General features: G+C 36.4%; 4 long non-coding RNA genes across 4 annotated transcripts; all 4 read right to left on the bottom strand.

Moving 5' to 3' along the window:
• Positions 1-30,713: 30,713 nt before the first annotated feature.
• On the bottom strand, positions 30,714-32,804 carry LOC131620286 (uncharacterized). Its single transcript, XR_009289049.1, has 2 exons — positions 32,345-32,804; positions 30,714-32,251 (listed from the first exon to the last, which is right to left on the bottom strand). It is a non-coding gene; the product is annotated as an uncharacterized LOC131620286 (long non-coding RNA).
• A 10,722-nt stretch (positions 32,805-43,526) lies between these two features.
• LOC131616925 (uncharacterized) lies at positions 43,527-46,688 on the bottom strand. Its single transcript, XR_009288329.1, has 3 exons — positions 46,193-46,688; positions 44,674-44,762; positions 43,527-43,893 (listed from the first exon to the last, which is right to left on the bottom strand). It is a non-coding gene; the product is annotated as an uncharacterized LOC131616925 (long non-coding RNA).
• A 3,894-nt stretch (positions 46,689-50,582) lies between these two features.
• LOC131616924 (uncharacterized) lies at positions 50,583-53,267 on the bottom strand. Its single transcript, XR_009288328.1, has 3 exons — positions 52,750-53,267; positions 51,669-51,757; positions 50,583-50,888 (listed from the first exon to the last, which is right to left on the bottom strand). It is a non-coding gene; the product is annotated as an uncharacterized LOC131616924 (long non-coding RNA).
• Positions 53,268-64,695: 11,428 nt separating this feature from the next.
• LOC131616923 (uncharacterized) lies at positions 64,696-67,434 on the bottom strand. The gene is made up of 3 exons (XR_009288327.1): positions 66,934-67,434; positions 65,905-65,993; positions 64,696-65,126 (listed from the first exon to the last, which is right to left on the bottom strand). It is a non-coding gene; the product is annotated as an uncharacterized LOC131616923 (long non-coding RNA).
• Between the last annotated feature and the right edge of the window lie 4,655 nt (positions 67,435-72,089).

The raw sequence follows: 72,089 nt of genomic DNA, 5'->3' as shown, positions 1-72,089 counted from the left end.
TCTTCAGAAGTTCCTTCACATACTTGGTCTGGTGAACATACGTTCCTTCTGATGTTTGATTTATTTGTATTCCAAGGAAATACTTGAGTTCTCCCATCATGCTCATTTCAAACTCAGCCTGCATAGACTTAGCAAACTCCTTTCCAAGTGTAGCATTAGATGTTCCAAAAATAATATCATCTACATATATTTGACAAATTAAAATATCCTTTTCAAAGGTTTTACAAAAGAGAGTAATGTCCACTTTTCCTCTAGTGAAACCATTATCCAGAAGGAAAGAACTTAAGCGTTCGTACCAAGCTCTGGGAGCCTGTTTCAATCCATACAATGATTTCTTAAGTTTAAAAACATGATTAGGAGACATAGAGTCTTCAAAACCAGGAGGTTGATGGACATAAACTTCTTCATCTATATAACCATTTAAGAAGGCACTCTTAACATCCATCTGATAGAGAGTGATGTTATGTTGAGTGGCAAAAGAAATTAATAGACGAATAGATTCTAACCTGGCCACTGGTGCAAAGGTTTCTGTGTAGTCAATCCCTTCTTGCTGACTATAACCCTGAGCCACCAGTCTGGCTTTGTTCCTTACCACTTCGCCTTTCTCACTGAGCTTATTTCTGAAGACCCATTTTGTACCGATTATATTGAATCCATCTGGTCTAGGAACAAGATCCCAAACATCATTCCTTGTAAACTGATTTAGTTCTTCTTGCATAGCAATTATCCAGTCTGGATCTTCTAGAGCATGATCAACAGAAGTTGGCTCGATCAAAGATACAAGACCTAATTGACAGTCTGCATTGTTTCTAAGGAATGCTCTTGTTCTGATTGGATCATCCTTCTTTCCAAGAATGACATCTTCTGAATGACCAGAGATGAGTCTGGATGATCTTCTGACAGATGGTTCTTCAGAAATACTTAGATCCTCCAGAGAAGCTGATACTTGATCTTCAGATTCTTTGCTTCTGAGAAGCTCTGCTTCTGATGCGTTGCTTCTTGGCTCAACAACTTCTGATATGTCAATATCACAACCTGCAAAATTATCAACTTGCTTTGGTTTTTCAGAACCAAGCTTATCATCAAACCTGATATTGATTGATTCTTCTACAACCAATGTTTCAGTATTGTATACTCTGTAGCCTTTTGAGCGTTCAGAATATCCAAGAAGGAAACACTTTTGAGCTTTGGAATCAAACTTACCAAGATGATCTTTAGTGTTCAGAATAAAGCACACACATCCAAAAGGATGGAAATATGAAATGTTGGGCTTTTTATTCTTCCACAATTCATAGGGAGTCTTATTAAGAATAGGTCTGATAGAGATTCTATTCTGAATATAACATGCAGTGTTTATTGCTTCTGCCCAGAAATGCTTAGCCATATTGGTTTCATTGATCATGGTTCTGGCCATTTCTTGAAGAGTCCTATTCTTTCGTTCTACAACCCCATTTTGCTGTGGAGTTCTAGGACAAGAGAAATCATGGGCAATACCATTTTCTTTGAAGAATTCTTCAAAGGGTCTGTTCTCAAATTCACCACCATGATCACTTCTGACCTTTATGATTTTACACTCTTTTTCAGATTGAATCTGAATGCAGAAATCAAAGAACACTGAATGAGTCTCATCCTTGTGTTTCAAGAATTTTACCCATGTCCAGCGGCTATAATCATCTACGATGACTAATCCATATTTCTTTCCTCTGACAGATGCTGTTTTGACTGGGCCAAACAGATCAATGTGCAAGAGTTCTAATGGCCTTGAGGTAGAAACAACATTCTTAGACTTGAATGCAGGTTTGGAGAACTTGCCCTTCTGACATGCTTCACAAGGAGCATCTGATTGGAATTTCAAATTAGGGAGTCCTCTGACAAGATTCAGTTTGTTAATCTGAGAGATCTTTCTCAAACTAGCATGACCTAATCTTCTGTGCCAGACCCACTGCTCTTCAGAAACAGACATAAGACAAGTCACCTTCTGACTCATAAGATCTTGCAGATCTGTCTTATAAATGTTGTTCTTCCTCTTGCCTGTAAATAGGATTGAGCCATCCTTCTGATTTACAGCCTTGCAAGACTTTTGATTGAAGATTATATCATAACCATTGTCACTTAATTGACTGATAGATAAGAGGTTATGAGTTAATCCTTCTACAAGAAGTACATTAGAAATGGAAGGAGAGTTACCAGACTTTATAGTTCCAGAGCCAATTATCTTGCCCTTCTGATCTCCTCCGAACTTGACTTCTCCTCCAGACTTAAGCACCAGGTCTTGGAACATAGACCTTCTTCCTGTCATGTGTCGCGAGCATCCAGAGTCCAGGTACCATGACATGTTGTGCTTTGTCCTTCTTGCAGCCAAGGATATCTGCAATAGGAATAATCTTATCCTTAGGTACCCACATCTTTTTGGGTCCTTTCTTGTTAGATTTTCTCAAGTTCTGATTGAACTTGGGTTTAACATTGTAAGCAATAGGAGGAACAGCATGATAATTCCTAATGTGAGTTTCATGATATTTCCTAGGTTGTGTCACATGCTTCTTAGTGTGTGTTATGTGAAAACTTTGTGCATGTGAGGTGTGCCTAATATCATGAGAGTGGCCATACTTGAACTGATCATACAATGGCTTGTATGTAATTTTCATTTCATCAACAGGTTCAAGTTTGTATGGGGTTTCACCCTCATAACCAATGCCAACTCTTTTGTTTCCAGACACAGCATATATCATAGAAGCTAGCTGACTTCTGCCAATACTTCTAGATAAGAACTTTCTGAAACTTAAATCATATTCTTTCAGAATATGGTTCAGACTAGGAGTGGATTTTTCTGAATCAGAAGGAGATCCAACATTATTGGATAATTTTAAAAGTTTTTCTTTTAATTCAGAATTCTCCAACTCAAGCTTCTTTGTTTCAAATTCAAATTGCTTTTTCAGCTTTTTGTATTTGAGACTAATCTGAGACTTGAGTTCCAGAAGTTCAGTTAGACCGGAAACTAACTCATCTCTAGTAAGTTCAGAAAATACCTCTTCAGAATCTGATTCTGATGTAGATTCTGATCCGTCATCTTCTGTCGCCATCAGCGCACAGTTGGCCTGCTCATCTTCTGAATCTTCTTCTGACTCATCCCAGGTTGCCATAAGACCTTTCTTCTTATGAAACTTTTTCTTGGGACTTTCCTTTTGAAGATTTGGACATTCATTCTTGTAGTGTCCAGGCTCATTGCATTCATAGCACATGACCTTCTTCTTGTCAAATCTTCTTTCATCAGAAGATTCTCCACGTTCAAATTTCCTTGAACTTCTGAAGCCTCTGAACTTCCTTTGCTTGGTCTTCCAGAGTTGATTTAGCCTTCTGGAAATCATGGACAGTTCATCTTCTTCTTCAGATTCTGATTCTTCAGGATCTTCTTCTCTGGCCTGAAAAGCGTTAGTGCATTTCTTGATATTTGATTTTAATGCAATAGACTTACCTTTCTTTTGAGGCTCATTTGCGTCCAGCTCTATTTCATGACTTCTCAAGGCGCTGATAAGCTCTTCCAGAGAAACTTCATTCAGATTCTTTGCAATCTTGAATGCAGTCACCATAGGACCCCATCTTCTGGGTAAGCTTCTGATGATCTTCTTCACATGATCAGCCTTGGTGTATCCTTTGTCAAGAACTCTCAATCCAGCAGTCAGAGTTTGAAATCTCGAAAACATCTTTTCAATGTCTTCATCATCCTCCATCTTGAAGGCTTCATACTTCTGGATTAAGGCAAGGGCTTTTGTCTCCTTGACTTGAGCATTTCCTTCATGAGTCATTTTCAAGGACTCATATATGTCATAGGCCGTTTCCCTGTTAGATATCTTCTCATACTCAGCATGAGAGATAGCATTCAGCAAAACAGTTCTACATTTATGATGATTCCTGAAAAGCTTCTTTTGATCATCATTCATTTCTTGCCTTGACAGCTTCACGCCTCTGGCATTTACTGGATGTTTGTAACCATCCATCAGAAGATCCCATAGATCACCATCTAGACCCAGAAAGTAACTTTCCAGTTTATCTTTCAAGTATTCAAAGTTTTCACCATCAAATACCGGCGGTCTAGTATAACCATTGTTACCGTTGTATTGCTCAGCAGAGCCAGATGTAGATGCAGGTGTAGGTATAGTCCTTTCACTTTCATCAACCATCTTTTAAATGAAGCGTTTTTCTCTTCCTGAATCTTTTCTAAACACGGTTAAGTGCTTGCACCTTAGAACCGGCGCTCTGATGCCAATTGAAGGATAGAAAAACACTTAGAAAGGGGGGATTGAATAAGTGTGACTTTAAATCTTGGACAATAAAAATAAAATGCACAATTATTTTTATCCTGGTTCGCTGTTAACGAAGCTACTCCAGTCCACCCCCGCAGAGATGATTTACCTCAACTGAGGATTTAATCCACTAATCGCACGGATTACAATGGTTTTCCACTTAGCCGCAACTAAGTCTTCCAGAGTCTTCTGATCACAACCTGATCACTCCAGGAACAACTGCTTAGTTCACTCCTAAGACTTTTCTAGAGTCTACTGATCAACACGATCACTCTAGGCTTAGTTCACTCCTAAGACTTTTCTGCTCAGCCAACTGCCAAGACTTCCTGCTCAGCCAACTGCCAAGACTTCCTGCTCAGCCAACTGTTAAGACTTCCTAGAGTATACTGATCAACTGATCACTCTAGTTCCTTACAACTTAATGTAATCTATTCAAGAGTTTACAAATGCTTCTTAAAAGCGATAATCACAACTGTGATATTTCTCTTACAATTTAAGCTTAATCTCACTAAGATATTACAACAGCAATGTAGTGAGCTTTGATGAAGATGAAGATTCTGAGTTTTGATTTGAACAGCGTTTCAGCAAGTTTGATATACGTTGATTTTGTGCAGAATCGTTAACCTTGCTTCTCATCAGAACTTCATATTTATAGGCGTTGAGAAGATGACCGTTGAATGCATTTAATGCTTTGCGTGTTCCGTACAGCTTTGCATTTAATGTTATACGCTTTTGTCAACTACCTCGAGCCTTGTTCACGCTGTGTCTACTGACGTAGCCTTTAGTAGCTTTAACGTTCCTTTTGTCAGTCAGCGTAGTCTGCCACGTGTACTTCCTTCTGATCTGATGTTTGTGAATACGACGTTTGAATATCATCAGAGTCAAACAGCTTGGTGCACAGCATCTTCTGATCTTCTGACCTTGAAGTGCTTCTGAGCGTGATACCATCTTCTGATCTTCAGTGCTTCTGATCTCATGTTCTTCTGATGCTTCCATAGACCCATGTTCTGATTCTGCTTCGACCATCTTCTGATGTCTTGCCAGACCATGTTCTGATGTTGCATGCTGAACCATTTGAGACACATCTTCTGAGCGCTGAATTATGCGTACTCTTTATATATATTTCCTGAAAGGGAAATTGCATTGGATTAGAGTACCATATCATCTTAAGCAAAATTCATATTATTGTTATCATCAAAACTAAGATAATTGATAAGAACAAATCTTGTTCTAACAATTTGCATCCAGCTCAATCTCATGGCTTCTCAAGGCACTGATCAGCTCTTCCAGAGAAACTTCATTCAGATTCTTTGCAATCTTGAATGCAGTCACCATAGGACCCCATCTTCTGGGTAAGCTTCTGATGATCTTCTTTACATGATCAGCCTTGGTGTATCCTTTGTCAAGAACTCTCAATCCAGCAGTCAGAGTTTGAAATCTCGAAAACATCTTTTCAATGTCTTCATCATCCTCCATCTTGAAGGCTTCATACTTCTGGATTAAGGCAAGAGCTTTTGTCTCCTTGACTTGAGCATTTCCTTCATGAGTCATTTTCAAGGACTCATATATATCATAGGCTGTTTCCCTGTTTGATATTTTCTCATACTCAACATGAGAAATAGCATTCAGCAAAACAGTTCTGCATTTATGATGATTCCTGAAATGCTTCTTTTGATCATCATTCATTTCTTGCCTTGTCAGCTTTACGCCACTGGCATTTACTGGATGTTTGTAACCATCCATCAGAAGATCCCATAGATCACCATCTAGACCAAGAAAGTAACTTTCCAGTTTATCTTTCCAGTATTCAAAGTTTTCACCCTCAAATACCGGCGGTCTTGTATAACCATTGTTACCGTTGTATTGCTCAGCAGAGCCAGATGTAGATGCAGGTGGATTTGTCGGAGTTTCACCAGCCATCTTTTAAATGAAGCGTTTTTCTCTTCCTGAATCTTTTCTAAACACGGTTAAGTGCTTGCACCTTAGAACCGGCGCTCTGATGCCAATTGAAGGATAGAAAAACACTTAGAAAAGGGGGGGGATTGAATAAGTGTGACTTTAAATCTTGGACGATAAAAATAAAATGCACAATTATTTTTATCCTGGTTCGCTGTTAACGAAGCTACTCCAGTCCACCCCCGCAGAGATGATTTACCTCAACCTGAGGATTTAATCCACTAATCGCATGGATTACAATGGTTTTCCACTTAGTCCACGACTAAGTCTTCCAGAGTCTACAGATCACAACTTGATCACTCCAGGAACACTGCTTAGATACCCTCTAAGACTTTTCTAGAGTCTACTGATCAACACGATCACTCTAGTTACAAACTGCTCAGCCAACTGCTAAGACTTCCTAGAGTATACTGATCACACGATCACTCTAGTTCCTTACAACTTAATGTAATCAATTCTAAGAGTTTACAAATGCTTCTTAAAAGCGATAATCACAACTGTGATATTTCTCTTACAGTTTAAGCTTAATCTCACTAAAATATTACAACAGCAATGTAGTGAGCTTTGATGAAGATTCTGAGCTTTGATTGAATAGCGTTTCAGCAAGTTTATTTTCGTTCAGAGTTGTTAAGAATTGGTAACCTTGCTTCTCATCAGAACTTCATATTTATAGGCGTTGAGAAGATGACCGTTGAGTGCATTTAATGCTTTGCGTGTTCCGTACAGCATTGCATTTAATGTTATACGCTTTTGTCAACTACCTCGAGCCTTGTTCACGCTGTGTCTACTGACGTTGCCTTTAGTAGCTTTAACGTTCCTTTTGTCAGTCAGCGTAGTCTGCCACGTGTACTTTCTTCTGATCTGATGTTTGTGAATATAACGTTTGAATATCATCAGAGTCAAACAGCTTGGTGCATAGCATCTTCTGATCTTCTGATCTTGAAGTGCTTCTGTTGCGTGATACCATCTTCTGATCTTCAGTGCTTCTGATCTCATGTTCTTCTGATGCTTCCATAGACCCATGTTCTGATTCTGCTTCGACCATCTTCTGATGTCTTGCCAGACCATGTTCTGATGTTGCATGCTGAACCATTTGAGACACAACTTCTGAGCGCTGAATTATGCGTACTCTTTATATATATTTCCTGAAAGGGAAATTGCATTGGATTAGAGTACCATATTATCTTAAGCAAAATTCATATTATTGTTATCATCAAAACTAAGATAATTGATAAGAACAAATCTTGTTCTAACATTCCTGTATTTCCTTACCAAAGGCTCTCTAGAGCTTTCCAGCAGCTACATGATCCAGCTTGGAGTCATGAGCAACCTTTAGAGCATCGAACCTTGTCCGTTCCTTATACTTTAATAATTCAAAACGAATATCAACAGAGGGTTTAGGAGGGTTGATTCTGAGACAGGTGATAGGAGAGTTTGGGTTAAGAATAAAATAAGATTTAGGATCTCTAGAGAACAAAGTAGAGGTGGTTGAAGAGGATAGAGAGGATGATGAATCTATTGTGGAGGTAGATGAAGGGTCATTTATTTGTGAGATTGTTGTAGGAATGGAGATGGTTGAATGAGGTTGATTAGTGGAAAAGATATTTTCAGATGAAATAGTTGGAAAGATGACATTTAAAGGTTGGGGGTTCAGGATTGGTTCAGAATGAAGAGGATGGTTTCTTTTAGAGTTGGTGGAAGAAGATGGAATTTCAGAAGAAGATGGTCTTTTATGAGGTGGGAGGTCAGAGGTAGAATGTATACTGGAGGTGTCTACATTATCAATATCTTCTATGAGCTTCTGAAGCTGTTCAGAAGTTCTAGGTATTTTGAGGGACTCTGTTGATACGTATTCAGAACTATTAACAGGTACAGAATCAAAGATTACAATACCTGAAGAATTCTTCTGTAACGCCCGTAAATGTGTTTTTCTGATTAATTGTGATGTTTGCTACATTTCCCTAATTTTACCGTTTTTGAGTCGAGTCAGTCGGTAAATATTAATTATGTTAATATTTTACTTATTACTTTCCATGTGTGTAATTATTATGTTTTGGGTGTTAATTGGTTAGAGTTAATGTTTAGTAACATTTGGGCCAAAATTAGAATTTATGAGAGTTGAGTGGGTGAAAATGAGAAGTAGAGAAATAGAAAGAGATATAGAGAGAAAAAGAGATATTTTGAGATATTTTGGAAAGAAAGAAAGAAAACTTGTGAAGAGAAGAGAAAGAAGAGAAAAACAAAGAGAAGAAGAGAATTGTAGAAATCCAAACCAAGCTAGAGCCAAGAATCTAACCAAGGTAAGGGGTGAATCTAGTTTATCTTGATTGTATGATTCTTATAGTTTTGTGTGTTTTGTTCTTGTTCTTGCTCTTTTCTAAGCTTGACCAACAATGGTGGATTGGGTATTTTGTGAGTTTTGAAGTTATAAACTTGATTTTGTGGTGTGTATGTGTAGTATGATGATAGATATCCCCATTGATCATGTTTGTTTTTCATTTCTCCATGTTTTCTTGCTCATGAAGGAATTATTAGGTTATTGACATTTAGTGAGTGAGCCATGGATCATTGATTGTTAGAGTGAATATATGGCATGTATGGGTTGTGTAGGATGTGTAGGGAAGCTTATTTGAGGTTTTGAGATGATTGGGTGGGGTTTTGCAGGTCTGTTGCAGAACTGATTTTTCTAGGTTTACGCAGGTCCGCTGAGCGGAGGGGGTCCGCTGAGCGGAGGTCCTTTTGCAGAAAAATCTCTGTGAAGGTCCGCTGAGCGGAGTTTCTGCATTTTTGTCTGATAATTTTCTGTCTGGGTCCGCTGAGCGGAGCTCAAGCGGACTGTGCGAAATATAGTTTTTTCAAACTTCGTTTTGTCGTATCTTTTGACACGTAGGTCGTTTCTACGCGCCGTTTGAAGTATTATGGAAACCCTTGAGTATGCTTTATGATAAAGAGGAGTGTATTGGTGGTTGAATGAATTATTCATAAATGTATTTTGTGAAATGATATTTGCTAATCAAGTATGTTTTGATGGTATATGTGTGCTGTGTGACTATGAACGCCTGAGTGGCAATTTTGGTGATGTATCCGTGTGGATTAATATAGTCGGTGTGATGTGGATATGTGACCGAGTTATATTATAGTTGTTGTTGTTATGTAATCGAGTTGTTTGTATGCACAGCATAACATTTCAATACGTTAATGGCGGAATGCTGTTAACAGATGGCCTGCGGGCATTGGTTACCAGTAGGAGCTTAATGCTCGGTAACGGTATATTAGCCTGAGTGGCAAGAGGTCATCAGTGGGAGCTAAATGCTCGATGACGACAGCCTGCGGGCTTCCTGAGTGGAATAAAGTCCCAGCATAATGCTCGGCAGGTGTATTTGTCATAATGACAAGGAGGAGTTTTACTCCGGATTTGGTACCACATGCATATGCATAGTCGAGTCTCATTCATCATCGTCAGTCTTTATAATTTATGTTACCATTCATGTGTCGCATTACTTATATATTGATTGTGGTTGACTTAGTGGATTATCTTGTTATATGATTCTTGATGATACTTGTGGGCATTACTATATTTATCATGCTTTCATTATGAATTATATTCTCACCCTTCTGCCTTAATGTTACCTACTCGTGGGTAATGTGCAGGTGATCCGCAAGTGTAGGTGCTCTCTTTGTAGTCGTCCGTTTTGGTGTCGTCCGCTCGTGATACGTAACACCTAGGGGGGGATCGAACACTTATTTTGTAGATAATGCTTATAGGATCCGTTTGATGTATATTTGATCCTTTAGATGCATTCGTATTATGTATTTTGGATACCTTCTCATACGGTGTATTTTGGAGGAATGTTGTGGATATTTTGTTTACCGATGCATATATATAAGTATGAATACACTCAGGTGTTTATGAGTATCTTTCCTCTTTGATTATTTGTGTTACGCATCTTTTACGAGTATGTTATGTTTGGTTACATGGTTACTTAAGTGTAACGCCCTAATTGTTTTTATGAATTTAATTTTTATACTCTGATATTTGTACCTATATGCCTGGGTAGAATTGGGGTGTTACATCTTCTGCTTCTTAGCTTTCTTTGGAGCAGCACCTTCTTCAGTTACCTTTCTCTTTAGCTTCTTCTCTTTCTTCTTCTTATCCTTTTTCTTTAACTCATCCAAGGATGGAAGAGTTCTTCCACGAATCCATGCAGGGTCAAATTCTGACTAGTCTCTTACACAAGATTCCAGAAAGAGTTGAACAAATTATGACAGTTCTTCCTTGAACATCTGAGGGAATTCAGCAACTGGAATTCTTTTTGTCAGAATATTAGGAACTGCCTTTGGAATGGAGATCACCTTCTTAATCAACTGCATTCTTCTCAGAGACTGGGCAGTTAGAGTACTCCCATGAATAATGGTTAGATCTTGAGCAGAGCCAGCTGCTCTCAAAGTATTAATCAGACTACTCTCAGTCAGAATGTTTGATACCAATCTTCCCATAGGAATGGTATTCTACTTAATTTTGGGATACTTCAGACATTCTGCCTCCCTTGATTCTGTCACATGAGTACACAGATGATTGAACAGAACTTAAGGCAAGTTTATTCTGATACCCTTTCCAATGCAGTACAGATGGAACTGCTGATCTTGACTGATGTAGGTTGCAGAATTTGTAGCTTTTCTGTGATTGAAAGATCCCAGAATGATCTTCGCCCAAACTCTATACGAAGGCTTCAGATCTGTAGAGTGAGGTGAGCCTTTTCCATAAGTAAACAACTCTGGGTGAACTTTGTCCCAATCGGTTCTTCTAGGGAGAGAACCAGTAATTCCACCCAAACCTTGGAGGTTATATAACTTCCTTATTAGAATCTCAGAGATTACAACTTCTTGACCTAGCACGAAGGAGATGATAGTAGTTGGAGTAATAGTGGCATGAGTCCAAAATTCCTTAACCAAAAGAGGATAAACCGGTCCAATTAGACGTTCAAAATAGTTTGTCCATCCTTGAACCAACATATCTATTTTGATGTTGAAATCGTGTGCTTCCAGATTTTCAAAATCAACCATAGATTCACAAAGAACTTCAATATCATCATATGGAATCAAACAAGTCTTCCATGGAGTAAAGACAGATTTCTGTTGTTGTACTTGTTCTTAATGTTTTGAGGACGAAGCCTTGCGTTGAACATTTGATGAAGAAGCCATTGAAGAACACTTGAGATTATTGGGTTTCACTTTAAAGTTTTGAAAAGAGAGCAGGAGAGGCAAAAAATGCATAAAACGGTGAACAGAGAAGATGAGTGGAAATAGATGAAATGAATGTGAGATGTGTTTATATAGGCACAAATTTGAAATAAAATGCAATGAAATTCTGAAAGAGAGAGATTACAGAATTTGAATCAATCACAGTTAATGTTGAATGACGTTAGGAGAGATAACGTGAAATTTGAAAAGATTTGCATAGTTACCTAGGGCGGCATCTCATCAATTTGCACGCATGCTTGTCCCTTCAGAATGAACACGTGGTCATCATTTGGAATAGCTGGTGACAGCTGTTTTGCTTTAACAGAAGTTTTGTATCATTCTTAGATATATGAAATGTTAGCAATAACAGAATCAAATTATTTAAATGATCAAGCATAACCAGAACATCTGATAAGAAATAAATAAACATTTCAAATCTAATCCATATATCAGATCTTCTCAACACCTTCATTCTGGGTATAAATCCATACTGATATTTTTCTGAATGAACTTAAACCTATCTTCAGCAAGGGGTTTTGTAAAGATATCAGCCCACTGATGTTCTGTATCCATAAAGTTTAAAGAAAGAACACCCTTCTGAACATAGTCCCTAATGAAGTGATGTTTAATCTCAATATGCTTAGCTTTAGAATGTAAAATAGGATTCTTAGATAAACAAATAGCAGAAGTATTATCACAAAATATAGGAATGTTACTCTCATATATCTGATAGTCTTCTAGCTGACTTTTCATCCAGAGCATCTGTGTACTACATCCAGCAGCAGCAACATATTTTGCTTCTGTAGTTGAGAGTGCAATGGTAGCTTGCTTCTTGCTGTACCAGAAGATCAGGTGACTACCCAGAAACTGACAGCTTCCAGAAGTACTTTTCCTTTCAACTCTATCTCCAACGTAATCAGCATCACAATATCCTACTAAGTTATATTCTTCATATCTTCTGTAGACTAAACCAACATTAGTAGTATGTTTCAGATACCTAAGAATTCTCTTAACAGCTATTAAGTGGGATTCTCTAGGATCTGATTGGAATCTAGCACACAAGCATACACTGAATAAAATATCAGGCCTAGAAGCAATAAGATATAGAAGAGATCCTATCATACCTTTGTAGATCTTCTGATCTACCTTCTTGCTTGCCTCATCCTTACCTAATACACACGTTTGATGCATTGTAGTCTTTGCTTCTTTGCTTTCAGACAGATTGAACTTCTTCAGAAGCTCTTTCACATAGTTAGTCTGATGAACATAAGTTCCTTCAAAAGTTTGATTGATCTGAATGCCTAGGAAGTACTTTAGTTCTCCCATCATGCTCATCTCAAATTCTGCCTGCATAGACTTAGCAAACTCCTTTCCAAGTGTAGCATTAGATGTTCCAAATATAATATCATCAGCATAAATTTGGCAAATTAAAATATCCTTTTTAAAGGTTTTACAGAAAAGAGTTGTGTCTACTTTTCCTCTTGTGAAACCATTATCCAGAAGGAAAGAACTTAATCTTTCATACCAAGCTTTGGGAGCTTGCTTCAATCCATATAATGATTTCTTTAATTTAAAAACATGCTCTGGAGACTTAGAGTCTTCAAAACCAGGAGGTTGGTGGACATAAACTTCTTCATCTATATAACCATTTAAGAAGGCACTCTTAACATCCATCTGATACAAAGTGATGTATTCTAAGTGGCAAATGAAATTAATAAACGAATAGATTCTAACCTGGCCACTGGTGCAAAGGTTTCTGTATAGTCAATACCTTCTTGCTGACTATAGCCCTGAGCAACCAGTCTGGCTTTGTTTCTGATAACTTTACCTTTCTCACTCAGCTTGTTTCTGAAGACCCACTTTGTTCCAATTATATTAAATCCTTTTGGTCTTGGAACCAGATCCCAAACATCATTCCTTGTAAATTAATTTAACTCTTCTTACATGGCAATTATCCAGTCAGCATCTTCCAGAGCTTGATCAACAGAAGTTGGCTCAATCAAAGACATTAGACCAAATTGACATTCTGCATTGTTCTTTAGGAATGCTCTAGTTCTGATGGGATCATCTTTCTTTCCAATGATAACATCTTCTGGATGAGCATATTTGAGTCTAGAAGATCTTCTGAGTGTTGGCTCTTCAGATATTCGGATATTCTCTAAAGAAGCTGCAACTTGATCTTCTGATACTTCTTTACTCTTGGGTTCTTCATGATCTGAGTTAGATATATCTATATCTGCAAAATTCTCAAACTGCTTTGGCTTTTCAATCATCAAATCTGATATTGATTGATTCTTCAACTACCAGAGTTTCAGTATTGTATACTCTGTAGCCTTTTGAGTGTTCAGAATATCCAAGTAGAAAACACTTTTGAGCTTTAGAATCAAACTTATGCAGATGATCTTTAGTATTCAGAATATAGCATACACATCCAAATGGATGGAAATAAGAAATGTTGGGCTTTCTATTCTTCCACAATTCATAAGGAGTCTTATTTGGAATAGGTCTTATAGAGATTCTATTATGAATATAACATGTTGTGTTAATTGCTTCTGCCCAAAAATGCTTAGCCATATTAGTCTCATTGATCATGGTTCTGGCCATTTCTTGTAGAGTCCTATTCTTTTGTTCTACAACTCCATTTTGCTGTGGAGTTCTAGGACAAGAGAAATCATGGGCAATACCATTTTCTTTGAAATAAATTTCAAAGAATCTGTTCTCAAATTCACCACCATGATCACTTCTGACTTTTATGATTTTGCATTCCTTTTCAGATTGGATCTGAGTACAGAAGTCAAAGAACACAGAATGTGACCCATCCTTGTGTTTTAAGAACTTTACCCACGTCCATCTGCTATAGTCGTCTATGATGACTAATCCATATTTCTTCCCTCTGATTGATGTTGTTTTGACTGGGCCAAAAAGATCAATGTGCAGAAGTTCTAGCGGCCTAGAGGAAGAGACAACATTTTTAGACTTGAATGCAGGTTTTGAAAACTTCCCTTTCTGACATGCTTCACAAAGATCATCTGAGTTATATTTCAGATTGGGGAGTCCTCTGACCAGATTGAGTTTGTTAATCTGAGAGATCTTTCTCAAACTAGCATGGCCCAATCTTCTGTGCCAGACCCACTACTCTTCACTAACAGACATAAGGCAAGTAACCTTTTGATTCTTAAGATCTGAAAGATCAATCTTATAAATGTTGTTCTTTCTCTTGCCTGTAAATAGGATTGAGCCATCCTTCTGACTAATAGCTTTACAAGACTTTTGATTAAAGATTATGTCATAACCATTGTCACTTAATTGACTTATGGACAATAAGTTATGAGCTAATCCATCTACTAAAAGAACATTAGTTATAGAGGGAGAGTTACCAATGTATATGGTTCCAGAGCCAAAGATTTTTCCCTTATGGTTTCCTCCAATCTTTACTTCTCCAGCAGATTTAAGTTCTAGGCTTTGGAACATAGACCTTCTTCCCGTCATGTGTCGTGAGCACCCAGAGTCCAGGTACCATGACATGTTTGCCTTTGTCTTTTGAGCTTTGAAGGAGATCTGCAAGTCCAGAGTCCAAGTACCATAACATAGACCTTTTGGGTTAGTCCTTCTCAAGTCCTGATTGAACTGAGATTTAGCATGAGGTTTAACATAAGATTTTCTATAGTGTGCAACAGCATTTTTCTTAGTGTGTGTTATGTGGAAACTCTGAGAGTGTGATGTATGCTTGATATCATGAGAATGGCCATACTTGAAATGTTCATACAAAGGTTTGTATGTGATAATCATCTCATCAACAGGTTCAAGTTTATATGGGGTTTCACTCTCAAAGCCTATGCCTATTCTCTTGTTTCCACTTACACCATATATCATAGAGGCTAGCTGACTTCTGCCTATACCTCTAGATAGAAACTTTCTGAAGCTCAAATCATATTCTTTCAGAATATTGTTAGTGCTTGGAATATACTTTTCTGAACTTGAACATGATTCAACATCTTTTGTTAATTTTAAAACTTTTTCTTTCGATTTCAAGTCTCATAGTTTCAAATTCAAAAAGCTTTTTCAGCTTTTTGTATTTGATACTAAGATGACTCTTGACTTCCAGAAGTTCAGGTAAGCTAGAAACTAAATCATCTCTAGTGAGTTCAGAAAATACCTCATCAGAGTCTGGATCAGAGGTAGACTCTTCACCAGCTTCAACTGTTGCCATAAGTGTTATGTTGGCCTGCTCATCTTCAGAGTCTGACTCTTGATCAGAAGAATCTGAGTCATCCGATGTAGCCATTAAGCCTTTCTTCTTTTCAAATCTTTTCTTGGACTTTTCCCTCTAAAGCTTTGGACATTCAATCTTGTAGTGTCCGGGCTCTTTACATTCATAGCATGCCACCTTCTTTTTGCTAGATCTTCTGTGTTCAGAAGATTCTCCCTTTTCAGGTCTTTTGAAGTTCTTGAACTTTCTCTGCTTGCTTTTCCAGAGTTGATTTACTTTTCTGGATAAGAGAGATAGTTCATCTTCTTCTTCTTCTAACTCTAACTCGTCAGAATCTTCTTCTTCTGACTCTGACTCGTCAGAATTTTCTTCTTCAGCCTGAAAAGCGGTAGTGTATTTTTTTATTGTTAGATTCTAATGCAATAGACTTACCTTTCTTTTGAGGCTTATTTGCATCCAGCTCAATTTCATGACTTCTCAAGGCACTGATCAGCTCCTCAAGAGACACTTCATTCAGATTCTTGGCAATCTTGAAGGCAGTCACCATGGGTCCCCATCTTCTGGGTAAGCTTCTGATGATCTTCTTTACATGATCGGCTTTGGTGTAGGCTTTATCAAGTACTTTCAATCCATCAGTCAGAGTCTGGAACCTTGAAAACATTGTTTCAATGTTCTCATCTTCCTCCATCTTGAATGCTTCATATTTCTGTATTAGAGCTAGAGCCTTTGTCTCCTTTACTTGAGCCTTTCCCTCATGAGTCATCTTTAGAGATTCAAAGATATCATGAGTTGTTTCTCTGTTTGTTATCTTCTCATACTCGGCATGAGAGATAGCATTTAACAATATGGTCCTTGACTTGTGATGATTCTTGAATTCTTTCTTTTGGTCATTACTCATAGCTTGTATTGTAATTTTGACTCCACGAGTGTTTACAGGATGTGTGTAACCATCCAACACTAAGTCCCATAAGTCACCATCTTGACAAAGAAAGTAACTTTCAAGTCTATCCTTCAAATACTCAAAAATTTCACCATCAAAGAGAGGTGGTCTATTTAGAAGAAAAGAAGGAAAAGCTGTTTTTCAATCACAACTAATGGAGTTTTTATAAACTAACCTTGTACATCTGTTAGCTGGAGATTTCGGCTGGAGAATATGCTTTTCTAAGAATTAGGGTTTGAAGAAAAAATGGCTTTTAATGGCCATTTTCGAGAATGTTATTTACGGTGAAGAAGCCTGAAATCGAAGCTGAATCGAAATAGGTTGTCTTCAAGACTTAAGGATTTTCTGAAATACGAGAGTATTGAAACTTGAAGTATTTCGTTGCATTCTCACTAAAGAACACGTTGCCACGTATCGAAAGAGGATTCAGGCGGAAGGATTTGAATTTCGAAATATTCTGTGTAACCCAACGAGGACAGATGGCGCCCCAGGGATTTGAAACACATGCATGTAGGAAACGTGACATTTCGTTAGCGTAGGACCGTTAGGAACGAATTAGTATAAATAAGGGTCTTAGTATCAGGATCCAGGGTGTTCATTTTGTACAAATCACTCACAAATCACTCAAGTATCAAGTGTTAAGAGAAAGAGTTCGCTGAGAAATGTACGTATGACACCACGCTTTAAATATGTTTGTATTTCTATTTACAGAATCGAAATGTCCTTAAATTTCCTTTACTTTTTCGCCTAGTCTTTCCTTTGATTCAAGTGTCTTTATTTCTTCCGACAAGTTGTTACATTCTTGAACTTTACATTTCTGAAATTTACATTTCTTTTATATCTTCGTCAAAGTTCTATTTACGTTTATAACCAGTTTATTTTCAGTTGTGTTAGTTTATTTCGCAAGTTATTTATATGTTCAAACCATAACCAAGTTTTTGAAGCAAAACAAAAGACCAATGAACATGAACCAAATTATCTCGAAAGACAACTCTTTGACTATGTCCTAGGATCAATCTAGTCGATCCTGCGAGTAACCAAAGTATATTTATAGTTTGGAGGACTAGCAGTTGTTTATCGGAAATCACCGTAAACAAATTGGCACGCCCAGTGGGACAGTGTCAAAAAGTTTGTCATTAATTTGTTGTTTGTTTTTGTTTAGAATATATCAAGACCTTGTATGAACCTTAGGAGCGGTAAATTAACCAACAGCGTGCAACCGATTCCTAAACAAAGGTACAACAAGAAAATGGTTAATTCGACCAGTGGAAGGGGAATGCGGCCATAAGTAGTTCCCAGGCCATGCCCGAAAATACATTGGTGCCAACAGGGACAATGTCAGTCTCTTGTTCGACTATCGTGCCTCCCTTTACAGGCACAACAGAAATACCACATTTTTCGACAAATTCTGCAAGTCAATTACATACCCCAAGGCCATCATCATTCGAGAGTTGGAGACCTTGGTTCCCTTATGGAATGCCACCATCATATATGGTGGCATTACAAGGGGAAAGACCTACTAACACTCAACTTGGTACGGTGACATTTTCGCCTAACGCCGGTCCAGTAGGTCGAAGTGTACAAAATCCAGGCCCATCAGGACAAATGCCTATCTTAACTACAAATAATCAAGCAACATTTAGGCACGAGATGGATGCTAGCAATCACGATATGGTGGGTGTCCTGGCTCGAGAAATGGGTTCAATTTTTTCTCCCTTAATAACAAACATTTCCAGGACTAATCAGGATAATATAGAAACATACCAAAAGATATCTTCACAAATAGGTCGTATGGCAGATTTCTTTGGAGCCCCTCAAACATCTACTAGACAAAGGAATAACCAAGCTACCGTTCGAGAAGACGAACCAATCTTGACACCCGTTCAAGATTTAGTTCAGCCACCTAGGCAAAGACCTGGTGAAAGAAATCAAGTGATAGATTTAGAAAATCAGAACCGAAGGACCAATACTAGTCAACAAGAAGTTCTCGAAGAGCAACCTGGGCTAGGCGTAGTTAATCGGGACCAACATCCAGATGAAGTGTTACACAGGGTTAGGAGAGACAATATGGCGACAAAAAATAACCTAACCAGCCTGATAGAAATAATTATGGCCAATAATGGCCTTAATACTGGACTTCGACGTCCAAATTACACTTCCTCTATAGTGGAGTATATTCTGCAAACTGAACTACCAAGGGGTACCAAAGTACCCAAATTTACAAAATTTTCAGGGGATACTAGTGAATCGACTGTGGAACACATAACCCGATATTTGACAGAGGGTGGTGATTTAGAGGGCAACGAAAATTTGAGAATTAAATATTCCCTAGTTTGCTAACGAAAAATGCTTTCACATGGTTCACCACCTTACCTCCAAATTCCATAGACGCTTGGACACATTTGGAGAGGATGTTCCATGAACAATTCTACATGGGACAAACCAAGATTAGTCTGAAAGAGTTGGCTAGCATTAAGAGGAAATTCACAGAGCCTATAAATGACTACTTGAATAGGTTCCGTTTATTGAAATCAAGATGCTTCACAGTTGTTCCGGAACATGAATTGGTCGAAATGGCTGCAGGCGGTTTGGACTATTCAATTAGAAAGAAATTGGATACTCAATATTTGAGAGATATAGCCCAGTTGGCAGATAGAGTTCGACAAGTTGAACGATTGAAAGCTGAGAAGGCCAGAGAGAATAAGAATTATAAGAAGGAGAGAGTAGCATATATTGAGGCTGAAGATGCTGAAGGTGAAACCTTCAAAGATTCATCCAGTTTCGAAGAAGTCGAAATAGACTTAGATAAATTAAAAGAAGCACCTCCATACTCTTGTAAACTACTCACCCCCTCTAATGGGAAAAATGAAGTCGAAAATGACAATAATGATAAATTCCCAAAGAAAACATACACTTTTGATGTCACTAAATGTGACGAAATCTTTGATTTATTAGTAAAAGATGGCCAGATGATAGTGCCTCCCAATTCCAAAGTTCCTCTGTTGGAACAACGGAAGAAACGAGGTTGTTGTAAATATCATGGATTTTTAGGCCATAAAACCTCAAAATTCTTTCTTTTCAGGGATCTAATTCAAAATGCTATCAAGGATGGTCGTTTGAAGTTCACTGACAAAGGAAAGAACAACATGAAGGTCGATATTGATCCCCTCAATGTCGCTGACACCAACTATGCTGAACCAGTCGACGTCAATATGGTGGATGTGTCTGAATCTGACATTGCAGAATGGGAGGTGATTTCGACAGGAAAGCAGGCTACTAAGAGCCTAAGCAACAATGTAATCTTCAATACTGATGTTGAAGAGTCACTTGAGTCAAAGACCACTGAAGGTATTAAGGAGAAAACTAGTGAGGCCACTAAAGACCTCAGGGTGAAGCTCCAACAGATAAGAATTTTTGAAGTTCCCCCAGCAGGAGTCAATATGGTGAACATTGGGCAACCTTTATCTGAAATCGAGGAACTAGAGAAGTGTCTGGTGAAAGAAAGAGAAAGCGGAAACTATGGAAATCCACGGGCAAATGAAAGCTTGAAAGATTATCTTTGGAGGTGTCACGAGAAAAATGCTGGACGGATTCTAATGTGTCCAAGGTGCTCGATTATGCTGAATCGAAGGGTCCAAGATAACTACGAAAGGGCCCAACGAAACAAGGTGCAGGGGCACTGGAGGCAAGGAAACCAGTTGCTGAAGGTTTACCCAAGGCCTGGAGAAAGTGTTGTAAGCTTCCTGGTTCGATGTCATAAGGCAAAGACAGAAATCATTATGTGTCCCAGGTGTGGGGCAGTATATGATAATCTGATTGCGGTATCATTCGAAAGGATATCATTCTCTACAGGTTGGGATGTTCAAGGGTCAATCCCAACATGTACGTGTTCGACAATCGAACACCATCAAGAAGGCCTGATAACCCTCATCCCAAGGCTCGCAGAATGACATTCAGACTCCCCGCAGAAGTACCGATGGATAGATGGACACAAGCTGGCGCAGGGAATAACAAATGGCGAAGCTGGGACCAAGGTGGACGAACTGCAATGGCTTATAGAAAGCAGTTCCAGAAGTCAAATCGAGAGATGTACAAGCTTGAGAATTACAAAGGTAGGAACCCAATGTCCAGATCTCAATGGAGGAGACACCAGAGAATGAAGAAAGCCCATAAGGAATCCAAGGCAAAGGATGTTGGAGAATCTAGCAACACCAAAGTCCCAATGCAGGGGGAAAAGTCAAGCAAACCTCCGGTAGAACGCAAATTGTTTAGTTCTGAAAATGAAAAAGAAGAAGAAAAGATGTAGTCTAGTCCTTGGAAAGAAGACGACAGGATGACTAATGATTTCGACTCAGACGGAGTGTCATCTATAAACTTTAACTGCAATGTGGTTTCAGTTCTTCCTCACGAATTTTACCAAGAGACGGAAGTCGAAGATTGTGAGCAAGCTGCCGAAGAAGAAATGGTGAAGCATAGACTAGTGTGTTACGATGTGCTGAATAATGGGGCCGTCGAAGAGCAGAATGCATTCTTCGAAAGACCTGACCAAGGTATGAGGAATCATCTGAAACCCCTTTACATAAGAGCCAAAATTGAAAATATGGGCATTAACAAGGTCCTAGGTGATGGCGGGGCAGAAGTAAATCTAATGCCCCAATATATGTTGAAAAGGATTGGTATGTTCGACACTGACATAAGGCCACATAATATGGTCTTGTCCAACTATGAAGGAAAAGTAGGATATACCTTAGGAGTTATCCAAGTGAACCTAACTGTGGGTTCAGTCACAAGGCCAACTATGTTCATGGTTATACCAACAAAGGTGAATTATAACCTTTTGTTGGAAAGAGAATGGATTCATGGGGTTGCTTCCGTACCTTCGACTATGCATCAAAGGTTAACTATTTGGAGAGAAGATGGAATAGTTGAAAACATAGAAGGAGATCAAAGTTACTATATGGATGAAGTGAATCAAGTCAACAAAACCAGTTTCGACAGAAATTTAGCCAACATAGGGCCATGCCATGCAGCAGAAGACATATACTCTCCAAATAAAAATGATATGTATTATTTATCCTTACACCCCAATGGATTCTAGTGGAACAGAGAAATAATGGACGGTCTAGAAGAGACAGAACCTGTCGAAGGATTACCAGGAATACGGCCAACTGGCTGGGACGAAGACGTTGATTATGTCTGAGTCATCTTTCTTCGAAAAGATTTCGGCTTACATAGCCGAAAATAAAAGGAAAGCGGCTCTTGAAGCCGAACTATCAAACATGATTGTCGAAGCTATACAAAAAGAATCAGAAGTACCAGGCCCTAGGATACACTTTATTCCACAACCACCTGACGATACAATCCATGACGAACAGGTTCAAAGCAAAGAAGCAGGCCAAAGATTAGATGCAATCTATGATGAGGAACCTTTGGGGTTTGAAAAGGATCCAATGGAACCAAATATAAAGATGTTAGCTCAAGACCCACTCGAAGAAGTAAATCTTGGAGACGAGAGTCGAAAACGAGTGACATATATCAATGCAGAATTGGACCCAGCCCTAAAGTCAAAATTCATTGTGCTACTGAAAGAAAATAAAGATTGTTTCGCTTGGGACTATGATGAGATGCCTGGTCTAGGGAGAGACTTGGTCGAATTGAGGTTGTCCATAAAATAAGGGAAGAAGCCCATCAAGCAAACTCCTAGAAGATTCGCACCAGAAATCCTCTCGAAGATTAAAGCGGAGGTCGAAAGACTTCTTCATTGCAAATTCATTAGGACTACGAGGTATGTCGAATGGATTGCTAATATTGTACCTGTTATTAAAAAATGTGGTTCTTTAAGGGTATGTATAGATTTTCGTGATCTAAATGCAGCGACCCCTAAAGATGAATATCCTATGCCCGTGGCAGAGATGTTAGTAGACTCAGCCGCAGGCTTCGAATATCTAAGTATGCTAGATGGATATTCAGGATATAATCAAATTTTCATTGCAGAAGAAGATGTGCCCAAAACAGCTTTTCGTTGCCCTGGGGCAATAGGTACCTACGAATGAGTTGTTATGCCTTTTGGTTTGAAAAATGCTGGGGCAACTTATCAGAGAGCAATGGATTCTATATTTCACGATTTTATAGAAACATTCATGTAGGTGTACATAGATGATATTGTTATAAAATTTGTTTCATATGATAGTCATCTTGATCATCTTAGCCAATCATTCGAAAGAATGAGAAAACACGGCTTGAAGATGAATCCCCTTAAGTGTGCTTTCTTTGTGCAGGCTGGAGATTTCCTAGGCTTCGTTGTCCACAAGAAGGGAATAGAAATTAATCAGAATAAAACGAAGGCTATTATGGAAACAAAGCCTCCATCCACGAAGAAAGAGTTGCAGTCACTATTGGGAAAGATAAACTTCTTAAGATGATTTATCTCTAATTTGAGTGGGCGTACGCAAGCTTTCTATTAGAAAAACTCTGCCTTTGTTTATATTTCTCTTGTATAAAACTCAAGTATTATATAAAGCCAGTTGATGTTTACGTTTCATCTCATTTTGATGTTATTAAACACATGCTATCCAAACCAATATTGCATAGTCGAATTGGCAAATGGGCTTTGGCCCTTACTGAGTATTCTTTAATCTTTCAACCTCTTAAGGCAATGAAGGGACAAGTTGTATCATATTTCATTGTAGATAATGCAGTGGTTGAGAACCCTCAGCAATATGTTGATTTGAAACCTTGGAAGTTGTATTTCGATGGTTCAACACACAAAGAGGGGAGTGGAGTTGGTATACTGATAATTTCTCCTGAAGAAATTCCAACAAAGCTCAAGTATAAAATCGAAGGCCCTCTATGCTCCAACAATGAAGCTGAGTACGAAGCATTACTTGTCGGACTTGAAGCCTTGTTGGAATTGGGGGCAACCATAGTCGAAATTAAAGGAGATTCAGAATTAGTAATAAAGCAATTGACAAAAGAGTATAAATGTATCAAAGAGAATTTGATCATGTATTTTGTCATGACAAATAGGTTGCTCAAAAAATTTGAATACGTGGATTTGAAACACGTCTCAAGAGTAAACAATCAAGAAGCAAATGATTTGGCACAGTTAGCCTCAGGATACAAAGTATCAAAGGAAAAATTAGAAGATTTGATTGAGGTAAGAGGAAAGGCAATGGCCACAAAATTGTCTCCAAGCGACCTAGAGAATTCACAATTAGGCTTCACAAATGAAGAGGAATTTGAAGGATTAAATATAGATTCTTTAGCAGATACAGATTTGAGGAGTCCAATTGTAAACTATTTGAGAGATCCTTCGACAGATACGAACAGAAAAGTAAAATATAGAGCCTTATCATATTTCTTGATGGGAAATGAATTGTTCAAGAAAACCCCTGAGGGGGTCCTATTAAAATGTCTTGGCGAAGCAGAGGCTTACTTGGCACTCTCGAACGTACACAGTGTGGCATGTGGTGCTCATCAAGCGGGACACAAATTTATTTTTGTTGTTTCGTTATTAAATGTATTGGCCCACAATGTTAAAAGATTGCATAGAGTTTGCCAAAGGTTGTCAAGAATGTCAGGAACACGCAAATATTCAACATGCACCTACAAACGAATTGAGTTCAATCATTAAACCATGGCCTTTCAAAGGTTGGGCACTAGACTTAATTGGAGAAATTCGTCCCACATCATCCAAGGGCCAGATATATATTAGTAGGAATAGACTACTTCACAAAGTGGGTCGAAGCAATACCACTAGCCAATGTAGACCAATAGGCTTTGATTGAGTTTATTCAAAAACATATATTGTATAGATTTGGAATCCCAGAAAGCATAACCACAGACCAGGGATCAGTGTTTACTGGTCGAAAGATGCAAGATTTTGCGAAAGAGATGGGATTCAAGTTATTCACTTCCATACCTTATTATGCTCAAGCAAACGGATAAGTCGAAGCAGCTAATAAAGTAATAATTGGGCTGATAAAGAAAAAAGTAGGAAAAAAACCTAAGAATTGGCACAAGACTTTGGACCAGGCACTTTGGGCTTGTCGAACATCACCCAAAAAAGCTACCAATACTACACCATTCCAACTGACGTTTGGACATGATGCAGTACTTCCAGTCGAAATATACTTGCAATCAGTCAGGATTCAGAGACAAGAGGAAATTCCCCCAAATATATATTGGGAAATGGGGATGAACGAACTAATTGATTTGGACGAAGAAAGGCTTCGAGCATTGGAGATGATAAAAAAGCAAAAAGAAAGGGTATCAAGAGCATATAACAAAAAGGTGAAAGGTAAAGTATTCGTTAATAATGATTTAGTTTGGAAAGTTATTTTGCCTATAGATAGAAAGAACCAAGCTTTAGGCAAATGGTCTCCGCACTGGGAAGGCCCTTTTCGAATTTTAAAGGTATTCTCAAATAATTCCTATGAGATAGAAGAACTGGCAGAAGATCGTAGGATCTTAAGAGTAAACAGAAAGTATCTGAAAAGATACAAGCCAGTCATGCATGAAGTAAAGATTGCAAAAATGTAGATATTAAAATATATATCGTGGGCTAAAATGGCAAACGTTCGCCAAAATGGCCTTACCCTTGGACAAGGTGTGTAATGTAAAATAAGAAGAGAATAGAGGTCGAAATATATTTCATTACTGCAAAGAACCGGGGATACATGTTGTCGCCCTCGGTTTTTTACCATACCTCTCGTGGAGAGATACGCGAACTGACTCTTCTCTTTCTGCTTTTGTGTTTTTGAAAATCAGAGAGTCGCCACCGACTTTTATTTTATCCAATTAAGGAAAGGTTTATAAAAGAAACAGAAAAAATACCTTTAAGAAATTCTGGGTAAGGGGGTAGGTTATACAAAGGGAAGGTGTTAGCACCCTTTGTATCCATGGTTATCCATGGGCTCTTAGATTGCTTAGCTCACTTATTTTGAATCATTTTTTTTCTCTTGCCTTGAAATGCTTGTATGTGGTTTCAAATACTTTTGTAAATTGACTTTGTAATGATCCTTGTGCGGATGTATACAAAGTGTTTTATCTTTCAAAAGATGTTTTGAAAAAAGAACGTTAACTTCGTAATGATCCTTGTTTGGATATATACCAAGTATTGTCTTTTTGAAAGTTTTATTTTGAAAAAACAACGATATATGAGACATTTGTTTGTTTTGATTTGAGCAAGCAATTTAGGAGGTCTACCCTAAGTTATAAGGTCTTTTCCTATTTCCTTTAAAAAATTCTCCTTTCACCGGATATAAACGAAAGCTCGATTTTGCATTTGAAACAGTAGAATTTGATTTTTGATTTTTTTGAAAAGAGTAAGAGAGGGATTACCCTAAGAGGTGCAAGTGTGATTGTGTTTTGATTCAGATATTTTATATTTGAAGTTAGTGACCTAACGTTTCAATTTTTATCTTTGACATACACGCAATTTTATATGTACTGGAATTTAAAATGCGGAAATGTAAAATGCGGAAAGTAAATCTACGCTATTACATCGATTGTGCGGGAAATGTAAACTACGCTATTTACATGAATTTGACAACCTATACACTTGATCTAGGAATTTAAATTGCAAGAAAATAAATGAAATATTTTTGGATTTTTGGATGATTGATTTTAATTAGAATTAATGCATGATTAATTTAATTAAAATGAGAAAAAGATGGAAATAAAATTTAAACCTAAAAATTAAGTTTAAAATATGTTCAAAATGCTTGTTAATTAATTTTAAAACAAAACTAATTTTTTTGGAATTTTTGAAATTGATTTTGAAATTATTAAGTTAAATAATCGTATAATTATACAAATAATTAAAACTTAAAGAGAAAATTATCCTAAATATGTACAAAATTAGCCTATAATATATAAACTATATTTAATATAAATAACAATTTTTTTTATGATTTTTTGATTGGTTGAAATAATTAAAAAGCAAATATATAAATATATACTAATTAATTATACAAAATATTTTAATATTTAATAAAAAATAAAATATTTTATGTCAAAAAATAATAGATTATTTTAGAAACCTAAGAATATTTTTGTTATATTTTTTGGATTTTTCAAACTATTTTTAATTAATTATTGAAAGAAAATAAAATAAAAATAGAAAATAGAAAATAAATAATCATGTGTGATATGCTAAAGAGTCCATGGTATTGACTGCTAATCTGGTGCGTTGGATGCATTTTTAGTGGAGATCTATGGCCCAGATTGGAGAGAACATGGTGCACTTGTATTGACCAGTCACGTGGGATCATAAAGACTTTTAATACGTCAGGTTGGTCCCACTATGCATGCGTGGACGAATAGAAACGAGGGAGAGAGCGCTGAAGGTTGACGAGCCAATCAGGGACGCACGCGTGGAGGTCACCAAGTCTCAGTCACTGTTCATCATCTTCTATACAGCTATGGCAACGGTTTTTTCAAGGGTTTTGGCAACGGTTTTGGTCTCCGATTTTCTCCTTCTTTAAACCTGCAAAAAACAAGAAAATAAATGGTTGCAAACAACCCAGATAGCCTAATTAAGACCCCCTGAGTTCATTAGTGGCATTAGATTTTGCTAAAAGTGCCTGGAAGATGCAACTCGAAGCTTCTCAAGTTTGGACAACCAACAATGGTGGAAGGTGTTAGAGGAGTGAAACCTTGCATGAGCTACATTGGATCTACTCTAAATGATGTCAGGAACTTAAATCAAAGATTAGATCAAGTTATTTCACGTGAAAATTTGGAAAACAAAAGCTATGAAGTTATGAACATGAAGATGATGATACACGTATTTAAAGCATTATGGGACTTGTTTAGTGCATCAATCTTACTCTATGTGACCCCAAAGGATGATTTGAATGATTATTTTTTATTGAAGTAAGCTAGAAATTGCAAAACGAAAATTACAAAGTGTTTGATATTTTGTGAGAATTTTGTAGTTTCTTTGCTATGCCTTTGCTATCTTTTCGTGTGTGTTACATTGATGAAGCATACCACTTAATTTATAAGCTAAGATGTGCTTAAAATCTAAGCCAAGAAGCATTGATTGCTTTTGTTGAATTCTTGATTTTTAAATATTAAAAATCTTTGAAATTTTGACCAAAGCTTGCTCTTCTTTACTTCTCTTGCTCCAAGCCAACTTTGTACTTCCCTTTGTTGCAGAAAATAAGCTATCTTGATGACTCATGCAAGGGACAAAGCTTTGGATAAGAATCTTGCATTATTTCTTTTTCACTTTAACTTTAAATGTGATAAAATTAAATCAAAAAAGAAACAAAAATGCTATGGGCCTTGGCTTGGTCGTGAGAGGCCCTTAACATTATGGGGAACATGTTTGGATCATGAAAACTTGGCCCCTTTTGGAAAAAAAACATTTTTGATCAATGTTGATTTCATGCATTTTCCCAAAAAATGGCCAACTTCAACAAGGCATAAATCCCTCAATTTTTATCATATGAAGGAGTTCTTGTACTTTTTGGAAACCTCAAGATGTCCTATAACCAATGTCTTTGGTCTCATATCAAAATGATTTTCCATGCTCCTTGTGTGTCCTTTTGAAAAAAGTGACTTTTTTGTTGACTTTGAAAATGACCTGTAATGTCTTGGTTCATATTTTTCAAATGGTGAATCTAATAACCATGGTACCAATTGAATTTGAAATATAATTGAATTTCCTTCAAAATGAGCTTTGGTTTGAATTTTTTGGATGAAGGATGAGAGAGTTATGACCAGTCAAAGTTCAGTTGACTTTTTAGGAGAAAACCTTAATTTTGAAACTTAGGGTTTTGTTGATTTTTGATCTTTCCTTGATGAATTATGATCAACCAATGATCAAATGATGAATCTTTTGACAAAATATGGATGTTGACAAAAAATTTCATTTTTGATTGTCTGTTAACTTTTTGGTCAAACGGGTCGTCTGTTGACTATTTGAGCTGCTGACTGTGCGTCTGAGCGAATTGAAGTTTGAAAATTTGTATGGTGGTACTTTAAGATATATGGAGGTCCATGAAATCCATTTGAGGTCTCAAAAAACTTGTTCTCCTGAAAAAAACAAAAAACCCTAGTTAGGGACTGTTCGTGTAGGAGACAGTTAAGCGTACCTGATTTTTGTGCAGTGCTGAGTCTCTGCTAATCATGTGATTTTCAGAAGACTTCTAGAACAAAAATCTTGGAATTTTTAAATGCAAAAGATTGATTTGATTGATGGTACAAAACACGGAGAATTGCACTGTCAGCGGTTTTGACTGTCAACTGACTGTTTAGGCATGTAGCAGTTAGAGTGAAAATTCAACAGTCAAAGTTAATATTTTTGTTGTTTTTGATTATGTTAATGGTGAAAATTTATTTACATGACTTGTTAGAAAAACACAGACGTAATAAATAAATAATATGTACTGTATGCGAGCAAAATTACCGATAATAACCCTGAAAATCATTTAATGTACAGAAAAATAAATATTTAACTGGCAGAAAACACACAAAATATTATCTGGATATTTAAACAACAGTACGACATTTAATACTGACAGTACAAATATTACATACTATAATGAACAGTACGACGAGTGAACGGTACATTAGGAAATAAGAGATACGACAAACTTTAAGAATGACGATTAATAACCCATGCTACAAACAATAACATGTAGATGATTGGGAGTGTCAACATCCCAGGTCCACATTTTTCAGGATTATGCAGACAGAAGAAGGACATGATTACCACCACGACGGTGATGACCATAAGAAAACACGTTTCCATTCGCTTCGCCATTTTTGTCGGGGAAGAAGAGAGAATGAATATGAAGTGGAAAATTGAGAGATGAGTTAGAATTTGATGTGAGATTTTATGGAAAAAATGAGAGGTATTTATAGAATGAAAAGAAGGATAGAGACGTTGGGGAATGAAGTGATTCCGTACAAAAGGAAAATTTGAGTGGAAGTAGGATTTGAAAGAAAGTGTATGATAGTGTTGGAAAAAAGAGAGATGTATAGAATAAAGTTAGGATTTGATTTTTGAAAGAAAGAGATTTGAAAAGAGATTTTGAGAATAATGGAATATAGTACAAAAATTAGTGGGAAACAAAAAATTAATAATAATTTACTTGTTACCAGTACAGTCTGAATCCCCGGACTCTGCGCCTGCAAAAGATTTATCTCTGTACCAATTGTGTCAGTACTACTTATCTGTAAATAAATTTCAAATAAAAAGCGTGTGTGAAGTAATAAACAGTAATTGGCGTTTGCGTAAGAATAAACTCAACAGCGAGCCAAAATACCGTATAAGAAAAATTCTAAAAGCCAAGTATCCATAAATCAGGATATAAAAATCCAAGATTATATGAAACTCTTAATTTTTAGATTGAAGTTTTCTTGAAAAAAAGATGCGGGCAAATTTTGGGGTATAACAGTTGTTGCACCCCTAAATTTGCCCATCTAATTATTCTTAATTGGCTTACATATCTCATTCATTTACATCTTAGGTCATCTAACACATCATGCATTCATTCATTAAGAATAATATTGGTTCACTAAATCAGGGGTAATAGGTTGAAGGCATCAATTTGATCAGGGTTTGTTTCCATATTCGTTTAACCAAGAAAATTTTCTTATGGGGTTTGGATACAATTATGTGGTGCATCGCTTGAATTATGGTGCAATACTTGATGAATTCATTTGGTTATTGGCGCGTATTAGTGAGAGAAAGCCTCGAGAAACAAGTCACTTGGAACTAGAGGAAAGTGGCATGTACAAGGATATTTAAACATCATGGAGAGCATGTTCATTCATCAAGAATAAACTCTAGCTTGCTAGAAACAAAAAAAAAAGATTCATATGTTTTTCTTGGAATATCCGATAAGCTTTCAACATAGTTCAAGTTTGCGGTTCTATTTTGGTATCATTGGTCTTATGCATACGCACTGCGTAATCATGTAAGAGTGCTTCAATTCTGAATTCAATGACGTCAATTCAAGTTCTTTCAAAGTCTATGTGGATCCATTCCGTTTTGGAAGGCAAGGCATTAAAAGGAAAAATTGAGACAATCATCTTGAATCCAAGTCCATTCAACATCCAATACATTACATGTTCATTATTCTTGTTCAAAGGCTATTACAACGTGAAGTGAAAAAGAAAATCCTTTACAAAATATACTCATCCAAGAGTCCAAATGTCATGTTGTCACATTACAAACAGAAATCTAAACATGAGAGATATTATATTGTTGAACTTCATATCACGGTCTAGATACAAGTCGCCTCAAGTTTTCGCCTACGCTCTTGCAAGTCCTTCATGTCCAAATAGTCACCATATAGCCCTCCATTCATCTACAACACCTTGCTACTGTCAAATCCAGACCTGCAGCTAAACACCAAGTTCATACAAAAAAATAAATAGCACCAAGGCAACCTCATATCATTTCCAATAACTTGTATCAAGATAGAGAATCCTTCACCATACATTAAGTCAAGCTTAACTTATTCAAACATATTCAGCTCTGTGTTAACAAGAACAGAACCAGCCCCTGCCTATCACAAAAAATACCTCATGACATCAATAATCATTCAAAATCAGCCCCCTGCCTTCAAATATAAACTAGTCCAAAAACATACATTCAGTCACCACATTTCATGTTCATACAAATCCAGTTCATAATAGAATCATGCAAAATTCAGAACCACACACATAGCAATGCAACAAGAGAAAACCAATTTCAGTTATATAGCCCTTAACAATCCCAAAATAATCCTAAACAGTCCCCTAAATAAACATCCAGCCACCAGTTCATCGGTCCAACGGCATTAATCGGTTCAACAATCCAAAAATAAACACAACAAATCAGTTATAGAAGGCTGACTGTCTCAACCATCCACCAAGTCTGTTTCAACTGTCAACTAACATTGATAACAGAATGTAACCATCATAACTGATCACTAACCACCTAAACCAACTTCTAACAGAATTGGTAACCGCCTAACTGTTTTGTAACTAAACACTTTCAAGCCTTTTAATCAATTACCAAACTAACAGTAACGGTTATAACTACCCTTAATTAACATCCCTAACAGCATTCATAACAGAATTCATTTCCTAACCATTTATAACAGAAAATAACAGGATCCCCTAACAATTCTAACTTCCTAACTACCTTATAACAAACCTCCAACTGATTCTATAACTGCCTAACCGAATTGAAACTGAATAAAAACAGAAAATCAGGGGGAGATTGAAGGAACCTGCTAATTCTTTCACCTTCTATAAAACCAGAGCTGGACCATTGTGAATTTCTTCTTCACTCACCACAATTCTCCACAAATCACTAACCTTTCATCTCTATATAACAAAGATCGATCATTCTTCTCAGCTCTCTTCACTTCACCATTTTTCTTCCACCTCGTCACTGCATCCACCATTCTTCATCTCCTTCTCTAAACCTTCTTCACCATAGAACCAGATCCACTTCTCACTCTCTCACGGTTCATTCATCACCACCTGCAATCTTCACTTCTTCAAAAATTCTGCTCAACAATACCACACACGGTCTGATTCTTCCATCAACGTCTTCTCAAGATCGTGATATTCATCATCAAGCTCATAGCATATCTGAATTCTCGTCGACAAAGTAATGACAACGTCAACGCAAAATCAAAAGAAAAGAAATTGACGAAGAGAAGAGGATAGAAGAAGAGGTATTACAAGAAGCTGAGGAATTCGTGGTGTTAGCGTTTATCAATCACCGACGTCAAGGTGAAGGCCGTCGGAGCCTCTCCGGCAGCTTCGTCGTTCTTCGCCCATCGCCAAAATGCAACTCAATAATTCACAGTGCAAGTTCATCAATTACGTCACCGATTCATCTTCGTTGCAATCTTCAACACGATTAGCAACAATCTGAAAACAACATCGTCTTCGCTTCAATCTTCACACCAGGGTTCGTCTTCTTCTTTCTTTCGGCCAAAGCGGAAATCTCGCGTGTAATTGGTTGAGGAGATGAAGCTTAGAGTGTTGGTCAGGATCGTCTTCCATTGACGATGATATGCCAGCGTTTTGATCGGAGACAAAGAGAATCGTCGCGCCGCACCGTCATCGAGAGAGAAGAGGGAAGAGTAACTCCAAAGGTCACATTCCAACCCTAATTCCCAATTTCAGATATCCTCGTTTATTATTTTTTTTATTTTATTAATTAATAATTAATTGTGGTTTCTTTTGAAAACTAAATAAACTTGGATCAATAATCAACCTTGGGCCGTTTTGCTGATTCACACCCCCTTTGGCCCGTCACCATCACTTTTGCATACAAAAATACGAACAAAATCTGAGTAAAAAACTGTTGGGCTTGAAACGCTCTTCTCACCCCCTGGCCCATGGATTTCTTTCAAAAAACTGTATAACAAAAAAACGTCTTGGGCCTGATTGCTACGCAAACCTCCCATGCTAGGCCCGTAACTCCCCTTCTTTTTGGTCATTTGCAATAAACTCTGCTGGGCCAACACCCTGGGCCCAGCGCCTGTACTTTTCACACCATCATTTTCAGACTGCACCCCTGTTTCCATTTAGGTTTAATTAGTTTTTGGCCATTTCTTTTTAGCAAATAAAAACTAATTTTTCTTATCTTTTAGACTATACAACTTTTTGACATAAAAAATAATAACCACAAAAAATATTAGTTTAGGCTTTTATTTTAATTCTTTTGCTTGATTTCTAATTCAATTTCTCCCATAAAATCAATATAAAAATAATAGTATTTTAATTCGATTTTTGCATCTTTTGCTTTCATGCTTTGTACTATATTTCGAGTCATTCTTTTAATCATTTTGTACTATTTTGTATCATTTGTTTACATTGATTCTTTTGACTTATAATTTTGTGACTTCACTTGTATGTTTCCTTTAAGATCTAGGACCTATAATCTTCATAATATTAGACTTAGTCTTTTCCCTTAAAATCCTAACACTTAGGTATAATCATAACCTTAGGCTAGTTACTTCATTTTAGGCTAGTTTTGCTCTTCCTTTTTCTTTTCGACTTTAAGACATTTAATAAAGGAAGAGGCGAATCGCACTTCACTAAAAGTGGGAGAGAAATGAGTGGGATTTATTCCCTAATCTGTTTCTCAATCACTTAGTGGGAGAGAAATGAGTGGGATTCATTCCCTAATCTGTTTCTCGATCACTACGTAGAGAAATGAGTGAGATTCATTCCCTAATCTGTTTCTCGATCGCTATGTAGAGAAATGAGTGGGATTCATTCCCTAATCTGTTTCTCGATCATTATGGAGAGAAATGAGTGGGATCCATTCCCTAATCTGTTTCTCAATCACTTAGTGGGAGAGAAATGAGTGGGATTCATTCCCTAATCTGTTTCTCGATCACTATATAGAGAAATGAGTGGGATTCATTCCCTAATCTGTTTCTCGATCGCTATGTAGAGAAATGAGTGGGATTCATTCCCTAATCTGTTTCTCGATCATTATGTAGAGAAATGAGTGGGATTCATTCCCTAATCTGTTTCTCTACCATTATACACTTTCATGTGATTCAACTCGCAGATTAATTTCCCTTAAAAATCACCAATCAAAAACATCAAAAACATCTAATAAAGGCTCAGACCTAAACAAAGTAATGAAGTGGTGCGAAACCTTGTATTGGGTTTTGTTCATCATGGAATTACATCTAAAAGACACAAACCAAGTTTCTCTCTTCTTTCTCTCGCCTTCGAGGCATCCTTTCTCTTGCCTTCAGGGCATTCTTTCTCCTAATCTGACACGTTACTTCCGCTCCATTCCCAGCTTAAGACTCCAGAGGTCGAGCAGCGGAGTGCGAATGTAACGTCGTCCACTAAAAAACACAAAAAAAAACAAAAACTAAAGAGCCGAACTACGGCGCTCTGATTCCTGAAAAGGATACGTAGGCATTAGGTCGCGGGGCCTAAGCGAGCACAACTATTTATAAACCTTTTTTTCCCCGTGTTTCTTTTTCTTTCATTTGCATGCATTCCCTTAGTAATTAAGCTTTAGATTTATACACCCTTAGAATAGAACAATCATAAGTGGATCCTGTGGAGTACCACAGACGTGAGGGGTGCTAATACCTTCCCCTTGCGTAACCGACTTCTTACCCGATCTTTGGTCGCAAGACCTTTTCTTATCCTTTTCTTATTCTAGGTTTTCTGATATTCCTTTCCCTCTTTGGGATAAATATATTGGTGGCGACTCTGTTGTTCATTTTCGCGAGCGTGCGACAACAGTTACCCCTATTCAATCTTCTTAAACCTGAAGAGATTGTTTGAAATCTGAAGGTAGAAGATGATTGAATATATTATATGCCCTGGAAATTTGAACTTACCTCCACAGGAAGTGATGCTGGAATTTGTCTTTGAATGTTGTCTGAGAAATGTTGTTGGCAGATCAAAACATTACCTGAGATGGGCCTTCAGATGCCATCTGGCAGATGTGTTGATGGTTTGTTCATCAGAATGAATCCATTGATTATATCTTGATGAAGGATTTGAAAGTCTTTGCGTTGACTGTTTCGGAACCGTCCGAGGTTACCGCTTTAAGTCTTGGAGGCTGATTGTTACGGAACTGTCCAAAGTTTTTCCGCTTTAGATTTTGAAAGTTGATCCATGAGAAACCGTCTGAGGTATCAGCTTTAGATCTGCGATGGTAGATCGTTCTGGAACCGTCTGAGGTATCAGCTTTAGATCTTTGATGGTAGATCGTTTTGGAACCGTCTGAGGTATCAGCTTTAGATCTTCGATGGTAGATCGTTCTGGAACCGTCTGAGGTATCAGCTTTAGATCTTCGATGGTAGATCGTTCTGGAACCGTCTGAGGTATCAGCTTTAGATCTTTGTTGCTTGTTTTTGAGTTGATAGGTGATTTGGAAAGAGAGATCTCTTCAGAATGAACCTTCGGCTTGATTATATCTGAGAGGAATGCTTATCTGAATAGAATTCAAGGGGAACACTGCATGTGATTGAGAACATCTTTGCTGAAGACATCCGTCTGCCTGAAAAAATCAAGTTAGTGATATGCAATGTTTATGATGTATGTAATGTATGAGATTCTCGAACTAAAGGAGAAATATGCATGTTATGTTGTGTATGAATATGTGTATGATGTATGATGTATGATGCATGATGTATGATGTATGATGCGTATCAAGCTTCTGGTTGGGAAAATAAATCCCTGCTAGCCATCTGGAAATGAAGGCATTGTGATCGTTGATGATTTTTTCGTCTTGTTTGAGTACCCTCGGCTGGGAACCTTCTTTGAGAACCATGGTGCTCTGTTGAAGGATCTTTGACTACCGCTCGGGGATGAAAAGTAATTTGAAAGTTCTGATTTTGATGCCCTTTTAAAGTGGGAATGAGGAAGATGCATAATCCTCCGATGCACTATTTGACCAAGTCCTGGTGTGGAGATCACACCTTCTGGGGATAGTAATCTGGAACAGCCCTGCTGGGGAATAAGATTTCTCGAATCACTTTGTTTAGAAAGAAAAATCTTTTTGAGGAATTTGCTGAGAAATGCATTTCTGTTGGGGATTTATCTTCTGATACTGGTTTCAGAATGATGTCCAAATGATTGGGATATTACCCGAATGCTATTCCTGTTTTTTCTTATAAACATCAATCATATTCAAATGCACATGTTCATTCAAAATTATCATTTGGACGTTTACGTATTCAAAACAGAAAAAGTGAAAATGTTGATTTTGAGCATGAGCTGCATTGATTTTTTTGAAAAAGAGCCATAATAGGCTGATTAGTACAAGGAGACAAAAATCCTAGTAGTAGGAAATTGTCATAAAGCTTTGAAAAGTGTTTATAAAGATAAATAGCTATGTGAAAACAATCCAGTCAAGTTTCAATTCTGCTATTGCCAATCTTTCTTCGAGCATCTCATCCTTCACTTGTTGGAAGAAAGTAATTGGACTGATCGGTATCTTTGATGTGTTGAATCTTGAAGGTGATTAGGCAGCTGAACGGAACATAGTTGTACGCTTTATTCCCTAACTTTTGCCTAGGCTGCCTTTTCAGGTTTTCAGCCTACCGGGATAGTATTATTTAGTCTCTAACTTTTGCCTGGATCGCCCTTTCGGGTTTTCAATCCACCGAGACGCTCATTTTTTTTGTTGCCTAAGTTGCCCTTTCAGGTTTTCAACTTAGCGAGCTTTTCTTCAAGCGAAGTACTTTTTGATTATGTCCGCATTCACAGGGTGTGGGAAATCCTCGCCATCCATGGTGGTAAGCAACATGGCACCGCCGGAGAATATTTTCTTGATTACAAATGGTCCCTCATAAGTGGGAGTCCATTTGCCCCTGGGGTCACCTTGTGGCAGGATGATGCGTTTGACAACCAAGCCACCGGTTTGGTATGCTTGACTTTTGACTTTTTTGTTGAAGGCTTTGATCATACGCTTTTGGTACAACTGACCGTGACAAATAGCTGCGAGCCTCTTCTCATCAATCAAGTTTATCTGGTCCAACCGAGTCTGAATCCAACCGTCTTCATCTAGATCAGCTTCTTTCATAATCCTTAGGGAAGGAATTTGAAATTCAATTGGAAGAACTGCTTCCATACCATAGACTAAGGAGAATGGAGTTGCCCCTGTTGAAGTACGCGCTGATGTGCGATAACCATGAAGAGCAAAAGGTAACATCTCATGCCAGTCTTTGTAGGTTACAGTCATCTTTTGTATGATCTTCTTGATGTTCTTGTTGGCAGCTTCCACCGCGCCATTCATCTTTGGTCGATATGGAGAGGAATTATGATGTTTGATCTGGAACTGTGTGCAGAGCTCAGTAATCATTCTGTTGTTTAAATTTGTGCCATTGTCTGTGATGATCCTTTCAGGGATGCCGTACCGACAAATGAGATTGTGCTTGATAAACCGGGCCACAACATTCTTGGTGACAGAAGCAAATGAAGTTGCTTCTACCCATTTGGTGAAGTAATCAATAGCGACCAGGATAAAACGATGTCCATTGGAGGCAGTAGGCTTGATTTCTCCAATCATATCAATACCCCACATTGCAAAAGGCCAAGGAGCCGTCAGGACATTTAACGGGACTGGAGGTACATGTACTTTGTCGGCATATATCTGGCATTTGTGACAGGTTCCGGAATGATGATGGCAGTCTGTCTCCATGGTAGACCAGTAATAACCTGCTCTTAGGATATTTTTAGCCATTGTATGTCCACTTGAATGAGTACCAAAGGCACCATCATGTATGTCTTCCATAATCTGTTCTGCTTCCTTCTTGTTTACACAACGAAGTAAAGTCGAGTCGTGGTTGCGTTTGTATAGGGTTCCATTACTTAGGAAGAATTTGGCAGCAAATCTTCTTAGAAACTTTCTGTCGCTGATGGATGCCCCTTCAGGGTATTCCTGAGCTTCGAGATACCTTTTTACTTAATGGAACCATGGTTTTTCTTCTGTTCCTTCAGCATCGATCTCATTGCAATAGGCTGGTTCATCTTGTCTGTAAATGGTGATCATCGGCGCCTCATTGTCCCACCTGACTTTGAACATGGATGACATGGTAGCTAAGGCATCAGCTAGTTGATTTTCTTCGCGCGGGATGTGTTCAAAAGTGATTTCTTCGAAATAAGGAATCAGACTCAGCACATATTCTTTGTAAGGAATTAGATTTCGGTGCTTCGTGTCCCATTCCTCTTTGACTTGATAAATCACCAGCGCCGAGTCTCCGTAGACCTCCAGGAACTTGATTCTTAAATCAATTGCAGCTTTTAGACCCAGAATACATGCTTCGTACTCGGCTATATTGTTAGTGCAGTTGAAGCATAATCTGGCAGTAAATGGTGTATAACCTCCTGCAGGGGAAATGATCACAGCTCCGATGCCATTGCCAAGTGCATTAGAAGCTCCATCAAAAACCATTGTCCATCGGGATCCTGGCTCGGGTCCTTCTTCCGGTCCTGGTTGCTCGTAGTCAGTGACTAGCATAATATCTTCATCTGGGAAGTCAAAGTTCAATGCTTGATAATCATCCACTGCTTGATGAGCCAGATGATCAGCTACCACACTTCCTTTGATTGCTTTTTGTGAAGTGTACTAGATGTCATACTCTGTTAAGATCATTTGCCATCGTGCTATTCTTCCAGAGAGAGCAGGTTTTTCTAACACATACTTGATAGGATCCATTTTGGAGATTAGGAAAGTGGTGTGATTTAGCATATACTGTCTTAGTCGGCGAGCCGCCCATGCTAAGGCACAGCAAGTTTTTTCGAGTAGTGAGTATCTTGTTTCACAATCGGTAAACTTTTTGCTAAGATAGTAGATTGCATGTTCCTTTCGGCCGGACTCGTCATGTTGCCCCAGTACACACCCCATTGAATCTTCTAACACAGTTAGGTACATTATCAGAGGTCTTCCTTCCACAGGTGGTAACAAGATTGGCGGTTTTTGGAGATATTCTTTGATTTTGTCAAAGGCTAATTGGCATTTGTCATTCCACCTTTCCACTTGATCTTTCTTCAACAATTTAAAGATCGACACACAAGTAGTAGTCATATGGGCAATAAATCTGGCGATGTAATTCAGACGTCCCAAGAATCCTCTGACTTGTTTCTCGGTACGGGGTATAGGCATTTCTTGAATAGCTTTGACCTTGGCAGGATCAACCTCAATACCTTTGCTGCTGATGATGAAATCTAAGAGTTTGCCGGATCTTACTCCAAAGGTACACTTGTTCGGATTTAGTCGCAACCTGTATTTCTTGAGCCTGTCAAACAGCTTGTGTAGATGACCTAGATGTTCTTCTTCGGTGTTGGATTTTGCAATCATATCATCGACATAAACCTCTATCTCCTGATGAATCATATCATGGAACAAAGCTACCATTGCACGCTGATATGTAGCTCCTGCATTCTTTAAACCAAAGGGCATTACTTTGTAACAAAAGGTTCCCCAGGGTGTCGTGAAAGTTGTTTTTTCCATGTCTTTGGGTGCCATCTTGATTTGATTGTACCCTGAGAATCCATCCATGAAGGAGAATACCTTGCATTGTGCGGTATTGTCAACCAGTACATCGATGTGAGGTAAAGGGAAATCATCTTTGGGGCTTGCCCGATTCAGATCTCTGTAGTCTACACACATTCTGACTTTCCCGTCTTTTTTGGGCACAGGTACTATGTTAGCTATCCAAGGAGGATAACTCACAACTTTCAGAAAACTGGCATTGAATTGCTTTTCAACCTCGTCTTTGATCTTCTTGGACATATCGGGCATACTCCTCCGCAGTTTCTGCTTAACTGGAGTGCTACCTTCTTTGATCGGCAGGCGATGAACCACAATGTCCGTGTCAAGGCCAGGCATATCTTCATAGGACCAGGTGAATATCTCGACGTAGTCTTGCAACATTTGAATCAGTCTTTGCTTGACAATGTCTTCTAGATCAGCCCCTATCTTGACTTCTTTCTTTTCTTCGTCACTGCCCAAGTTGATAACCTCAATTGGTTCTTCATGCGGCTGTATAGTCTTTTCTTCTTGTTCTAGCAGTCTTGCCAGCTCTCTTGGTACTTCACAATCTTCCTCACTTTCGTCCTCAGTTTGGTAGATCGGATTTTCAAAGTCATGACGGGCAATAGCAGAATCGTTATCAACTAGATCCAAAGTGAATGTGAATCTGCATTTATTTATGTGGGTGTGTGTAAGAAAACATAGCTATTTGAAGAAATGAATAAAGCAAAGAAAGAAAAAGGATCACAAAATTTGAATATGCAAACGTCCCATGATTTTATTGAATGAACATGATCATGATATGACAAACCCTTATAAACAGGACCAGTGTGCTTCGGGCAAGGCACACGGCTTTCAAGTTCATGGTTCGATAGTACAGGAACCATTTTTATCTTTGAACAATATAAACAACGAAAAAACAGGAAATTGCATTTACTCCTGATCAAAGGAGATCACATCCTCAGCTTCCCAGTTGTTCAATCCATTGTTGTGAGCAGGGAGTATCCAACTGCTCTAGTTGCAGTTGTCTTCTTCATCTCCCACATCATTGATTTCTCTGGTGGGGAAAGAAGCTGGTGATCTTTCGGGATAAGTGATATACTCTGCTGGATACGAGAGCCCAGGCTGAGATATCTCTGTTGGCTGAGCGAGATGCTCGATAAGGCCATCCCATCCAGTCGGGATGATGTTTTGGATAGAGACTTGTGCATTCTGGTGAGGGGTGTATTCTGACAGAAAATAACCCTCGTTATTTGGTTTTTCCCAAGCTTCTTCAGGAGTGAAATTGTCTTCGCAATGTTCATCCCATCCAGTTGGGACAATGTCTTCAATGGCGACTTGTGAGCTCGGAGGAGCGGAATACTTCACCATAAAGTCATATTTGCCACTTGTCTCTCCTAGCATATCCCAAACTTCTTTAGGTGGATTTTGATATTGCTCAGTGATGGAACTTGTGAAACTTTTGCCGTTTTCAAATTGATCACCCCATCTAGTTGGGGTAATGTCTTCCATAGCAATAAAAGAACTCTGAGGTGCGGTATATTGAAAATCATACCCAACGCTTGGTTCTCCTAAAGTATCCCAAACTCCCATGGGAAGGGGTGGAACTTCATCTGGATATGGCTCAATGATATGGTTCAAGAACACTCCATTGTCTTCAATAGCATTTACTCCTTGGCTGATGAAATGTGACATTAATCCTCCAGAACAAGGACTTTGATCGTTCCTTTGATTTCCATTAGCATAGCCCAGGCCTAGCCTATCAGACTTGTAGGGTATATCGAGGAGCTGTCCCCATGCTGTGCAACCACCGTTTTCGATCACAACTTTGGCATCTTTGAAGGAAGCCATAGTTGTAGTTCGAGTAGCAGAAATATGCTTGGTAGTAGAGACATCTGGAGAGACCACCTCAAAAGATTGGCAGGGAGTTTCGATGTACTCGTCATCCAACTCAACATACTTGGAGTTGCTCAGGTGGCTAACCACATATTCTTCTTCGCCGTAAACTGTGACAATCTTTCCTTTTACTGGATACTTCAACTTCTGATGTAGGGTAGAAGTTACAGCATTTGCCCCATGTATCCAAGGGCGTCCTAGTAAACAGGAATATGCTGGGTGAATTTCCATTACGTAAAAGGTAGAATCAAAAATCTGAGAGCCCACTCTGATTGGGAGATTCACCTTTCCGTACACTGTTCTTGTTGACCCGTCAAAGGCTCTTACCACAACATCGCTTGGTTGTAACACAATTCCTTCGAAGTCAAGCTTTTCCAGTACTGTTTTTGGTAACACGTTCAAAGAAGAACCGTTATCTACCAGCACATGAGATAGAGTGGTGCCATTACATTCAATGGAGATGTGTAGGGCTTTATTGTGATTCTTTCAAGCAGGGGTTAAATCACCATCAGAGAAACCGAGGTCATTATTCACTGTTAGATTGGCAACACAATTTTCAAATTGATCGATTGAAATCTCTTGTGGTACATGTGCAGCTTTCAGGAACTTCATCAGGGCTTTGGCATTAGCTTCTGAATACTTTAGCAGAGACAGCATTGAGATTTTTGAAGCAGTGTGCCCCAGTTGTTCGACAATATTGTAATCACTTTTGCAGATGATTTTCAATATTTCCTCCATTTCTTGCTTTGACGGATCTTCGATAGTGACTTCCACCGGTATTTGAACTGGTTCAACTTGTGGCTCTTTGCCTCGAGCGTTGATATCTTGATTAGGAACTGGGACCTGGACTGGATTAGTAGCCACATTTGGAGAAATTTCTGGTGAAAAGATCCTTCCACTTATCGTAATCTTACTGGTACCCACAATATTATCAACAGTTGGAGTAGTAAAATTCATGGCCTCTTCGGTCAAGGTATCCTATTTAACTCCATGGACATAAACATTAGTGTCATAACTCCACGGGACAGTTTTGTCTGAGGAGTATGGAAATGGAGTCGGACTAGTAATGATTACCGATGCCACTTTGGGTGTAGCATAAATTTTGAAAGGAGCTTTGGTAGGGATTTTCAATGGTATGTTGGAAACCACTGAGACGTCCTCTATTCTCATCCCGTTTGCAAAGACTTCGCATAAATCATCCATAGAAGGGAGCCTCTCAAACATAATGATATGGCGATCCATCCACTTTTGAATTCCCATTCTCAGATTTTCACAACCATTGGGTAGGTGTGCGCAATAAAAGCAATCAGGGTCACAACCTGGGAAGTAACCAGCTTGGATTAGCTTTCTTTTGACCTAAAGGAGCGGAGTTGACAATTCTGTCACATCATAGATGTAAACAGTGTCTATGATAGCATTGACGGTCTTGTCGTGCTTCGGCATAGGTGTAGTGATGACGTTTGGAGTCTCTGGAGGATCGAACTCAATTTCCCCAGCATCTATCATGTCTTGTATTTTATTTTTCAGGGCCCAACAGTGATCTGCGTCATGTCCTAGACAGTTGGAGTGATACGCACATGTTGCATCGGGGCGATAACTCGGAGAGGAAGTGTTGACATTCTTTGGAGGGTCTTTCAATGTGATCAGATCTGCTTTTAACAAATGCTGCAATGCTTGAGAGATTGGCATATTGATTCTGGTGAAATTTATTCTTGGCGCATCTGGTCGACGCGTATATTTTGGCGGTTGATCTTTTTGAGGCGCAGATGCGGAGATCAGAACTGCCCCTACAGATTGGTGATGCTCATTCTTGCTGTAACACCCCGATTTTTAACAGCGAGAGTGTATTTTTTTTTCTTTTTAAAACAACAAAGTATTTAGAATATGATCATCTTTTAAACAAATCAGAGTAAAGTTTTGTATGACAATGATCATAATACAAGACCTCTTTTATAAATTGTTTTCTCAATTAAAGGTTTAAGAACACAATTAAACATACTGTCAAAAAGAACATAATGACAACCTGTCTAAATATTTTCCATAACTAGGACCAAAGAAATGCCCAAGGTTATAAAATATTAGACCACTTGAATATATTTTCTTACAAATTATTTGACAACAAGTGAAGGTCAATACCACTAACACATTTAAGCATTGAGCTTCAACAACAAACTTCCCAATAACAGACCTGGACAACACTTTGAAACATAACCCTAAGTTGATCTTGAATTCCAAGCCAAGGATGACTTAGTACAAATGACTCACTATGACATTGAATCTTGATGTTTTCTATCGCCAAAGTCATTCACATCTTGCAAGTCTTCACCACACCTGGATACCTTAACTATCCCCAATTGCTAACAGCCTGGGTGGTCGTTAGCCACAACAGAATAATAGTAGAGGGTCACAATCTAAAAACAACATACATGAAAGAATAGACATATACAAGTACGACATGATGGATGTAACCACATGATATTTGTAACAACAATAGAGATATAACCATACGATAGATATTACCACCATGAAAGATATAACAACATGATATGTATAACCAATTCATCATTTATTTCCACACATAGAGCAATGCACACATATCCTAAATGCAGACTTATATGAGTGGTGATCACCCAGCCCGTCGGGTTCCTCACCTGTGATCGCCCAGCCCGTCGGGTTCCTCACATGCATGAATTCCGGAATTTAACCTCTCCGCAGAGAGTCGTGATCACCACAGTCAGTCGGGTTCCTCACTAAAACGGGTGCTGCCTCACTAAACAGTGATCCAAACAGACACCGACTCAATAAAATCCCGCAGGATTAGGTGGGCTCGTCCTCTAGAGTCCTCACCTGGTGCAGTCCTCTCGACATACACGCAACTATGATATGTATGAGCACATATATGCAAATGCATCATAATATTTCTCAATAGTCAATTCATATATTCAACAAATCATATGAACTTACATAATCTTCCCATATGTAATCATAACCACAAGTCAATTCATATATTTTCAACAAAACATATGAAACACATTCTCAAGTTTAGCATCACAGTAGAAACACACATCCCCAACCGGGCACACAATCATTCATACCAGCACATATGCATTCAATCATATATAATATCGTTAGAAAGTGCCCTTACCTTAGCAAGCTTCAAACACATTCCACTTACGCTACATGAGAACGATTTGTCTCTCTCGACGAGGTTTCTATCTAGTTCACACTTTCAACCTTTTAAAATACACAATTTAATTAAGTTAATACAAACCCAACTATATCCACAATTAGGCTCTATTTTGGCCACATACCTAATCAATTAAGATTAGATTTTTTATTACCTTTTATCTAATATTTTTTTATTATATATATATATATATATATATATATAGAGGAGGGATCAAATTACACCCGAAGAGTTACACCACGAGTTACACTCGTTCAATAACTACATTTCGAATTAATATTTTTTAAATTCAACCGTTGGATTGAAACATAATATCATATAGATCATACCTATAAAGTTTGAGCTTAATCTATAATGATTTACTATACGATCAAGATATCCAAAGATTAACGTCAAAATGAGCTTTCATATAACGTTAATTTTGATGTAATTCAATGACATAGTAAATCATTATAGATTAAGCTCAAACTTTATAGGTATGATCTATATGATATTATGTTTCAATCCAACGGTTGAATTTAAAAAATATTAATTCGAAATGTAGTTATTGAACGAGTGTAACTCGTGGTGTAACTCTTCGGGTGTAATTTGATCCCTCCTCATATATATATATATATATATATATATATATATATATATATATATATATATATATATATATATGTATTTTTCCATTAGGACTTGTTTTTCTCTTAAAAGAATATTAAAAATATTAATCCAAAGAAGTTTCTAATTTACTACATTAAATTATTTATTATTTTGAACATCCCATTGTGTCAAATACTATGATCATATTTAGATTAAAATTATTGACGATAAATTATTATACTTAAATTCTTATTAAGTATATTAATTACAAAATGAATAAAATTTAATTATTAATTTATAAATTAAAATAGTAATTCCTATTTAGAATAATTCATTTTGACTTTAAAGTTTCTAAGCAAGTTTAACGTATTCTTTTGAAACTATTCCAAATTAAAATAGCAATTATTTAAAACAAAAATAAAAGGATAAAGTATCTTTTTTTTTAATAAAAGAAGTTAAGGCATACATTAAGAACATTAATATGTCAAGTGGCTTTTTGAAAAATTAAGAACAAATTCTTCTCCCAGTTTCTTTCGTACAACTTATACAAACATTTAGGACAAGTTTATAATATAATCTTTATCTTTAAAACAAAGTGGAGAAATTATGCTTTAAGATATATAATTTTTATGTTTTGATTTAAGTCTTAACTTAATTTAAAACTATAATTATTTCTTTCTAAACATAGTAAAAAATCAAATCTGAAATAAATAAGAGCAACAAAATTGTATGCATATAAATAAATATCATTCAAATTTAAAATGATCCCAATTTAAAATAGAATAAAAGTAAAGTTGGAATTTAGTAAATAGTCCAAAAATAATGGTATGGTTTTTATTTGACTATTATTATTTTATTAAGAACAGAGGAAAGAGGTGAAGAAACCCACCCTTAACAGCGGTCGCGGCGACGCAGTTACTGGCCGGAGATGGTGATCAAGGCAAACCGAAAGGGATAGGTTATTTAGGGTAAAATAGAAACAGTCCAATATCAGTCCAACAATTGTCATTACACTTTCCGGCACGGTAGTGATGTTTCCGGCGCGGTTGTCCGATGTGGTCTGATCATGAATTTTATTTGTGAGTTTCATAGATATTATTGAGAGGAAGAGATTTATCAGTTTATTTTTCTTATGGAGAGTCCATGGTGGCCGGAAAATAAGAGAGAAGGTGGAGATGTAAAATTTCAAATTCTTCCGATCTTAAATTAAATTACACTATATAGAAGAGGAAAAGGAGAGGATACAGTAGTGGTATTAGCTTTTGTGTTTGGGGTTGTGGTGGTCGGAGATGGGTGGCGGCTAGGTTTGGAGAGAGGGGGAGGAGCGCTTCTGTTTTCGGTTTTTGCAGAGAGAGAAGGAAAGAGCGTGGAATGGAAAGAAGAGAGAAAATTGTATGTGTTGTTTCACCTAGTGACCACACATATATATATATATATATATAATAATAATACTAGTAATATTAATATTAATAATAATATATTCAAATAAAATATCTTGATATTATCTTAATTTAATAAAATAATAATATATAACAAAAATATCTAGATATTTTATAACTTCTATCTCATTAACTCATTTAATATTTTTGTTCTTTCTCAGACAATCGCAATTCGTCCATAAATAACTTTTACGAAAATAGAAAAATTCTATTGTAACATTTTAACTGTAACAAACATAATTTTGATATATATTAATTTTTCAAATAAATTTTTGTTCCTTGGCTTAAAAAAATGTTGAGATTAAGATTTCATTCCCGATAATATATAAAACTCCTATTTAAATTTTTACAACAATCAGAGTCAGTGAAAATTTAAACCATCAATAAATTTTACTCATTTTCTTAAGAATAAAAAGAAACTTACTTTTGAAATTTTAATACAAAAGAAACATTTAAAGCTAATATAATCATTGTGTCAATTTTTAAAACTCTAATTAAGACCTAGCACAATTTTAATAAAATTGGTCAAAATCAACAATTAAACAGAAAGTTGGTAAACAAAAGTAGCATAACACTAGTTAATATTCTCAAATTTCTAATTAGTGTTAATGTATTTTTACGGGTCTTACATTACTACCCTCCTAAAAGAAGTTTCGTCCTCGAAACTTGAGGCAAGAGTAACAACTCAACTTGTGATTATTAACATCATCACTAGCACGATCGTGCACATATCACAATCCTTTGAAAAGTCGCATTTAATCAGACTCTAGACACAAGGCTATATTACCCTATGAATTCACCCCTCAAAAATTAATCTTACAAGGACATATTCACAAACGATAGGTCCTCCAGGATCCTAGGTTCGTGTTCAAACTTTCAAAGTCACATTTTCGACTCGACGTCATAAATAATTCCACTAGGTTCACACTAAGTGGTGGTTGATTATCCTTATGAGAGAATGCTAATTAACTTACACACTACCAAAGCAGGAAAGAGTCATCTATTCCATTCAACATGATCCCGTCTACTATCAACAAGAGATTAAGGGTGATCAGTTCCTTAATTTGTCAATGGGTAGGCTCCAACCATGATGGTGGAATAAACCATCATTACCTAATTACAATAGTGTCCTTTGTAAATTGTTCTTAAAGTCACGCGAGGAACTAGGTTATAATAATCCATTCAAGGTTTACTTAAATGTTTCCTTAATTTTCTTCTACTTCATTTCCTTCGATGAGGCACAATCGCCTAAAACACAATACCTAGTCTCATTTACACTCACTTTGCAAGAAACATTGGTTGATATCCTCTAAAATAGTAGACATTAATAAATAGAGTACAATCTAATTTTTTTTTACTCCAAGTGAAGTCATATTCTACGTAGAGAACTTCATCACTTCGCCAACGTCCATAAATCCTTAGTTTTTTTCCCCTTTAATCTCATAGTTATGGTGATTTGTATATGTTCACATTTGAATCTCATTCCTAATCACAATCTTAATAATATCATCCCAACATCCAGTTGGTGATTGCAACTCTCCAAATTTTCTTTAACATGAAAAAATATCCCATCCACAAGACACAAATTCCGCTTATACCAGTCTTAAACTATTGTCTCGCACTCTAACACAACTACTTTATTTCCAAATTATTACCTAGCTTATGCTTGTGGGATTTAACATTAAATGTTCCTCTTCGTTGGTGGCTACTATTGGCACACCACGTCTTTCGTGTTTTCCTATCCCTTCTTCCAAACTTTCTTGAGTTTCTTTACTTTTACCATTAAATTTTATTTTCCTGAAAAGAGCTCGTCACCTTAACCATTCTTAATTGTTCCAACATCTCATCTTTTGTTGTTCAATTGTCCATTAATGACATATCATAATTAACCTCGTCTCGACTTCCAAAGTCTCATGTGAAACTCTCCAACATGTTTTTTTTTTTTACTTCAATTTCACCACCCTGAATCCGAATGTAAAATTCTATCTAGTCACCAATACATCACTCATTATCCTTGTGATATAAGATTTTAAACTGTGAGATTAGTCTCCTTCCGCTTATACCACTTCTTAAATCTTTTCTTTAAGTCTGAATGCGACCTCATCATCTATAGAATACACCCTTGATGAAATGCTCGGTCTCCTTCTCATTTTCTATTGAGGTATCTCATGGTAGTCCTTCTTAAAATCCCTTTTAACTTTAACCAATTAAACAACATGGTTATTAACTTGTATATAAATAAATATTGTGAGTTACCTTCCTCGTTCCTTGGCCGTGTACAACTTCCATCTTCCTTTGTGATTACCTTTTAGATATTATAACTCCAAAGATCCTCATACTAGATCTTCTTCGAGCATCTAAAAATTTACAACTTCAAAATTTCAGCAACAAACCGCCTAGAGTTATTTCCCTAACATATCGTGACCTTTATCTTGTCAATTGCAAATAACATCTTTAATTATCGTGACTATCTAAAGGTCGTAATATTCTTTTATAACACAGCCCAATATTTTCCTCATAAGTTCTTGCTAATAATCCTGGAACGTCTATTCACTCATCGATTTTCTTATTCATTTCCAACTTTTACTAAGGTACCAACCAACAGATTTCCTACGATCTAACACTCTAAAGAATTATTCCTCCAATTTCCTAGTAAATCTCCAAACATTGTCGTCCATGACTTGAATAATTTAACCCATGCCCATTCCAACTCTTATGATCACTTAAATTCTTAGTGTTAATTGTACCTTCATCTCATATAAACCTTTTTACTCACTATCTCCCAAACTACGTATAGATCATCACTTATCCAGGTAATACTTTGTATCGTACCTTTAATCATCACATAATTCTTCCTTAATACATTTAATTACATATCTAACATAAGAAAACAACTTTAACCTTTCAGGTACCTTCCAAAAGTATAACCGTTGTCTAACTTTCCTGGTTCGATCACTTTTAATGCTCAACACCCATTTTCTTCCTAGAGAAGACGCTCCATTTCTATCCGAGTATTCTAATTGTTTCCAATTGACATCCATAGTTACTCTTCACTTCCAAATAGATGTCATCTAATGAATATTTAATAACCTTCATCTCATCTCATTCTGAACTTACCGAAATGAACATCCAATATTTTTTATCAAAAGGTCCCTTAGTTCAGGTTCTTATTTGTAATCCTTTCTAAGTTCAACTTCCACTCGTCCCTACTCAACATCTCTAAGTGATGAGAACAACATAACTTCTGATCTATAGATTTACTAAAGTAATACCTTCTAATTCTTACTCGATTCAATTTTGTCCCTTCTAAACCAACACATCCAAAGAATTCAGAGACACATATCGACCAAAGTCGACTGATGCTCTAGGGTTATAACTATCCTTCTTACTGAAGTACTATAGGGTACATTAACTTTATGTAAGAAACAATCGATTACCTAAGCATATATCATGCTTGACCCAAGTCACAAATCACATAACACATAACATATAGGACTCCGAACATTTACTCCCACTAAACCCGACACTTGATCAGCTTAGGACACATGACACATAGCCCCATGAAAATCTAAACCAAAGCTCTGATACCACAATGTAACACCCCGATTTTTAACAGCGAGGGTGTATTTTTTTTTCTTTTTAAAACAACAAAGTATTTAGAATATGATCATCTTTTAAACAAATCAGAGTAAAGTTTTGTATGACAATGATCATAATACAAGACCTCTTTTATAAATTGTTTTCTCAATTAAAGGTTTAAGAACACAATTAAAAACATACTGTCTAAATGAACATAATGACAACCTGTCTAAATATTTTCCATAACTAGGACCAAAGAAATGCCCAAGGTTATAAAATATTAGACCACTTGAATATATTTTCTTACAAATTATTTGACAACAAGTGAAGGTCAATACCACTAACACATTAAAGCATTGAGCTTCAACAACAAACTTCCTAATAACAGACCTGCACAACACTCTGAAACATAACCCTAAGCTGATCTTGAATTCCAAGCCAAGGATGACTTAGTACAAATGACTCACTATGACATTGAGTCTTGATGTTTTCTATCGCCAAAGTCATTCACATCTTGCAAGTCTTCACCACACCTGGATACCTTAACTATCCCCAATTGCTAACAGCCTGGGTGGTCGTTAGCCACAACAGAATAATAGTAGAGGGTCACAATCTAAAAACAGCATACATGAAAGAATAGACATATACAAGTACGACATGATGGATGTAACCACATGATATTTGTAACAACAAGAGAGATATAACCATACGATAGATATTACCACCATGACAGATATAACAACATGATATGTATAACCAATTCATCATTTATTTCCACACATAGAGCAATGCACACATATCCTAAATGCAGACCTATATGAGTGGTGATCGCCCAGCCCGTCGGGTTCCTCACCTGTGATCGCCCAGCCCGTCGGGTTCCTCACATGCATGAATTCCAGAATTTAACCTCTCCGCAGAGAGTCGTGATCACCACAGTCAGTCGGGTTCCTCACTAAAACGGGTGCTGCCTCACTAAACAGTGATCCAAACAGACACCGACTCAATAAAATCCCGCAGGATTAGGTGGGCTCGTCCTCTAGAGTCCTCACCTGGTGCAGTCCTCTCGACATACACGCAACTATGATATGCATGAGCACATATATGCAAATGCATCATAATATTTCTCAATAGTCAATTCATATATTCAACAAATCATATGAACTTACATAATATTCCCATATGTAATCATAACCACAAGTCAATTCATATATTTTCAACAAAACATATGAAACACATTCTCAAGTTTAGCATCACAGTAGAAACACACATCCCCAACCGGGCACACAATCATTCATACCAGCACATATGCATTCAATCATATATAATATCGTTAGAAAGTGCCCTTACCTTAGCAAGCTTCAAACACATTCCACTTACGCTACATGAGAACGATTTGTCTCTCTCGACGAGGTTTCTATCTAGTTCACACTTTCAACCTTTTAAAATACACAATTTAATTAAGTTAATACAAACCCAACTATATCCACAATTAAGCTCTATTTTGACCACATACCTAATCAATTAAGATTAGATTTTTTATTACCTTTTATCTAATATTTTTTTATTATATATATATATATATATATATATATATATATATATATATATATATATGTATTTTTCCATTAGGACTTGTTTTTCTCTTAAAAGAATATTAAAAATATTAATCCAAAGAAGTTTCTAATTTACTACATTAAATCATTTATTATTTTGAACATCCCATTGTGTCAAATACTATGATCATATTTAGATTAAAATTATTGACAATAAATTATTATACTTAAATTCTTATTAAGTATATTAATTACAAAATGAATAAAATTTAACTATTAATTTATAAATTAAAATAGTAATTCCTATTTAGAATAATTCATTTTGACTTTAAAGTTTCTAAGCAAGTTTAACGTATTCTTTTGAAACTATTCCAAATTAAAATAGCAATTATTTAAAACAAAAATAAAAGGATAAAGTATTTTTTTTTTTAATAAAAGAAGTTAAGGCATACATTAAGAACATTAATATGTCAAGTGGCTTTTTGAAAAATTAAGAACAAATTCTTCTCCCAGTTTCTTTCGTACAACTTATACAAACATTTAGGACAAGTTTATAATATAATCTTTATCTTTAAAACAAAGTGGAGAAATTATGCTTTAAGATATATAATTTTTATGTTTTGATTTAAGTCTTAACTTAATTTAAAACTATAATTATTTCTTTCTAAACATAGTAAAAAATCAAATCTGAAATAAATAAGAGCAACAAAATTGTATGCATATAAATAAATATCATTCAAATTTAAAATGATCCCAATTTAAAATAGAATAAAAGTAAAGTTGGAATTTAGTAAATAGTCCAAAAATAATGGTATGGTTTTTATTTGACTATTATTATTTTATTAAGAACAGAGGAAAGAGGTGAAGAAACCCACCCTTAACAGCGGTCGCGGCGACGCAGTTACTGGCCGGAGATGGTGATCAAGGCAAACCGAAAGGGATAGGTTATTTAGGGTAAAATAGAAACAGTCCAATATCAGTCCAACAATTGTCATTACACTTTCCGGCACGGTAGTGATGTTTCCGGCGCGGTTGTCCGATGTGGTCTGATCATGAATTTTATTTGTGAGTTTCATAGATATTATTGAGAGGAAGAGATTTATCAGTTTATTTTTCTTATGGAAAGTCCATGGTGGCCGGAAAATAAGAGAGAAGGTGGAGATGTAAAATTTCAAATTCTTCCGATCTTAAATTAAATTACACTATATAGAAGAGGAAAAGGAGAGGATACAGTAGTGGTATTAGCTTTTGTGTTTGGGGTTGTGGTGGTCGGAGATGGGTGGCGGCTAGGTTTGGAGAGAGGGGGAGGAGCGCTTCTGTTTTCGGTTTTTGCAGAGAGAGAAGGAAAGAGCGTGGAATGGAAAGAAGAGAGAAAATTGAATGTGTTGTTTCACCTAGTGACCACACATATATATAATAATAATACTAGTAATATTAATATTAATAATAATATATTCAAATAAAATATCTTGATATTATCTTAATTTAATAAAATAATAATATATAACAAAAATATCTAGATATTTTATAACTTCTATCTCATTAACTCATTTAATATTTTTGTTCTTTCTCAGACAATCGCAATTCGTCCATAAATAACTTTTACGAAAATAGAAAAATTCTATTGTAACATTTTAACTGTAACAAACATAATTTTGATATGTATTAATTTTTCAAATAAATTTTTGTTCCTTGGCTTAAAAAAATGTTGAGATTAAGATTTCATTCCCGATAATATATAAAACTCCTATTTAAATTTTTACAACAATCAGAGTCAGTGAAAATTTAAACCATCAATAAATTTTACTCATTTTCTTAAGAATAAAAAGAAACTTACTTTTGAAATTTTAATACAAAAGAAACATTTAAAGCTAATATAATCATTGTGTCAATTTTTAAAACTCTAATTAAGACCTAGCACAATTTTAATAAAATTGGTCAAAATCAACAATTAAACAGAAAGTTGGTAAACAAAAGTAGCATAACACTAGTTAATATTCTCAAATTTCTAATTAGTGTTAATGTATTTTTACGGGTCTTACATTACTACCCTCCTAAAAGAAGTTTCGTCCTCGAAACTTGAGGCAAGAGTAACAACTCAACTTGTGATTATTAACATCATCACTAGCACGATCGTGCACATATCACAATCCTTTGAAAAGTCGCATTTAATCAGACTCTAGACACAAGGCTATATTACCCTATGAATTCACCCCTCAAAAATTAATCTTACAAGGACATATTCACAAACGATAGGTCCTCCAGGATCCTAGGTTCGTGTTCAAACTTTCAAAGTCACATTTTCGACTCGACGTCATAAATAATTCCACTAGGTTCACACTAAGTGGTGGTTGATTATCCTTATGAGAGAATGCTAATTAACTTACACACTACCAAAGCAGGAAAGAGTCATCTATTCCATTCAACATGATCCCGTCTACTATCAACAAGAGATTAAGGGTGATCAGTTCCTTAATTTGTCAATGGGTAGGCTCCAACCATGATGGTGGAATAAACCATCATTACCTAATTACAATAGTGTCCTTTGTAAATTGTTCTTAAAGTCACGCGAGGAACTAGGTTATAATAATCCATTCAAGGTTTACTTAAATGTTTCCTTAATTTTCTTCTACTTCATTTCCTTCGATGAGGCACAATCGCCTAAAACACAATACCTAGTCTCATTTACACTCACTTTGCAAGAAACATTGGTTGATATCCTCTAAAATAGTAGACATTAATAAATAGAGTACAATCTAATTTTTTTTTACTCCAAGTGAAGTCATATTCTACGTAGAGAACTTCATCACTTCGCCAACGTCCATAAATCCTTAGTTTTTTTCCCCTTTAATCTCATAGTTATGGTGATTTGTATATGTTCACATTTGAATCTCATTCCTAATCACAATCTTAATAATATCATCCCAACATCCAGTTGGTGATTGCAACTCTCCAAATTTTCTTTAACATGAAAAAATATCCCATCCACAAGACACAAATTCCGCTTATACCAGTCTTAAACTATTGTCTCGCACTCTAACACAACTACTTTATTTCCAAATTATTACCTAGCTTATGCTTGTGGGATTTAACATTAAATGTTCCTCTTCGTTGGTGGCTACTATTGGCACACCACGTCTTTCGTGTTTTCCTATCCCTTCTTCCAAACTTTCTTGAGTTTCTTTACTTTTACCATTAAATTTTATTTTCCTGAAAAGAGCTCGTCACCTTAACCATTCTTAATTGTTCCAACATCTCATCTTTTGTTGTTCAATTGTCCATTAATGACATATCATAATTAACCTCGTCTCGACTTCCAAAGTCTCATGTGAAACTCTCCAACATGTTTTTTTTTCTTACTTCAATTTCACCACCCTGAATCCGAATGTAAAATTCTATCTAGTCACCAATACATCACTCATTATCCTTGTGATATAAGATTTTAAACTGTGAGATTAGTCTCCTTCCGCTTATACCACTTCTTAAATCTTTTCTTTAAGTCTGAATGCGACCTCATCATCTATAGAATACACCCTTGATGAAATGCTCGGTCTCCTTCTCATTTTCTATTGAGGTATCTCATGGTAGTCCTTCTTAAAATCCCTTTTAACTTTAACCAATTAAACAACATGGTTATTAACTTGTATATAAATAAATATTGTGAGTTACCTTCCTCGTTCCTTGGCCGTGTACAACTTCCATCTTCCTTTGTGATTACCTTTTAGATATTATAACTCCAAAGATCCTCATACTAGATCTTCTTCGAGCATCTAAAAATTTACAACTTCAAAATTTCAGCAACAAACCGCCTAGAGTTATTTCCCTAACATATCGTGACCTTTATCTTGTCAATTGCAAATAACATCTTTAATTATCGTGACTATCTAAAGGTCGTAATATTCTTTTATAACACAGCCCAATATTTTCCTCATAAGTTCTTGCTAATAATCCTGGAACGTCTATTCACTCATCGATTTTCTTATTCATTTCCAACTTTTACTAAGGTACCAACTGTTAGACGCTGGCCTTAGGATCTAGAGGGGGGGTGAATAGATCTTACACAGTTTTGCGGAATTAATTGAACTTTAAGCGGAAGTGATTCTGAATCGACTCGCGTCTATTCCGAACCACTATTGAAACGATTGTATATGTGTTAAAACCACTAACCAGCTTGAGATAAACGATAAGAGAATACACTATAGAATCAATACGTAGCTCTATTGAAAATCAATTAACTTCTTATATGATGAACGACGTTTGCAATGCAGTAATGGTGAAAGAAGCAAAAACACAAACACTTGGTGATAATGATCAAATTGATGGTAGTTCAATGTGTGATGGATTGTGATGTTTATATAAGACTTTAATTCACAATCTTAACACTCGAATCGTTGATCAATTTGCTATTATAACCAAATATGAACAGAACGTAAATGAAAAGGTAAAAGCGACAAGAACACGATATTTGTTTAGGCAGTTCGTCGATCGTCCTTGCTACGACTACGTCTGCCCCCAATTCCAAACTGAAATTGGGAAATCTTTCATTAATGTTGAAAGCAGTTTATACAAAGAAGATAACAAAGCGATAAACCATAAACCAATTATGTCGATCCTTTGAATCTTCTTCCCCCTTAATCTTGAGTCAGATCAAGGTTATCCAAGAGCTTCACTTAATCCCTTTTCTGCAGTGTCTTGAATTGCCTTGAACCCTTGTTCTTCAATCTTCACACTCAGATGGATCCTCGATGAAACCTCTTGATAAAAACCCCCAAGAAACACCTATCTTGGAGGACAAAACCCGCAGATTTTATTCACCAAAAACCCCACAAATCTTCACCCACTAGGAATCTTCAATTCCGTTCCATGGACGTTATCGAATTCGATCACTAACCCTCAACGCAAGAATGATTATGTGTAATTGTGTTGGAGATGACGAAGAACGAAGATGAGAAGCCTTTGTGTATCTTTCAGTCGTTGGTGTTCCATTCAATAATTGAACCTTTGATAATATATATGAGTGCCAATCAGTTGGAGCCAAGAATAGCAGACATTTTGGCATTTTTGATCAGTTAGGTCGACCTCTTGTAGAGCTTAGGTCGACCTAGCAGAGGTGCATTAACTTGAAATGATTTTGCTCCCAGTTAGGTCGACCTGTTTGGGAAGTAGGTCGACCAAAATTCTCTTCAAATGAGTTTTTGGGATATTTCTTCAGTTTAGGTTGACCTAGTTGATGTGTGGGTCGACCTAGCAGAGGTATGTGAACTTTTCTCCATTTTAGGTCGACCTAGGTTGACAGTAGGTCGACCTAGCTGCTGCTTTTCTGCATTTTTCTTATTTTGCTTATGTTGGGTCGACCTATATGCATAGTAGGTCGAACTGCTCTGTCACAACTGACCAATGCTTGCTTTTCCTTGAGTTCTTCTGCTTGTCCCTTGTTGCTTGTATGCTTATTGAGTTTGCCATGAATCAAAAACATCGTTGTAATTGTGATCTTGTATTCACATACTCCCCCTTTTTGATGATGGCAAACCGATAGTAGAAGCTTTGGCAGTAAGTAATGAAGGCTCAACAAGGCTCCCCCGTACACTTTGCTGATCTCCCCCGTACACTCAGCATCTATCTCCCCCTTTGACAACATCAAAAAAGAAACAACGAAACAGAAGAGAAGAGTAACGAGAGAAACATAAAGAATACGGGCATTCATAGTAATAGATAACATGTAGATAGTGAAACCATAAGAACCAAAAATGTTTTAAAAGAACACTACAACATACATAATCGTTAACAGAAGCAAGTAGAGGTGACATAATATCCAAAGAAAACTTTGAATGTTACAATCAAGCACACATAATATTCAGACAAATTTAAAAGAAAACTAAACTAAGTACTTAGAAACTTTAGTAAATATTCATGACAATGATGGAATGAGATGTAATGATATGATGGAATGAAAAGATATGTATCCTAACGCCTTCCCCGTCTTCCTCTTCCTCTTTGAAATGTTTGAGGACGGTCTTCTTCAACTTGTTCCAACAGATCAAGCACGGAGTGGTTTAGAGTATTGTAGCTTTGACTTATGTTGGCATGACGATGCAATGCCGTTTCCTCAAACTGATTCTGTCTTAGAGTCGAGTTGGAGGCAAAAGTCTCAAAATCGCTTTTGTGGTCTTGAACTAAGTTGTACAACGATTGATATTGTCGTTGTTGTTCTTCATAGCGATCTTGTTGGAGCTGTTGCATTTGTTGGAATTGAAGCTGTTGTGTGTTGAAGTGCTGTTGTTGTAGGAGCTGCATATTTTCTAACATGGAAATGATGTTGGTTTGATCTGGCGGAGGCGGAGCCGTGTATCCCCAAGGGATATCCTCTTGTTGTGAAGGAACATATCTCCAATTTGCATCCGTATCTTGTGCAACATCTTCCATGTGGTGATCATCATTATTTGCATTGTCTTGATCAAGTCCTTCTTCTTCATTTCCTGCATTGTTTCCAAACTCCGTGGGATCATCATAGTTGTAGATAACCTTCCCTGTTCCATTTTGAATGAGATAGTAGGTTTTCCTAACTGGATTCCAATGGTATCCCATAAGAGTCAAGGTGGTTTGTGAGAATTCTTGAGATTGATGTATGCGAGTGTAGTGTAAGTGATCAAGTCGCATGCCGAAGTGATTGACAATTGTTTGAATGATTGATCCATAACACAGGGCTGTAGTTTTCTGTTGGACCTCATGAAACTTAGCAGCTAGGAAGTGAGGCCAATGTATACGCGTTCTATTTTGCAGCAGATACATGAGCACAACTTCATTCCTTTCAATTCTTGAATACCCTCCTGCCCTTGGTCGAATGATTCTTGAGATGACCCAATTTAGGAGCCTAGGATCTTGCTTCAGATGACCGGCTGTTATTGTTTCATTAGGTCTGTCAAATACGGAAGGGTCTTTGAGGATAGACTTCATGTAGGCCTCATGGTCATAGTTTCCCGGTACATCCCCGTCTACCATACAGAATTCATCACCTACAATTTTCAGACCAAAGATACTAATCCATGCCCGTTTGTCAACAACATGCGACCTAGAGCCCATTTTGAAACGGAAATTACAACCATCCCCTTTTGTAAATCCTGCATAGAAAGCCCTGACGGTATTTTCACAGTACGGAGTATCACATTGCACTAAGGGATGAATATTTTGATGTTCAATCAAAGCAGCGACATCGGGGATATGCATGTTTTCGACAAGATTTGGATCATAGGTATATTGCTTAACAATTTTTCTTTTCATCTGCCATTTCTCAAAATTTTCCCTACAATCAGGATGAACAAGAGCACTTACCGGTTGAGATGATGAACCAGAAGCAATTTCCTTTCCCTTTCTTGATTTTGGAGGCATGGTTGTTGATGATTTGTGTGAGAGGGATGATTTTTGACACTCTTTGAACTTTGAGGAATTAGGGTTGGCCGTACACAATGATGTGAAAATGAGTGGGAAGGAAAAGAGGAATGATTATGAATGAATGGGGATGGGTCGGGTCGACCAACAGACCCAAAATTGGAAATTTTTGAACCAGTAGGTCGACCTAAATGAAGGCCTGGTCGACCTAACAGAGAAGCCTTAAAAAAAATTGCAGATTAGGTCGACCTAAAAAGAGGGTAGGTCGACGTAACTGGGCATTCTGGCTAAAATGTTGAAAAAGGCTTGTGTAGGTCGACTCAGATGCATGTTAGGTCGACCTAAGTTGCTTCAAATGTTTGAAATGCCTTAGGGATGTTACTATATGATGCTTTTATGCTTAGTTACTTGCTTGTATGCCCAAAACATGATATGTTATGAATGGAAATGATAGACATATATATGTAATTGAGATATATAGATAAACATATATGAAGTCACTATAAGCATGTTAATTGATAGCATATTATAGTATCAATAAAATTTTTGGAAGTGAACAATAAACATGTTACCGCTTTCTCAATATGTAGGTGTTTTGTCATCATTGTGTGGAGTCCTCTTGTTAGTGTGCCATACTCATAGATTTGATGATGGATTGTCTTGATAGAATGTTTCATAACTTGATTGCTTGATTTTTGCGAAAAACTCATCTAGTATCGATTACTTGATGTTCTCCCGGATGCGGGACATGGTCCCAAACATTATTCTGCTTAGAATAGGTTTAAAATTTCCTTGCAATGCAACTTGCCAATTGCACATCAAGTAATGCGTCCTTTGTGTTTTTCGGGTTAACTTGTATTTGTGATGTATCTTATACATTAGTAGTGGCCATGGTCACCTACATTTTCTTTGCCAAGAATAGTTCTTCATAGATGACATACCAAGAAGTGATATGTCTCCCTTTATGTGTCTTGAGCATCAGCTATCAAGGAACCACCACCTTTCGGCGATGTCAAGACACTTTTCCTGCAAGATTAATTTAGAATAGAAGGTCCCCAATCTTCATTGGGTCCTAGGTGGTGAGTACAGAAGTTGTTGCACTTAGGCAACCATTGAAATACTCCTTCAGGAACTAAAATTCTCCTAAATTTGCATTTTTCAATGGTATGTCCCTTTTTGCAACAATAATGACAGGTAATATGATGAGAATATGGTGTTTTGCTAGTTAATACTTTTGGTACAAAAGTGTATTTACTATATAAAGGAGTATACGATCTTTTGAACTTATTTGGATCAACCGCAAAAGTCACTTTTGGTTGTAGAGCCTTGTCTAACTTGGCTTTTAGATCTCTTACTTCTTTTTGCCAAATGTGACATGTCTCACAACCAAACCATGATGTATGATCTATTTCAACTTTATCCTTTTGAATGTCTAGCATAGATTGTTTTAAAGCTTCCGTATCCTTTTCGGTTTTCTCAACTTTTGATTCAAGATATGAAAATATTTTCTTATTTGAGGCCAAAAGTTTGAAAGCTTTAATTGCATCTCTATGTAATTCTTCAAAAGCAAGTTTTAGTTGAGAATGAGATACCTTATCTACGAGTTCAGGTTTAAGATGACTTACAGCTTTCTTTTTCTTGTGTTGATGAGCCATGAAACATAGGTTTGCTGATTCTTCTTCATCGCTTGATGAGCTTTCACTAGATGAATCACTTTCCCATGCTATGTAGGCTCTTTTAGATTTGTTATGACCTTTGCTTTGGTTCTTCTCTTTTTCTTTCTTAAGGTATGGACAATCCGGTTTGTAGTGACCGGCTTTCCCACAATTGAAGCAAAGGCCTTTGATTTTTCCTTTGTTGTCGTCATCTTGTTTGAACTTGTTTGATTGCTTTCTATAGTTGATCAAGCCTTTGTCAGAATGTTTTGCTCCATTTTTCTTTAGATATTTGTTGTATCTTCGCACAAACAGTCCCATTTCCTCATCATCGGAGTCTTCGTCATCACTTGTATCACTATCCTTTAGCTCTTGTCTTGAGGTCTTGGAGCTTGAAGCTTTTAGAGCTATTGACTTCTTCTCTACCTCTTTCTCCATGTTCTTTTCTTTCTTTGTCCTTTTCTCATGCATGTCAAGGCATCTAAGGTGTTGTTCATGTTCCTCTAGTTTACCAAAGAGAGTGGTAATGTCTAAGGTGTTTAGATCATTTGCTTCCTTTATTGTTGTAACCTTGGGTTGCCATTCCCTGTTCAAGCATCTTAAGATTTTGTTAGTAGCAACTGCATTGGAAACAGGTCTATCAAGAGAATTTAACCGATTTTTCAGGTGAACGAATCTCTTCTGCATGTTTTCGATGGATTCACCATCTTCCATGTGGAAGAGTTCGAACTCTTGAGTTAACGTATTGATCCTAGCTAGTTTGACATCATCTGTTCCCTCGTGGGCAACTTGCAATGTGTCCCACATAGCTTTAGCGGATCTACAATGGGAAACGCGATAGTATTCATCAACTCCTAGAGCTGAGATTAGAATGTTTCTCGCTTTCCAATCGTATGCATATCTCTTTTCATCTTCAGCATCCCAAGTATTTTCTGGTTTTGGAACAACTGCACCAGCTGCATTTGTCATGGTGATTTGAAAGGGACCATTGACAATAGCTGTCCAGATGTTCCTATCAATTGCATTGATGTGGACACACATACAATCCTTCCAATAGCCATAGTTTTCACCGTTGAAAACTGGAGCTCTATTGTGAGCCCCTTTAGGTCCGGAAGCCATCTTTCCAATAAGTGTTTCACGTAGCACGGAATAAACCAGAGCTCTTGATGCCACTTGTTAGACGCTGGCCTTAGGATCTAGAGGGGGGGTGAATAGATCTTACACAGTTTTGCGGAATTAATTGAACTTTAAGCGGAAGTGATTCTGAATCGACTCGCGTCTATTCCGAACCACTATTGAAACGATTGTATATGTGTTAAAACCACTAACCAGCTTGAGATAAACGATAAGAGAATACACTATAGAATCAATACGTAGCTCTATTGAAAATCAATTAATTATATGATGAACGACGTTTGCAATGCAGTAATGGTGAAAGAAGCAAAAACACAAACACTTGGTGATAATGATCAAATTGATGGTAGTTCAATGTGTGATGGATTGTGATGTTTATATAAGACTTTATTTCACAATCTTAACACTCGAATCGTTGATCAATTTGCTATTATAACCAAATATGAACAGAACGTAAATGAAAAGGTAAAAGCGACAAGAACACGATATTTGTTTAGGCAGTTCGTCGATCGTCCTTGCTACGACTACGTCTGCCCCCAATTCCAAACTGAAATTGGGAAATCTTTCATTAATGTTGAAAGCAGTTTATACAAAGAAGATAACAAAGCGATAAACCATAAACCAATTATGTCGATCCTTTGAATCTTCTTCCCCCTTAATCTTGAGTCAGATCAAGGTTATCCAAGAGCTTCACTTAATCCCTTTTCTGCAGTGTCTTGAATTGCCTTGAACCCTTGTTCTTCAATCTTCACACTCAGACGGATCCTCGATGAAACCTCTTGATAAAAACCCCCAAGAAACACCTATCTTGGAGGACAAAACCCGCAGATTTTATTCACCAAAAACCCCACAAATCTTCACCCACTAGGAATCTTCAATTCCGTTCCATGGATGTTATCGAACTCGATCACTAACCCTCAACGCAAGAATGATTATGTGTAATTGTGTTGGAGATGACGAAGAACGAAGATGAGAAGCCTTTGTGTATCTTTCAGTCGTTGGTGTTCCATTCAATAATTGAACCTTTGATAATATATATGAGTGCCAATCAGTTGGAGCCAAGAATAACAGACATTTTGGCATTTTTGATCAGTTAGGTCGACCTCTTGTAGAGCTTAGGTCGACCTAGCAGAGGTGCATTAACTTGAAATGATTTTGCTCCCAGTTAGGTCGACCTGTTTGGGAAGTAGGTCGACCAAAATTCTCTTCAAATGAGTTTTTGGGATATTTCTTCAGTTTAGGTCGACCTAGTTGATGTGTGGGTCGACCTAGCAGAGGTATGTGAACTTTTCTCCATTTTAGGTCGACCTAGGTTGACAGTAGGTCGACCTAGCTGCTGCTTTTCTACATTTTTCTTATTTTGCTTATGTTGGGTCGACCTATATGCATAGTAGGTCGACCTGCTCTGTCACAACTGACCAATGCTTGCTTTTCCTTGAGTTCTTCTGCTTGTCCCTTGTTGCTTGTATGCTTATTGAGTTTGCCATGAATCAAAAACATCTTTGTAATTGTGATCTTGTATTCACACCAACCAACAGATTTCCTACGATCTAACACTCTAAAGAATTCTTCCTCCAATTTCCTAGTAAATCTCCAAACATTGTCGTCCATGACTTGAATAATTTAACCCATGCCCATTCCAACTCTTATGATCACTTAAATTCTTAGTGTTACTTGTACCTTAATCTCATATAAACCTTTTTACTCACTATCTCCCAAACTACGTATAAATCATCACTTATCCAGGTAATACTTTGTATCGTACCTTTAATCATCACATAATTCTTCCTTAATACATTTAATTACATATCTAACATAAGAAAACAACTTTAACCTTTCAGGTACCTTCCAAAAGTATAACCGTTGTCTAACTTTCCTGGTTCGATCACTTTTAACGCTCAACACCCATTTTCTTCCTAGAGAAGACGCTCCATTTCTATCCGAGTATTCTAATTGTTTCCAATTGACATCCATAGTTACTCTTCACTTCCAAATAGATGTCATCTAATGAATATTTAATAACCTTCATCTCATCTCATTCTGAACTTACCGAAATGAACATCCAATATTTTTTATCAAAAGGTCCCTTAGTTCAGGTTCTTACTTGTAATCCTTTCTAAGTTCAACTTCCACTCGTCCCTACTCAACATCTCTAAGTGATGAGAACAACATAACTTCTAATCTATAGATTTACTAAAGTAATACCTTCTAATTCTTACTCGATTCAATTTTGTCCCTTCTAAACCAACACATCCAAAGAATTCAGAGACACATATCGACCAAAGTCGACTGATGCTCTAGGGTTATAACTATCCTTCTTACTGAAGTACTATAGGGTACATTAACTTTATGTAAGAAACAATCGATTACCTAAGCATATATCATGCTTGACCCAAGTCACAAATCACATAACACATAACATATAGGACTCCGAACATTTACTCCCACTAAACCCGACACTTGATCAGCTTAGGACACATGACACACAGCCCCATGAAAATCTAAACCAAAGCTCTGATACCACAATGTAACACCCCGATTTTTAACAGCGAGAGTGTATTTTTTTTTCTTTTTAAAACAACAAAGTATTTAGAATATGATCATCTTTTAAACAAATCAGAGTAAAGTTTTGTATGACAATGATCATAATACAAGACCTCTTTTATAAATTGTTTTCTCAATTAAAGGTTTAAGAACACAATTAAACATACTGTCTAAAAGAACATAATGACAACCTGTCTAAATATTTTCCATAACTAGGACCAAAGAAATGCCCAAGGTTATAAAATATTAGACCACTTGAATATATTTTCTTACAAATTATTTGACAACAAGTGAAGGTCAATACCACTAACACATTTAAGCATTGAGCTTCAACAACAAACTTCCCAATAACAGACCTGGACAACACTCTGAAACATAACCCTAAGCTGATCTTGAATTCCAAGCCAAGGATGACTTAGTACAAATGACTCACTATGACATTGAGTCTTGATGTTTTCTATCGCCAAAGTCATTCACATCTTGCAAGTCTTCACCACACCTGGATACCTTAACTATCCCCAATTGCTAACAGCCTGGGTGGTCGTTAGCCACAACAGAATAATAGTAGAGGGTCACAATCTAAAAACAACATACATGAAAGAATAGACATATACAAGTACGACATGATGGATGTAACCACATGATATTTGTAACAGCAAGAGATATAACCATATGATAGATATTACCACCATGACAGATATAACAACATGATATGTATAACCAATTCATCATTTATTTCCACACATAGAGCAATGCACACATATCCTAAATGCAGACCTATATGAGTGGTGATCGCCCAGCCCGTCGGGTTCCTCACCTGTGATCGCCCAGCCCGTCGGGTTCCTCACATGCATGAATTCCGGAATTTAACCTCTCCGCAGAGAGTCGTGATCACCACAGTCAGTCGGGTTCCTCACTAAAACGGGTGCTGCCTCACTAAACAGTGATCCAAACAGACACCGACTCAATAAAATCCCGCAGGATTAGGTAGGCTCGTCCTCTAGAGTCCTCACCTGGTGCAGTCCTCTCGACATACACGCAACTATGATATGCATGAGCACATATATGCAAATGCATCATAATATTTCTCAATAGTCAATTCATATATTCAACAAATCATATGAACTTACATAATCTTCCCATATGTAATCATAACCACAAGTCTATTCATATATTTTCAACAAAACATATGAAACACATTCTCAAGTTTAGCATCACAGTAGAAACACACATCCCCAACCGGGCACACAATCATTCATACCAGCACATATGCATTCAATCATATATAATATCGTTAGAAAGTGTCCTTACCTTAGCAAGCTTCAAACACATTCCACTTACGCTACATGAGAACGATTTGTCTCTCTCGACGAGGTTTCTATCTAGTTCACACTTTCAACCTTTTAAAATACACAATTTAATTAAGTTAATACAAACCCAACTATATCCACAATTAGGCTCTATTTTGGCCACATACCTAATCAATTAAGATTAGATTTTTTATTACCTTTTATCTAATATTTTTTTATTAAATATATATATATATATATATATATATATATATATATATATATATATATATATATATATATATATATATATATATGTATTTTTCCATTAGGACTTGTTTTTCTCTTAAAAGAATATTAAAAATATTAATCCAAAGAAGTTTCTAATTTACTACATTAAATCATTTATTATTTTGAACATCCCATTGTGTCAAATACTATGATCATATTTAGATTAAAATTATTGACAATAAATTATTATACTTAAATTCTTATTAAGTATATTAATTACAAAATGAATAAAATTTAATTATTAATTTATAAATTAAAATAGTAATTCCTATTTAGAATAATTCATTTTGACTTTAAAGTTTCTAAGCAAGTTTAACGTATTCTTTTGAAACTATTCCAAATTACAATAGCAATTATTTAAAACAAAAATAAAAGGATAAAGTATCTTTTTTTTTAATAAAAGAAGTTAAGGCATACATTAAGAACATTAATATGTCAAGTGGCTTTTTGAAAAATTTAAAACAAAGTGGAGAAATTATGCTTTAAGATATATAATTTTTATGTTTTGATTTAAGTCTTAACTTAATTTAAAACTATAATTATTTCTTTCTAAACATAGTAAAAAATCAAATCTGAAATAAATAAGAGCAACAAAATTGTATGCATATAAATAAATATCATTCAAATTTAAAATGATCCCAATTTAAAATAGAATAAAAGTAAAGTTGGAATTTAGTAAATAGTCCAAAAATAATGGTATGGTTTTTATTTGACTATTATTATTTTATTAAGAACAGAGGAAAGAGGTGAAGAAACCCACCCTTAACCGCGGTCGCGGCGACGCAGTTACTGGCCGGAGATGGTGATCAAGGCAAACAGAAAGGGATAGGTTATTTAGGGTAAAATAGAAACAGTCCAATATCAGTCCAACAATTGTCATTACACTTTCCGGCACGGTAGTGATGTTTCCGGCGCGGTTGTCCGATGTGGTCTGATCATGAATTTTATTTGTGAGTTTCATAGATATTATTGAGAGGAAGAGATTTATCAGTTTATTTTTCTTATGGAGAGTCCATGGTGGCCGGAAAATAAGAGAGAAGGTGGAGATGTAAAATTTCAAATTCTTCCGATCTTAAATTAAATTACACTATATAGAAGAGGAAAAGGAGAGGATACAGTAGTGGTATTAGCTTTTGTGTTTGGGGTTGTGGTGGTCGGAGATGGGTGGCGGCTAGGTTTGGAGAGAGGGGGAGGAGCGCTTCTGTTTTCGGTTTTTGCAGAGAGAGAAGGAAAGAGCGTGGAATGGAAAGAAGAGAGAAAATTGAATGTGTTGTTACACCTAGGGTTATGCACTGACAGTGTAAAATAGTTTTACACTGTCAACCAATGAGGATCATGAATCAGAACAAGTCAGACTGAAAATTAAAAAAAGCTTGTATGACATGGCAGAACGTTATATTCTAATTGGATGACAGTGTAAAACATTTTTACACTGTCAGTGCATAACCATTAAACTCAAACAAAAATATCTAGATATTTTATAACTTCTATCTCATTAACTCATTTAATATTTTTGTTCTTTCTCAAACAATCGCAATTCGTCCATAAATAACTTTTACGAAAATAGAAAAATTCTACTGTAACATTTTAACTGTAACAAACATAATTTTGATATATATTAATTTTTCAAATAAATTTTTGTTCCTTGGCTTAAAAAAATGTTGAGATTAAGATTTCATTCCCGATAATATATAAAACTCCTATTTAAATTTTTACAACAATCAGAGTCAGTGAAAATTTAAACCATCAATAAATTTTACTCATTTTCTTAAGAATAAAAAGAAACTTACTTTTGAAATTTTAATACAAAAGAAACATTTAAAGCTAATATAATCATTGTGTCAATTTTTAAAACTCTAATTAAGACCCAGCACAATTTTAATAAAATTGGTCAAAATCAACAGTTAAACAGAAAGTTGGTAAACGAAAGTAGCATAACACTAGTTAATATTCTCAAATTTCTAATTAGTGTTAATGTATTTTTACGGGTCTTACACTTGCGACCTTTCTGACTTTGCATTGTATTGACCTCATTCCTCCCCCTGATGGGCCTTTTTGTAGTACCAGAGGAAGAGCCTATTTGAATTTTTCCACTTTGAATGCCGCTTTCGACACGTTCTCCAGTCAATATCAGGTCAGTGAAACCTGATGATGAGCTTCCCAGCAAATGACTATAGAAAGGGCCAGTTAAAGTGCCCATGAACATGTCGACCTGCTCGCGATCAGATAAGGGTGGTTGAACCCTTCCAGCCAGATCTCTCCACTTTTGTGCATAGCCTTTGAAACTTTCTTTTGGTGCCATGGACATGCCCCTTAGTTGAGTACGGGTTGTGTAACGCCCCATTTCTACCCGGCAAATATATATAAATCAGAGTTTTTCAAAATTTCTCAATAAACAAATGAGGCGTCACATAATCAAAACAAAACAAATCACCTCGTCGCATAAAGCGGATACATAGCACCTTTGAAATAGAATAACTTATTTTATTAAAACACAGCGGAAGCACTTAAGAATGTATTCAATAAAATATCTTCAGTTAACTTAACATTTTGTCCAACCAAAATGAAACAATTAAATAGCAACATCAATAATAGTATAAATCGTTCCCCCCAGAGTGCTACGTATCAGAGCGACAACCGACTCGAGTAACGGCAACTAAATCTTCATACTTGAATACCTGCACGTTGCCAATATAAAGGCAACGGCGAAACAAGAAAAAAAGGGTGAGATATCAAATCATATAAGTGGGCATATGATAAATTGCATGCTAGGATTCAGACATATAAAATCATCACATCACAAGTATCAATAGCTACTATACACATCATACTTCTACAGTTCATTAATCTCACATACTTTTCATCACACAACAAGTCATAATCATGTAAATAATATCATCTAATAAATTTCACATATTCAAGTAAGCACAAAATTCAATAGTATAATACTCAAAAGATTCAATACTATTATCCCAAATATATACACAATCCATCATTATCACATATTCACACGTTTAACCAATGATATATTAAAACATCACCAATTTCAATTATCTCATCTCATGTACACATAACAATCACATAAATGCATATATTCAAACATCACATTACCTCAATGTGACTCAATGCAAGACATGTGACTCTATGCATGTGGTACCCAATATGGACCCAAAGTTCCACCGCTTCCGATTCATATAGAATCTAGCCACGCTTCAGATCCGGACAAGATCAAAGCCACCAAATGTAAACATATAGTTTACCGCTTTCCGAATTCACTCTAGAATTCAAGCCCCGCTTTTGTTTCAAAGCAAACCACCTTTGTTTCAAGGCACACCATGACATGAATGCATGTACAATGTTGACAAACATATGCAATTAAGATCATCTCTACCATCTTAATATTTAGCATATCACAATAATTCAACTCGATGAATTATCCACCAATTATACACAACATTCACAACACATACATATCATTCACATATAAAAGGCCAATTAATCAATTACGATTCACAAAATCCAATTAACACTAGTAACCATACTATCTCATGTTAATTCTCATTTTGCCAATTATATATGAACATACACATTTAAAATCAAGCAATTAATCATTAAAATTAATGCTATCCAACTACCCACAGAGAATCAATATCAAAACAACATCATTGACATAATAATATATATTTCTCAACATACATATTCAAGTCAAAACACAATTACGAATAAATTATCAAAATATCGTAATTTACCGACAAACCAAATAGTTAATCTAATTCCAAATTATATTCTAATCACTTAAACACATTGAAATTAATTCAACTATTAATTTAATCAACCAATTAATAATCACACTATATTAATTTAATTAACTTCTATTTCTACTCCATTTCCAATTTCTAGCATTCTATTGTTCAAGACCATTTTTATTGAAAAGAATATCACGCTAGCTTTCTAACGCCTCGAACGGAGACTCAAACGGAGTTACGGTTCAAAAGATATGAACTGTTAAAGTTCCAATAAAAAAACAAACACCGACGTTATACACTGACAACTCTAAACATGTCAGAATTACTCAAAACAAATAAAAATATGACTTTTAATAATTCAAAACAACTCTGACAACTTATTGTCGACTCTAACAACTCTATTGACAACTCTAACAACTCTATTGACAATTCTATTAAATTATTATAATTTATTTATAAAGAATATTAAAACCAAACACAATTTCAGTCGATTCGTAAAATATCACAATTTCAACAAAATAACACCACCATGTTAATCTACTAATTAAATTTAGCTACCACGTAAATTTTCATCAAATTCCGGACAACTAACTATACCGCTTAATTCGGCTATTTCGATCAAACGAGACTGTTTTATATTTCATTTACATTTCATAATATAATATACTTCATTTACATTTCAAAATATAATATACTGATAGATAGATATGTATATACATATTTCTCTAATATTGGAAAATGTCATGAACAGCAACACACATATTATATGAACATTAAATTAAAATATTATATGTTTCTCTATGTAGAATCACGTATACGAACATGAACAGCAACACACAAACAGTAGCACCGGAGTGACGACTGTGCAAGCATTACCGCCCTTCAATGGGCCTGTTAATACAGCAACTCAAATAACAACATACGGCAACCACATAAATTCCAGTTTTTCGGAGCAATTTAACACAACAACCACAAAACCTAAATCCCTAATTTCCAGCAATAATTAACACAAGTTAATGCAATAATTTACACACCCAATTCTCCCACATACAAGATTTCATAAGCCCCATTATAGGAAGAGAACTCCACCCTTACCTTATTCAATTTGAGGCAACTTGTTGGATCTCCAATTTGGCACCATAGATGGAAATCTTCAAGCTTTGTTCATCTTCTCCAAAACTTGCCTCTTTCTCTTCTATTCTTGTTTTCTCCAAAAATGACAACTACTCTTTCTCATCTCTAAAACCCTAATTTAAAATCCAATTTGGGCTTAGTGGTTAACAACTCTTATTTATTTAATATCCTCCAAAATCAATTTAGGCCCAATAAGAGATATAACTCAATAACCAAAATATCACTTGTAATAATAATTCCTTCAATATAATAATTCCGACTTATAAATAATATTATTCTTAATATTATTTTCCGAATATCCGTCTTCAATTTATATAATTCCAAATACGCCCTTAAATAACACCGACAATCCAAATTCGACTAAATCAAATATTTAAATCCTTTAATAATTTAATTAACCAATTTAATTAAATTCGGGGTGTTACAACTCTCCCCCACTTAAAATATTTTCGTCCTCGAAAATCCGCTCAACACCATCCAAACACAAACCTCGTATCAAATTCTCGAATCTCCATATCGTGCCTGGTAACACTCTGATCACTACCTCTTCGTCACAACAACGATTCCCATGAACACAAACACATTACTATTCTTACCAGATTCACAATAATCAACGACTTAATGCAGCATCATGGCTCGTCGCACGTATTCCAACAGTCTATCAATCTAAACATCAAGATAACTCCACTTCACAGTCTTCTGACATATAGTCCTTCACTTCTTACAAGTCGTATAACAACAATGTCACATAATGCTTCTACTGCGCAACTCGTATAATTCTTCTTTAAGTCACCATTCTCGATAAAATTCCGTCCACTTATATGGTTCACAAATTCTCGATCCAATACAAACTTTATTCAATACTCATCCCCACATCGTCGTTTACTTGATAATTCCAATCTTTCACTTTGTGACACTCGCTTGCATAAAACGTACCACACCGATTGTTAATCTCATCTAATTCTAACTCAACCATCCCTCTTACCAAGCTACACAAACTAATGGGCGACTATCTTCACGATAAAATATAGACACT

Source organism: Vicia villosa, linkage group LG7 (assembly GCF_029867415.1).
Source record: "Vicia villosa cultivar HV-30 ecotype Madison, WI linkage group LG7, Vvil1.0, whole genome shotgun sequence".
NCBI classification, from domain to species: Eukaryota; Viridiplantae; Streptophyta; class Magnoliopsida; order Fabales; family Fabaceae; genus Vicia; species Vicia villosa.
This window is presented reverse-complemented; position numbering and strand designations above follow the sequence as displayed.